Genomic DNA, 72,089 nt, shown 5'->3' on the forward strand with positions numbered 1-72,089 from the left:
ATTAAGGGATTTGTTAACCTTAATCCAAAGGATATTATTGTGATGTCTTACATCTCCTGGGTATGAGAATGAAAATGTCCGTACTTATATGTATAAACACATCATTTTTGACACAACACATTTTAAAGCCGTGATAGCTATGAACCTAATATGGATAAATTTCACTCAACCCGATCCAAGGAGTCTCAGTAAATTCTAATTAGGACTCTACTCCAAGTTGAATTGAAGTAAGTAGTCATAATCCGATCAGTATGTAATCCTATCCCAAAGAGAATTGGGATAGGACTTTAATTAGTCCAAGTATAGTTTTCAATCATATAAGAAGAATGATCAGATCAGAAGTCTAATAAGATATCAGATTAGAAGTCTAATAAATGAAAAAAGTCAAATTAGAACTCTGACACCAATTCTAGATCAACAAGAAACAGGAATCCTAATTCAGGTTTGACTCTACCTATTTGCCTATAAATAAGCCCATACCCCAAGTATAAGCTAAAACTCAATTTTTTATGCACAGAGTATTATTTTCTCACAGAAGTTAATTTAATCGGAGAGGACCCCTGGAAGGGTCCTTTAGTTTTTGTTACCATACTGAAAACTATACCAATAGAACCTATTAGAATTCTGTTGTTAAGCGTATTTTTGTGAGAGGGAAGTTTGGTTTGGAGAGCCAATTGGGGGCTAAGCGATAGACCAAAACACCTTAATCTCTATATTTTTTTAGGGATTTGATTCTTGTACAACACCAATACAAAAATTGTACAACAATCCCTCACATGAGGGTGGGCCCCAGTATGTGGGACCCACCCTCATGTGAGGGATTGTTGTACAATTGTTATATTGGTGTTGTAAATCTAACATTTTCCATTTTTGTATGTTTGTTTCATCTCTTTATTTTATTATTAGTTTTTAAATTATTATTATTATTAAAAAAAAAACTTTCAGAAACAATCCGTACAATATTGCGCGGATTAGAATTTAGAAGGTAATTGAATTAGTCAGGGTAGGTGGGTACGTATTTGGTGATGTCTGTCGTCTGATCAGAATCGACTCTGTTGTTTGTTTCCTAATTGGCGTTATCTTCCATTAAATGTTCTCAATTCTGTGAAAACACTTGCCCATATATTAAATAATCCTTGCAATTCAACAATAATAAATTAAATAATAGATATCTCCTTAAACAAGTTAAATTCAATGACCAAATCGTTCATACCAATTTTATTTTTCTTATTTTTTTTTATTTTTGCGTTCATACCAAATTAAATAATAGATATGGGGTTGAAACTCCCTCTTTTCTTTTGAGTTCATTTTCTGACTCCAAATTCGACGTCTACTTAATAGAAAGAACTTTGTCATTTAAGAACAAATTGCCAAATTTATACGTTCATAATATTTGGAGAAAACTTCACTTATAACTCTTGATATTTTATTACTTTTTCAATTAAGTATTCAAAATTTAAAAAGTATCAATTTAAGGTATTTATCTTTCAATTTATTTTTAATTTCAACTATTCGTTAGAATTTTTTATTAAATCTTGTCTTAATTTTTTTAAGAAATTTTGAAAATTTTAAAATAATAATTACTTAATTACAAAATGACGAAAGATAAAGAAGGTTTCTCTAATATTTGTTGGAGTAAAAATTGTGGTGTCCTTTGTTTTTAGTCAATTTATTGTCAAAAAGTGGTTCATTAATTTCACATTAGTTGAAATACGTACCCAAAAAGCAAGCAAATGCAACGATCCGGTATTGTCAAAAAGTAATTTCACATTACTTTAATTTGTTCAACAAAGAGGCGTCACCATGGACGTACGCGCGCTGTTCAAATTGAACACGCCCGCCCGCCCGCCCCACTTTATGTGTAGAATGAAGTAGAAAGAAAAGAAGAATACACCTTATGATTAAAACATTGATAAAAAGAAGATTCATTCTCGGACACAACTTCTGATGTTCAAACTTGTTAGCTGAAATCAAATGGACTCTACGTCAAGTTAAGGGAAAAAATTAACATAAATTTAAATCAAACCACGTTTTCTATATTCATGTTACACACAATCAGAGACGATGGATGCTATATAAGGAAAGCCAAGTGCTGGACCCTCTCCCCCACAAACACAAAATGGAGAAGCTGGCAATCACCCATTTCTTGTTCTGCACTTTCTTTCTTCTTCTTGCTTTGAATTCATACATAGCAACATCTCAAGAAGTTGGTAAGCCTATATATATATATATATATATATATATATATATTTAGCTAGTTTTGATCATCAATGAAATGACGTTAACGTACGTTGTTTGTTAATGGTAGTGCAGATGATGAGAGAGAATTTGATTATGGTGAAAGAAGCAAGAAGGGACCAGCTCGATGGGGAGAGCTTCACCGGGAATGGAGCCTGTGTAAAAATGGATCAATGCAGTCTCCAATTGATTTGCTGGATGAGAGAGTTGAAGTTGTTTCCCATTTAAGGAGACTTCAGAGGAGTTACAGTCCCTCCAATGCCACTCTTACCAATAGGGGCCATGACATGATGGTAAGCAAAAGGAGAGATTGATCAGGATGATCAACACAAGTAAACCCAAGTTTTTTTTACACAAAACTTCACTTATATTGCCACCCCAGCATGATCTTTCATCACTTTAACAATCGTATCCTTAAAACCTAACTTCTTCTTCTTCTTTTTTCGAATTATTTGTGCAGCTGAAATGGGATGGCGGTGCAGGATATATTGAAATAAACGGAACTAAATATGTACTCAAACAGTGCCACTGGCACTCGCCTTCTGAACACACCATCAATGGCCAGAGGTTTGCTCTGGAGGCGCACATGCTTCATGAGAGCTCAGATGGAAAAATTTCTGTTATTGGAATCTTGTACAAGATTGGACGCCCTGATTCTTTCTTATCATCTGTAAGTAACACTACAAAAAAACACATCACTTTTCATTCTCTAGCTCTCTCGATCTCTCTGTGAATCTCTGATGGGTTTTGTGTTTCTGAATAGATGATGGATCATTTAGCAGCCATTACCGATACTAGAGAAGCAGTGACTGCCGCGGGTATTGTCAACCCAAAGAATATAAAGATAGGCAGTAGAAAGTATTATAGATATCTTGGCTCCCTTACAGTTCCCCCATGTACTGAAAATGTTGTGTGGACTATGGTCAAAAAGGTTTGCTTTCCTTTCAATTTCATAGACTTCAAATCTTCAATGTTACTATCCAAGTTCCACATTGTCAAGATTTTCCTGATTTGTGAAGTTTATAAGTCATGTGCATACCTGCATCGAATTTGATCATTCAATTAACTCATCAGGTGAGGACTGTTTCACAAGAACAAGTCAAGTTGCTTCGTGTAGCCGTTCATGATGTGAGTAGCTAGCTATTCCTATCTTTAAACATTTTCTATAAGATACATGCAAATGTGCCGGGTTTCAAATTTTTTAGGGGCAGAAATCAAATCTTTTTTAATTTTTTATTTATTTATTGTTGTTATTTTTCAGGATGCAGAAACTAACGCAAGACCATTACAACCAATAAACAGGCGCCCAGTGCTTCTTTATAGACCAAGTGAAAGCAAAGAGGATTGATTAAAATTCAATGATTTTACATTCTTTTAGAAGTGGCAGAAATATATATGTTGGTGGTTGAACCAATTATATATCTTCATCACCACATTTACTTGCTCCTTAATTAGGCCCTTGATTACCTTGTACTTTTCAGTCGTACTCTATGGTTCTCCCCTTTATAGTGAACATGTTGGGACATGGTGATGCTTTGATGTACGTAGGATACTGTGTCCTTGTGTATTCAGGTATTCATATATACTAAATAAATATATACTCATTTTTTTTTTAATTGTTAAGAAACACTTTGCACGTACGGTATTCCAAAGATTTAATCAGGCAGAAGCTCGGGATACTCCGATGATAAAAAAGAAAAAGAAAAGACTGATATATAAGTGAAGAGCATGGGAAAGCTGAAAGGTAGTTGCCAAAGGAGCTTGCCATCAACCCCTAACCCCTCATCGGATCAGATTAGAGAAGTTTTGAGGATCTAATTTCCATGAACAAGGGAAAAGCTTGAATAAAATTGATACAACGTAACTCTCGTAAAAAACATGTTTACATTAAGAACAGATGAATTGAGAGATAGCAAGCTACTAATTATAAATCATATGGTAATTACCTTTTAAAGAATAATTCGCCTTAATTTACTTCTCTTTAGCCGGAAAGCAATTGCCTCTAACCCAAAAAAGAAAAACTCTTCGAAGTTTCAAATCTCTACATTCACATTATTCTTTTTAAATTTCCCCTTCCCCCTAAGTTTGTTTCTCACTTCCCATACAACTTCTTGAAGCACTCTTTCCTCAGCTTTAGGTTGATTCTCATGTCTTAGATCATTCCTCTACTTAATAAGTAATACATTGTTGCACTCTAACTCCAAGGAGTGGTGTAAACTTGGAGCCGGTTCTCGGTTATTGGGTAATAACCGGGAACCGGCTTCGGGGTCCCCAGTTATTGAATTTCAATAACTGGCTCTGGAATCGGGTATCCCAGTTAACCTGGAATCCCGGTTAATCGGTTTTTATCTGTGTACCCGAGTGAAAACCGGTTATCCAAACAAGCTTTTATCCTATGGTTAGCTCTCCATAATAGGCTAACCACTGGGGACCGGTTGCTTGCTTGGGGTTTTAAAGGGGATGTTAATTGTGGTTTCTGCAAGGCTCGTATTGAGAGCTGAAACCACCTTTTCTTTTCTTGTGGTTTTAGCTCCCGAGTTTGGAAAACTTGTTCATAGCGATGTTGCTTGCTGAATTGTTATACAAGTTGGAGTGAAGTGATTGATGAAGAATGTAGAACTAGGAAGAGTAAGAGTTTGATGGGGACAATTTGTAGACTTATCTTGAGGTTTGCTGTGTATTGGATATGGTGAGCTCAAAATGAGTTAAAAGTTGATGGACAACCTCTCACTGAAGAGCAGGTTTTGAAGCAAGTTTTTTGGGCAGTTCGGTGTAGAGTTTCTGGAAATGGCAAATTCCCAAAAACTATGGAGGATGTTATTCTTTGTCACAAACGGAACATTGATACTTGTATTTTGAGTTAGTTGTTCCATTGTGGGCAGGGCTGTTGTTTTGGGTGTTTCTGGGTTAGTTTCATGAGTGTAGCATGGATATCCTAGAGGGTTTTTTTCTAGTTGTTCTGTTTTCTGTTGTTTAGGTTGTACACCTTTTGTTGTACAGTTGATTCTTTTTGTCAATATATAATTTTACTCATTCTTTCAAAAAAAGAAAAAAAGAAAAGGAAAGCGGAAGCGGAAGCGGAGAGAGGCGTATGAGCAACATTTTGTCTATTCATTATATTAAACATTATTACATAACTCTCTATTTATAGATAGACAATGAGTCGTGAGCAAGAAACTATAAACTTAAATAAGGTAAAGACCGATAAACCTAATTTATAGAATATAAATATTCTAACATAACGAGAATAAACACTACAAAGAAATCAAACCTAAATAAAAAAATATTATTATAAGAAAATACACCAGTACAATCTGAAATATATATTTTAACATGAGTTGCCATTATATATAAAAGATATGACAATATAGCATTTTAGGGTTCAAAACTTTTTATCCAGCCAGATCGAGATATTCATAGCATAGCCATTGGGAAACCTAGCTAATAAACTTAATTCATCCATCCCTTTTATGGTTTTATCCTCCTCTCATCTTTTTTGATAACGTATAGCTATAGGCATAGGCGTACAGCATGCATGACTACATTTGAGGCATCATTTTCCGTACACGAAAGCTTCAACTTTCGTCACGTTGGGCCACTCGTGCAGGAATGCTTCAAGTCTTCAACTTTTCACAAGTTTTGTGATTTGAATTGTATTTTTAAGGCGGCTTTTTTATTTCTCAAAGTAGTTGATCGAGTATTATTTCATCTTATCAAAAAGTTCAATCGTAAGTGATAAAGACTCCCTCTACTTTGTGAGAGGTGGTAGGATTCTTTTCACTTAATTTTTAGTGTATTTTTTGTTTTGTTTTTTTTTTTCTTTCAAAGTCTATATATATATATATATATATATATATATATATATATAATATTTTTAGGTTTCGGTAATTTACTAGAATTTAGGTGTTAGTCAAAATTTAACAAAATTTGTAAAAATATCCATACTTGAATCTATGAAAATATATATATTTTAAAAAAATAAACACGGGGTATTTTAAAAATTTTGATATGATTTAACGGAAAATTTGGTCAAAATGTAACGAAATTTACAAAAATACTCATACCTAAATATTTGAAAAAAAAAATTATATATTTTTTTAAAAAAAAAAAAAAAAAAAACACATGGGTATTTTAGGAATTTTGATAGGATTTAACGGAAAATTCTAACGGAAAGTTGAAATTAAAAAAAATTAAAAGATACATACTCTAAATTTACATGTTTCAAAGTTTGTATACATTTTTCAAAAATAGTAAAAAACCAGAAGTTATAAATGAAGTTTCTCCTATTCTAAATTATTGGTAATATTGGAGCAAGTTGGGGCGATTCCGAGGGTCTGTGGTCGATCTGCCTAAGTTTTTGGCGAGTCTTGCTATTTTCTTCATATAAATGATGATCATAAGGTGGCAACTGGCAAGTCATCTATCACATGCATCTTCCATGTCAAATTCAAGATCACCTGTAAGCGATATTATTCTTGTCAAACTTCTCATCAAGATAAAACGGAAAGAAATTTTAAATATTTTTTTAAGGAAAAAAAAATTGTTAAAAAGCAACTGATATGATATAAGAAATAAAAAAAAAAAAAATTGTTAAAAAAAAAATTGATGTGATATAAAAAATAAAATGTTTTGAAGTTAATTTTTTTAAGAAAAAATTAAAGTTCTGCCAAACAAGCCCATAACATTTCATTCATGTTGCTGAAACCGGCGTGTATGAACCATGCCAACTACGGCTCGTTTTTACATTAGGAAATTAAACAAATAAAAATATGATTGGTGATGAGTGCCAAATATTGTGTATTTGGATCCCTTGATTTGCACTAGTTAGGCCTTTAGCCTTGTTATTTTCTAATGTTTTGGTTAGTTTTTGTGTTTTCTGTTTCTGTAGGACAATAAGAGAGGAATGACAAATTTCATAAGGAAATAGCTGGAAATTCGGAGATCCTGAAAAGTCGATCGATCGAACTTAAAATTCGATCGATCGAAACTTTGCCCGAAGTCGATCGATCGAAATAAAAGTCGATTGATCGAAATTTCCCAGAAATTGCTTTTGCAGAGCGCGCCAGAACGCCCAATCAGAAGCCAAAAAGCAGTCCTCACTCTGATTTCCGCTGCAGAACACGCTGGTTTCGTGTTTGTGGTTGTCTCTAGCTGCAGAGGAACCCTAGAGGGGGGTAGAGGAGTCATTTCTTGCCCTAACTTTCTTCTATAAAAGCCATAGCCATCCCCTTGTTGAAAGAGTAATAGAGAGAGTAGGAGAGGAAAGAATAGAGCAGAAACTCTGTAGATAGGTTTAATTTCGTGCTTCTTGTAGTGTAATTCAGTAGTTTATTTTCAGATACTTTCTCTTTGTAGAGCTTTTCTTTCATTTCCATGGTTGTTCATCATTTTCTTGTGGTGTTCTTAGTCATGGAAGGCTAGTAACCTCAACTAGGGTTGAGGATGAAACCTTTCCATTGATGACACTCACAATCTTGCTGTACCACTTGCACATTTAATGATATATCATGTTAGTTGTTCAAGTTCCATTCATTTAAAGCTTTATCTTTTGCAATGAATGTAGTTAGTGGTGGATAGAGGACATTTTATGTGTTTCAACCGACTAATACATTGTTTTATTGGTTCGAATGATGATATCCATTGTGATGGAATGATACATTGGATGTTTTGATTTCAATCGGTACTCTTTGTGATTTGTCAATGAGTTGGATTCATTTAATGGTGGATTCCTTAACCTTAGTTCCTTTTAATTTGCATATTTCATTACATCTCTTTCCATTAGTCTTTTGTTCTTCAATCATTTCTCAAACCTTTGGAACTAGGTTAAAATGGGGTTAATCAAGCAAGACATTAATATTTGACCATTTCCCTGTAGATTCGACCTCGCACTTGCACACACTATATTGCAAACGATTCGTGCGCTTGCGAGTACTATTTAAAACACACATCAAGTTTTTGGCGCCGTTGCCGGGGAAATCGGTTCAAAAATTGGTTTTTGTTTGATTGATTTTGTTTTTCTACTAGTTAGATAGATTTTTGTTTCATTTTTACTGTTGTTTAGCTTCTGTTCTACATTCTAAGTCTTTTCTTTGTTTTTCCCGGATCTGTTCTGCAGCTTCTGCAACTTACTGGGTGCCCTGAAGAATCGATCGATCGAAAATAAATTCGATCGATCGACTTTCGATCGGTCGACTTAGAATCTGCACTATAAAAAGACGATCGATCGACAATATATTCGATCGATCGACTTTCGATCGATCGAAATATACTTCGATCGATCAACTTCCTGCACAGCAGCAGCTCGGAACTAGGTGAGTATCATTGTTCCAGTACTTTTTTTCAGTCCATTTTGTTCATTTTTTTTTTATAATTTGTTTCTGTTTAATAGTATTTTGTTGTTTGTTTAAATTTTCTTTTAGTTCACTATAACTTGGTTCAAATTCTGTTTAGTTTGTGTTTTATATTATCCTAGATTTGCGTTATTTTGTTCTAGCATAAAAAAAAAGGGGAGATAGATTTTCTGTTCTATTTCTATTTCTGTTTCTGGGCCCTGCAAAAATTTCGAATATTCGATCGATCGACCATTACATTCGATCGATCGACCTCAACTCAGAAGGCAGCTCCTGGATAAGATCAGTAGCAGAAAATTTTTACCAAAAAAAAAATTCTTTTTGGTCCCAACTTGTAAGTATTCTTATCTTTACTTTTACTGCTGTCTTAGTGTAAATTGTATGCATTTGTGTTAGTCTTTACAGTTTATCTTAGTTGTGTTATTTTTCTTTGATTAAAAAAAAAAAAAAAAAAAAAAAAAAAAGAAAGAAAAGAAAAAGGAAAATATTTTGCTAGTAAGGGTACTTAGCAATCTAAGGGCAACGACAAGGTGAATTCTGGCAAGGATTGGTCTTGGGATTTAAGTGTGTCCATTGTGACCCCCCTCACCTACCTGGGAATTAGCCTAGATTGTACTTTGGAGAACTTTGTTCCCTATTAGCAAATTGTTTTCTTTATTTTTGTTTGATTGTTTTCTTTAGGATTAAACATTTGTGTATGTTTGGTGTATGCTTGGTAGAAGATCATTGAACTTAGACTTGACATCTTTAGATCCCGAAATTGAAAGAACTCTTAGGAGAAATCTTAGAAATTCTGTTGAGATGGGAGATAACATGCATGCAAATGAAAATGAGAGGAATCGGGGAGAAAATGTGGATCATACTAGGACACTTAGGGATTTGTTTGCACCCGTTGCAACAAATTCTCCTTCATGTATCGTGTTACCCCCAACCAATGCCACTCATTTTGACCTCAAGCCTCATGTCATTCAACTCCTACCCGCATTCCATGGCTTAGACCTCGAAAATCCTTATAGCCATGTGAAGAAATTCAAGGACATCTGTGCCACCTTCAAATTTCAAAATTTTTCTGAAGAGTCTGTGCATCTTAGGCTATTTCCTTTCTCACTCCATGATAGGGCCAAAGCATGGTTGGATTCAAACATGCCTGGTTCCATCACTTCTTGGGAGAACTTGCTCAACAAGTTCTACAACAAATTCTTCCCCATGTCCAAAGTCAATGAGTGTAGGAAGGAGATAAGCTCATTTACTCAAGAAGAAGATGAGAAATTTTCTGAGAGTTGGGAGAGATTTCAAGATATGCTGATCAAGTGCCCTCCACATGGATACGAGAAATGGAGACTGGTGCAATTTTTCTATCAAGGATTAACTCAATCCAATCGTAGCATGATCGAGTCGATGAACGGAGGTGCATTTCTGAGTTTGACGAGAGAGGAAGCGTATAGGACCTTAGATCAGTTATCCGACAATTCCCAACAGTGGGATTTTTCAAGCTGTCGAGATAAAGTTGCTCGCATTCAGAAGAAGGGAGGCATCTATGAGGTTAAAGAGGATATAGAATTAAAAATGAAGATAGATGCCCTTACCAAAAAGGTCGAAGCCCTAGTTGTTAGCAAATCCATGAATGCTGCCAACCCATTCCATGTTGACTGCTGTTCCATCTGTGCTAGTCCCTTGCACTTAGCACAGACTTGCCCATCATTGCCAACTTTTGTCGAATCACCAATGGAGCAAGTGAACACTTTCAACGATTATCGAAAGCAAGCCAATGGACCGTTCTCCGAATCGTACAATCCAGGGTGGCGGAACCACCCTAACTTTTCTTGGAAGCAGAACCAGCCTATGGCTCAAGGGGGAGCTCCTCACCAATCTCATACTCAATACCCCCCTGGATTTCATCAGCCGGTTCACCATCAAAGCCGTCCAGCCCAGCCAGCACCATCATACCAAAACCCTACTCAAGCCCCTGCCTCTTCTTCACAATCTTCGTTGGAAGACACTCTTAAGGCCTTCATCCAGATTACCGGCCAATCCATCAATGATGTGAAGAATGCTACCATGGTGAACACTCAAGCTATTGCCAAGATGGAGACCCAGATCGGGCAAATTGCTAGTCACTTGGGGGAGAGAGAAAAGGGAAAGCTCCCTAGTCAGCCTGTGCCGAATTCGAAGTTGCAATTCCACGAGGGAGGATCATCAAATGCAGTGCATGGGCAGGAGCATGTGCAAGCCGTTGTCACACTTAGGTCAGGGAAACAAGTGGACAACCAAGTGGTTCACCCAGAAGAGAACCCTGCTGCACAAGGAGAACAAGGAAGCAGGAGCGTCGAGAAGAAGGATGCCGAGCCATCTACATTAGCTCCGACCGTAGAGACTCCTCCTCTTAGGCCGTTTATACCTAGGGCGCCTTACCCTGATAGACTTCTCGCGCCCAAGAAAGGAGGAACATTCGAGGACATTCGGGAGGTATTCAAACAAGTGCAGATCAACATTCCATTCTTGGATGCCATCCAGCAAGTGCCGTCTTACGCCAAGTTCTTGAAGGACTTAATCACCGTCAAGCGGAGGAACAATGTCCCGAGAAAAGTTTGTTTGATCGAGCAAGTCAGCTCAATCCTCCAATACAAGCTGCCCATTAAGTACAAGGACCCTGGATGTCCTACCATCTCTTGCACGATAGGAGTCAGCCACATTGAGAAGGCCCTGCTTGACCTTGGAGCCAGTGTCAATCTCCTACCCTATTCAGTTTACCTGCAATTAGGATTAGGAGAATTGAAGCCCACCTCCATGACATTGCAATTGGCTGATCGGTCAGTGAAGATACCACGGGGAATAGTGGAGGATGTTTTGATTAAGGTAGATAAGTTTTATTTCCCCGTGGATTTCATAGTGCTTGACACCGAGCCGGTACAGAACGTTGGAGTTCAGATACCGGTAATCCTAGGGCGACCATTCTTAGCTACGGCTAACGCCCTGATCAACTGTAGGACGGGGGTAATGAAGATCTCTTTCGGCAACATGACGGTAGAACTGAACATTTTCACCATCAGCAAATAGCCGAGGGAGTGTGATGAGATCAACAATGTCTGCTTGATAGAGGAAATCCTGGAGGAAAGCATTGAAGAATCAAGCATACAAGACCCTCTGGAAGCATGCCTTGCTCAATTTGGAGAGGATCTGGACTTGGATGTCCTACTTGAGCAAGCAAATGCTGTTTTGGAGTTTGCTCCTCTGGAGAGCAAGAAGGAAGAGGAGGCAGCAGTACCTGAGCCTCCAAAGAAGGAACTTAAGCCCCTACCGGACAATCTCAAGTATAAGTTCCTCGGTCCAGCAGAGACTTTGCCTGTAATCATAGCTTCAGATCTTCACACCGCTCAGGAGGAGAGGTTGTTAGATGTCTTGAGGGAGCATAAGGAAGCTATAGGCTGGACCATTGAAGACATTAAGGGAATCAGCCCCTCGGTGGTGATGCATAGGATACACTTGGAGGAAGACACCAAACCATCGAGGGAGCCACAGAGAAGGCTCAACCCAACCATGCAAGAAGTCGTCAGAGGAGAAGTCATCAAGTTGTTGGATGCTGGCATCATCTACCCTATCTTTGACAACAAATGGGTGAGCCCCATTCATGTCGTGCCCAAGCGAGCTGGAGTTATAGTCGTGCAGAACAAGGAAGGCGAGTTGGTTCCAACTCGAGTACAGTCTGGATGGAGAGTCTGCATTGACTACCGCAAGCTGAACACCGCCACCAGGAAAGATCACTTTCCTCTTCCGTTCATTGATCAAATGGTGGAGCGGTTGGCCGGGCACGAGTATTATTGCTTTTTGGACGGTTATTCTGGATATAACCAGGTCCCTGTGGACCCTGAAGACCAAGAGAAGACGACCTTCACTTGTCCGTTTGGAACATTCGCCTACCGACGCATGCCCTTTGGCTTATGCAATGCACCCGTTACGTTTCAGCGGTGCATGATTAGCATATTTTCTAATATGGTGGAGCGTTTTCTGGAGGTGTTTATGGACGACTTCTCGGTTTTTGGGTCATCTTTTGAGGAGTGTTTGCACCACCTCACGTTGGTTTTGGAGAGGTGTAAAGAGAAGAACCTGGTACTCAATTGGGAGAAGTGCCATTTTATGGTACAACAAGGAATCGTGCTCGGGAACGTCATCTCTCGTCGGGGGATAGAGGTAGACAAGGCGAAGGTAGATCTGATATCCAACCTTCCGCCCCCATGGACAATGAAAGAGGTTACCTCTTTTCTGGGCCATGCAGGATTTTATCGGCGATTCATCCAGGACTTCAACAAGATCGCCCAGCCTTTGTGCAAACTGTTGGTGAAGGTGGCCCCTTTCATTTTTGATGAAGATTGTAAGAAGGCATTTGGGGCCTTGAAGGCAATTCTGACGTCAACACCCATCATTCGGCCCCCGAGCTGGGGTACACCTTTCGAGATCATGTGTGACGCGTCAGATTACGCCGTTGGAGCTGTGATGGGGCAGCGCGTTGACAAACTTCCCCACGTCATTTACTATGCAAGTCGGACTCTGAACGACGCCCAGCTGAATTATTCGACCACTGAGAAGGAGTTACTGGCAGTCGTGTTTGCTCTGGACAAGTTTCGATCCTACCTACTAGGATCGAAAGTCATCATCTACTCGGATCACGCGGCATTGAAGTATCTTTTTTCCAAAAAGGATGTTAAATCTCGCGTCATCCGGTGGATTTTGCTCTTACAAGAGTTCGACATTGAGATTCGGGACAAGAACGGTTCCGAAAACGTGGTGGCTGATCATCTCTCGAGGATTACCGTGGACATCACGGAAGAAACCGCCCCCATTTCTGAGACCTTCCCCGATAAGCAGTTGATGCATATTGCTCATGCTCACTCACCATGGTTTTCTGACATAGTAAACTATCTTGTCACCGGTCAAATGCCTTTGCATTGGGGACGACAAGATAAGTCCAAATTTATGTCCATGGTGAAGAATTTTTTCTGGGACGATCCTTACTTGTTCAAGTATTGTCCCGATCAGATCATTAGGAGATGCATTCCCGAGCCTGACCAATCTAGTGTCATCTCCTTCTGTCATGATCATGCTTGTGGAGGCCACTTCAGTGCGAAGAAGATCGCTGCAAAGATTTTGCAGTGCGGATTTTATTGGCCTACCATCTTTCAAGATGCTCACACTTACTGTGTTTCATGCGAGCGCTGTCAGAAGCTAGGGAGTATTTCACGTCGAAATATGATGCCCCTCAACCCGATTCTTATTGTTAAGATTTTCGATGTATGGGGCATTGATTTCATGGGACCTTTCCCAAACTCCTTCGGCTATCTGTACATTTTGGTTGCTGTGGACTACGTGTCCAAATGGGTAGAGGCAGTTACCTGCAAGACCAACGACCACAGAGTTGTGGTCCAGTTTTTAAAAGACACTATATTTGCTCGTTTTGGTACTCCTCGAGCAATTATTAGTGATGGTGGAAAGCACTTCTGCAACTGGGTCTTCGAACAGCTGATGAAGAAATATTGCATCACGCACAAGGTTGCCACTCCCTATCACCCTCAAACGAGTGGACAAGTGGAGGTTTCAAACAGAGAGATCAAGAGGATTTTGGAGAAGACAGTGAACCCGTTAAGGAAAGATTGGTCTCTCCGGTTGAACGATGCTTTATGGGCATAACGGACAGCGTTCAAGACACCGATTGGCATGTCACCTTACCGTATCGTGTACGGGAAAGCATGTCATCTGCCTGTGGAGTTGGAGCACAGAGCTTACTGGGCCATTAAGCAGCTGAATTTCGATCTCACAAAGGCTGGCTCACAGAGGAAGCTCCAACTAAATGAATTGGAAGAGCTGAGGAACGATGCCTATGACTGTGCTAGGATGTACAAAGCACGGATGAAGAAGGCTCACGACCAGAACATATTGAGACGATCTTTTGAGCCCAGTCAGAAAGTCCTTCTTTACAATTCACGTCTGCATCTGTTCCCAGGTAAGCTCCAATCTCGATGGACAGGCCCTTTCATAGTTCGATCAGTGTTTTCTTATGGGGCCATTGAGATTGAGGATCCAAAAAATGGCAGCACGTTCAAGGTGAACGGGCAACGACTGAAGCCATTGTTAGAGTTACAGAGCTCGGAGGTTGAGACGACCCTTTTAGAGGACCCGAGTTACTCGGATTGATTATCGTCAGAATGGAAAGTCTGGCTGAAGACTGAAAACTTAGCGCTTGTGGGAGGCAACCCTCATCATTTTTTCCTATCATTTAATTTCTTGTGTTTTAGTTGTGATTTTCAGGACAGTGTCTGCCATTCAAGTTTGGGGGAGCGCTTCTCTTACAGTGCGCCCAACTTGCATCACCCTTCGGTATTGTATCTCTAGCCACATTGGGGACAATGTGTTATTCTAGTTTGGGGGTGGGGTAGACATTTCTGTCTGTTTTCATTTAATTCTTGTTTTGTTGCCTTGTTAATACTCATTCAAAAAAAAAAAAAACTTTATTGTTAGTTGAGCATGGTTACATCTTACTATGGTTTGCATCTCATTGGTTTGTTTAAAATGTTGAATTTTGCATATCATTAAAATCTGAGATCTTTTGACTCATCTTTGGATTAGAGAGACTTGACATGTTTAAACTGTTCATCACAAGCACATTAGCATTTGTTTCTGTGGGGTATGAGATTTGAATTAAAATTTTATGTGTCTTGAGATTTGTAGGATGACTTGTTGATGAAACCTTGGCTTATTGATATATATATATATATATATATATATATATATATATATATATAAATGCTTAGAATAATATCACCAATTTGACTTCTCATTGAGTAACCGGGCCCCTTGCCTTATTAAGCATTGGGTGTTCGCGTAAAAAGATGAGGATTTCAGTTTGGATGATTGTTTGGCTAGTTTGACTTCGTAGCCTTTTTGACTTGAGTAATTAAGCCCTTAGGGATGTTTTTACATCTAGTGCCTTAAAACCATCTGGTTTGGGAGTCACTGGCCCAACACTCGTTACATGGGTCAATTAGAAAGCTTAAAGGAGTCAAACATTGCACAGCCGACACAAAATAATAGTAAATAATAATGAATGTAAGATAAGCCTTGGTTATTTGACGGAAGTCCTGCGAATTTTTGGATATATGTGCTTTGAGGAAAATCGAAACCCCATGATTCTATGTTATTTACACCTTACACTTTTGAACATGTGTTGTCTCAATTTTCCATCTATGAGTTGATCGATTTTTGATAACATAATAATGTGATATTCATTTTGTTAAACATGCTCATGATGTGTGAACCATGTGTTTGAATGATGATTTTCGCTCATTTGATAATACGACATTTCAATGTTTGTGGGTACCATTTCTGGCAAACCCTCACGAGACTTCACTCGTCCACTAGGGAGTCCTAGGGGTTTAAAAGGCTTGTTGCATATGCTAAATGCAATCGTTTCTCCCACGAAAGAGGACTTATGTTTCATGCTTTGATTTTGTTTTTCATTTTGTTTTTGCTAAGGGACTAGCAAAATGTAAGTTTGGGGGTATTTGATGAGTGCCAAATATTGTGTATTTGGACCCCTTGATTTGCACTAGTTAGACCTTTAGCCTTGTTATTTTCTAATGTTTTGGTTAGTTTTTGTGTTTTTTGTTTCTGTAGGACAATAAGAGAGGAATGACAAATTTCATAAGGAAATAGCTGGAAATTCGGAAATCCTGAAAAGTTGATCGATCGAACTTAAATTTCGATCGATCGAAACTTTGCCCGAAGTCGATCGATCGAAATAAAAGTCGATCGATCGAAATTTCCCAGAAACTGCTTTTGCAGAGCGCGCCAGAACGCCCAATCAGAAGCCAAAAAGCAGTCCTCCCTCTGATTTCCGCTGCAGAACACGCTGGTTTCGTGTTTGTGGTTGTCTCTAGCTGCAGAGGAACCCTAGAGGAGGGTAGATGAGTCATTTCTTGCCCTAACTTTCTTCTATAAAAGCCATAGCCATCCCCTTGTTGAAAGAGTAGTAGAGAGAGTAGGAGAGGAAAGAATAGAGCAGAAACTCTGTAGATAGGTTTAATTTCGTGCTTCTTGTAGTGTAATTCAGTAGTTTATTTTCAGATACTTTCTCTTTGTAGAGCTTTTCTTTCATTTCCATGGTTGTTCATCATTTTCTTGTGGTGTTCTTAGTCATGGAAGGCTAGTAACCTCAACTAGGGTTGAGGATGAAACCTTTCCATTGATGACACTCACAATCTTGCTGTACCACTTGCACATTTAATGATATATCATGTTAGTTGTTCAAGTTCCATTCATTTAAAGCTTTATCTTTTGCAATGAATGTGGTTAGTTGTGGATAGAGGACATTTTATGTGTTTCAACCGACTAATACATTGTTTTATCGGTTCGAATGATGATATCCATTGTGATTGAATGATACATTGGATGTTTTGATTTCAATCGGTACTCTTTGTGATTTGTCAATGAGTTGGATTCATTTAATGGTTCTTGGGTTTATGGTTAAAAAAAAAAACTTGGATAACACCCTAAGCTTAATGTTCTTTGGGTGTTCAAGTGGAAACCAAGAGTGTGAGTTGTAGGATTTGGTTTGGTGGATTCCTTAACCTTAATTTCTTTTAATTTGCATATTTCATTACATCTCTTTCCATAAGTCTTTTGTTCTTCAATCATTTCTCAAACCTTTGGAACTAGGTTAAAATGGGGTTAATCAAGCAAGACACTAATATTTGACCATTTCCCTGTGGATTTGACCTTGCACTTGCACACATTATATTGCAAACGATTCGTGCGCTTGCGAGTACTATTTAAAACACACATCAACTGGGTATATATAGGGGTTTAATAACTTTTAACAAACTAAATTTACCCTTCTAACTGTTATTCTTTTAGCAAATTTTCTAAATATTTCAATTTTTACGATGCCCTCTCCCAAATTTATCATTGAGGTTGGAATATCCATTTTCTACAACTCAAAAAAAAAAAAAAAAAAAATACATTTTATGAAATAATTTATTATTATTTTTTTTAAAAAAAAAAATCAATTTTTTTATTTTGCCATTGTGAAAATCCATTTGTCTAGGATATATTGCTTTGTTTGTCTAGGGAAATCCATTATGGGATGCTTAATAAAACAAAGGATGCTTCCAATGGGTAGCTTAATCGGCTAGAGACCGCGCTTCATAAAGAAGAGGTTGTTAGTTTGAATCCCTTTCTTTTCTTCTTGTGTGGACAAGTAAAAAAAAAAAAAAAAAATAAGACGAAGGATAGCAAATTTCTTATAAATTGGATTGTAAGAATTTTTTTGATGCTGTCAGTAAGAGTGTTACGTAATTTTTAAGCATGTTAAAAAAAATAACACGTGCTTAATTCTCATATGTTAAGAAATACGGATAAGAAAAAGATTCACAGCCGGAATCAATTGAAAATTTGTGTCCAAAAAATAAATTCTCCGTTATGAAACATTTTTTTTTAATTTTTTTTGACGTGCCATTACGAAACTTTGGGTCAAGTATTACATCATCATCACAAGATTTTAAAGCGTTTGAGGAGGTCCTACTTCAATGTTTACGTCAGTCCAACCTCCACAATATTGTAAAAACATTGATATTTAATGTTTCTTCTAAGAAACGATAGATATGATATGTTAGAAAAAGGAAATATACGTACTTTAAGGCATTTTTTGTGGATACGACCAAGTACATAAAACTTTTTAGTATACGTAATCTCACACACACACACACACACACACACACACACACATATATATATATATATATATGAAAAGAAGAAGTCTTCATGAAAATAATTTAGAATTGTGATAAATAACAGTCTAAAATGTTGACAGATGTCACTTTAAATATAATATATAAAAACAAATTAAACCAACGTATATTAGAGATCTGAATCAAATATGATTTTTTTTGGTATCATAATATTAATAGGTTAAGTGTTATTAATTTTCAAATCAAATAAAGAAACAAATAAATTTAAATCAAATCATATTGAGGAATTTAGAGCAAACAACAAATTTAGCACGGTGCATCTAAAATTCTTCTTTCTCAAGATATACTATATATAAAAACAAAAAGGGATAATTTCACAAAAGGGTATTGAACTATAGGCCGTTTTGACAGAAGGACACTAAACTTCAAAAACTGTCAAACCCGGGTATTCAATTATCCTAAACTCTCACTTTAGGGTATTCCGTCTGGTTCAGGCGTTAAAACCAGACAGAATTGCAATCACGTGACATACACGTGACTTTTTCGGCCGTTTCTACCCGTTTTGCCCTCAATCATCAGTTCTGTTTACATTCTATAGCTCATATGGGCAAAACAGGTAGAAACGGGCGAAAAAATCACGTGCATGTCACGTGATTGCAATTCCGTCTGGTTTTAACGCCTGAACCAGACGGAATATACTAAAGTGAGGGTTTAGGATAATTGAATACCCAGGTTCGACAGTTTTTGAAGTTTAGTGTCCTTCCGTCAAAACGGCCTATAGTTCGATACCCTTTTGTGAAGTTATCCCAAACAAAAATTTAGATCGAAAAAAAGTTGGTTGCGAATCTTAAAAGGTAAAAATCATTTGTGATAAATGTTAATTTGTATCTCATAAATCAATAGATTTTGATGATTTGATTATCGTAAATTAAGGGATTTGTTAACCTTAATCCAATGGACATTGTGACGTCCTACATCGCCTGAGTATGTGAATGAAAATGTACTTATATGTATAAATGCATCATTTTTGATATAACGCATTTTAAAGCTGTAATGATTATGAACCTGTTGGGGATAAATTCTACTCAACCTGATCCAAAGAATAGATAGACATTTAGTAACTACTCCAGAAAAATCAGGCATCAGTTATCTCAGTAAATTTGGATTAGGACTTTACTCTAAGTTGAATTGAAGTAAATAGTCATAATCCAATCAATACGTACTGTAATTAGTCCAAGTATAGTTTGATCAGTAGTCTTATTCCTGGTGGAATTGGGATAAGACTCATGGTCCAATCAGATAAGAAGAATGATCAGATTAGAAGTCTAAAATGATATCAGATTAAGAGTCTAATAAATGAAAAAGTCAAATTAGAACTCTGACACCAGTTCTAGATCAACAAGGAGCAGGAATACTAATTTAGGTTTGACTCCATCTCTTTGCCTATAAATAAGCTCATACCCCAAGTATAAGCTAAGACTCAATTTTTTATGCACGTACAAAGTATTATTTTCTCACATAAACTAATTTAAGCATCGGGGAGGACCCTTATATTTTAATCTCTATATATATATTTTTTTATCTTTGTTTCATCTCTTTATTTTACTATCAATTTTTTAAATTATTATTATTATTTTTTTTTTAAAAAAAAACCTTTCAGAAACAATCCGTACATTGTTGCGCGGAATAGAATTTAGAAGGTAGGGCGAATCTGTGAATTGAATTAGTCAGGGTTGGTGGGTGAGTAGGTAGGGCTAGCTGTACGTATTTGGTGATGTCTGTCGTCTGATCAGAATCGACTCTGTTGTTTGTTTCCTAATTGGCGTGTTATCTTCCATTAAATGTCAAAAAGTGGTTCATTAATTTCACATTACTTGAAATACGTACCCAAAAGTCAAGCAAATGCAACGATCCGGTAAACCTTCCTTTAATTTGTTCAAATATAATGAAACCTGCCCGCCCGCCAACCCCACGTTATGTGTAGAATGAAGTATAAAGAAAAGAAGAATATATATAGAAGAACATTTTTCTCAACAACTTATAATTAAAACATTGATAAAAAGAAGATTAATTCTCGGACACAACTTCTGATGTTCAAACTTGTTAGCTGAAATCTAATGGACTCCACGTCAAATCAAGGGAAAACATTAACACATAATTTAAGTCAAACCACGTTTCCTATATTCATATTACAGTACTGAATCAGAGACGATGGATGCTAATTGCTATATAAGGAAAGCCAAGTGCTGGACCCTCTCCCCCACAAACACAAAATGGAGAAGCTCGCAATCACCCATGTCTTGTTCTGCACTTTCTTTCTTCTTCTTGCTTTGAATTCATACATAGCAACATCTCACGAAGTTGGTAAGCCTATATATATATATATATATATATATATATATATAATATACATATATATTTAGCTAGTTTTGATGAATGAAATGACGTCGTTTGTTGATGGAAGTGCAGATGATGAGAGAGAGTTTGATTATGGTGAAAGAAGCGAGAAGGGACCAGCTCGATGGGGAGAGATTCACAGGGAATGGAGCCTGTGTAAAAATGGATCAATGCAGTCTCCAATTGATTTGCTGGATGAGAGAGTTGAAGTTGTTTCCCATTTAGGGAGACTTCAGAGGAATTACGGTCCCTCCAATGCCACTCTTACCAACAGGGGCCATGACATGATGGTAAGCAAAAGGAGATTGATCAGGATGATCAATACAAGTAAACCCAAGTTTTTTTTACACAAAACTTCACTTATATTACCACCCCCGGCATGATCTTTCATCACTTTAACAATCATATCCTTAAAAATTAACTTTTTTTTTTCTTCTTTTTTCGAATTATTTGTGCAGCTGAAATGGGATGGCGGTGCAGGATATATTGAAATAAACGGAACAAAATATGTACTCAAACAGTGCCACTGGCACTCGCCTTCTGAACACACCATTAATGGCCAGAGGTTTGCTCTGGAGGCGCACATGCTTCATGAGAGCTCAGATGGAAAAATTTCTGTTGTTGGAATCTTGTACAAGATTGGACGCCCTGATTCTTTCTTATCATCAGTAAGTAACACTACAAAAAACGTCCATGATCACTTTTCATTCTCTCTCTCACTGAATCTCTGATGGGTTTTGTGTTTCTGAATAGCTGATGGATCATTTAGCAGCCATTACCGATACTAGAGAAGCAGTCACTGCCGCTGGTTTTGTCAACCCAAAGAGTATAAAGATAGGCAGTAGAAAGTATTACAGATATCTTGGCTCCCTTACAGTTCCCCCATGTACAGAAAATGTTGTGTGGACTGTGGTCAAAAAGGTTTGCTTTCCTTTCAACTTCATAGACTTCAATGTTACTATCCAAGTCTCACATTTTCAGGATTTTCCTGATTTGTGAAGTTTATAAGTCATGTGCATCCCTGCATCAAATCTGATCATTCAAGTTTATAACTCATCAGGTGAGGACTGTTTCACAAGAACAAGTTAAGTTGCTTCGTGTAGCCGTTCATGATGTGAGTAGCTAGCTATCTTTAAACATTTTCTATAAGATACATGCAAATGTGCAGGATTTTTTGAGGGCGGAAATCAAATCTTTTTTAATTTTTTTTTTTTTTATTGTTGTTATTTTTCAGGATGCAGAAATTAATGCAAGACCATTACAACCAATAAACAGGCGCCCAGTGCTTCTTTATAGACCAAGTGAAAGCAAATAGGATTGATTAAATTTTTTTGATTTTACATTCTTTTAGAAGTGGCAGAAATATATATGTTGGGGGTTGAACCAATTATATATCTTCATCAACACATTTACTTACTCCTTAATTAGGCCCTTGATTACCTTGTACTTTTCAGTCATACTCTATGGTTCTCCCCTTTATAGTGAACATGTTGGGACATGGCGATGCTTTGATGTACATAGGATACTGTGTCCTTGTGTATTCAGGTATTCATATATACTAAATAAATATTTATATATATATACTCATTTTTTTTTTTTTATTATTGTTAAGAAGCGCTTTGCATGGTATTCCAGAGATTTAATCAGGCAGAAGCTCCGAATACTCCGATTATAAAAAAGAAAAAGAAAAGACTGATAGATAAGTGAAGAGCATGGGAAAGCTGAAAGGTAGTTGCCAAAGGTGCTTGCCATCAACCCCTAACCCCTCATTGGATCAGATTAGAGAAGTTTCGAGGATCTAATTTCCATGAACAAGGGAAAAGCTTGAACAAAGTTGTACAACGTAACCCTCGCAAAAAACACGTTTACATTAAGAACGGATGAATTGAGAGATAGCAAACTACTAATTATAAATTATATGGTAATTACCTTTTAATGAATAATTCGCCTTAATTTACTTCTCCTTAGCTAGAAAGCAATCACCTCTAACCCAAAAAAAGAAAAACTCTTCGAAGTTGCAAAGTTTCTGTAACGAGTATATTAAATAAGTAGGCTTTGGCCTTAGTAGCTTAGTGGGCCGGGCTTAGTTTACCCTTATTAATAATGGGTTTGCGTTATGTGTATATAAAGGCTATTAGCCTAATTGTCGAGGATATGAGATTAGTGATTTGTTTATTGTGGTAAACTGGAGGCTGAGCACCTCAAATGCTTTGGAGACCGGACATTACGAAGAGTCCATTTCATTTTGTAATTATCGTTTATCAATTTAACAGAATTACACTGTTCTTTCATTTCTCATATCAATTCATCAATTCTTTCCATTTATTTTCCAATTTCATTTACAATTCTGTAATTGAAACCCTAGAAATCAGTAACAAGTGAATAAACTTGTTACAGCTTCTCCAGGGACAACAAAATATGAAATTCTATCTATTTAAAATATGAAATTGAAATAGGCAAAAGATAAGGTAATTTTACATTGCTAGGCGAGAGTAGAAGTGAATAACACGCGACTACATGCAAAGCGCGATGTCACGCTCCCAAACCTAAATATGAGAATTGATAATGACGGTTATTATTCAAAGAAAATCTAATTGTATAAGAAAATAAAGGAAAATGCGGAAGGAATAAACAGACAAAAGAATTTACGTGGTTGATACCATGAAAGAAAAGATAATATAAATAAAATTAAAGCAGAATAATAAAATGTAGACAAGAGAATTTACTTGGTTTGGCCTATGACCTACATTTACATAATAATGCCCTAAGGGTTGCATTGTTGCTCTTATTTACTTAATGGAAACTGTACAATGAAATGACATATTTATAGTTGAATGAGGCTAAGAATACAATAATTACATAATCAATATGTAACTTATGAGAATTACATAATCAATGTATAACATATGAAATTTATGAAAATAAATTATACATTAACAATTATGACACTCCACGAAAAACCTGCTAATCAAAATAACACTGCAAATTCAGACTATCTAATAATAAAATATCAAGCAATACATGAATGTCCTCTGTTGGGGACAAAATCCCACTCAAGTCCATAATTCTAATATTAGTACTCTAAGAAATTCTTTTTATTTATTTATTTTGATGAATGAATTTGTATTGACAAAGCAACAAAGAATTACAATACTTTTCAGCTACCAAGCTGGAACAATATATAGATGCTATAACAAAGTATCTTACACCAAAACCTCGATCTTATCTTCCCATCAATATAATATATATTCTAAACTATGTATACCCAAATTACTACAAACCTCTACATTCACATTATTCTTTTTAAATTTTCCCTTCCCCCTAAGTTTGTTTCTCACTTCCCATACAACCTCTTGAAGCACTCTTTCCTCAGCTTTAGGTTGATTCTCATGTCTTAGATCATTCCTCTACTTAATAAGTAGTACATTGTTGCACTCCAACTCTAAGTAGTGGTGTAAACTCGGAGCCGGTTCCCGGTTATTACTCGGTTATTGGGTAATAACCGAGAACCGGCTCTGGGGTCCCCGGTTATTGAATTTCAATAATCGGCTCTGGAATCGGTTACCCCAGTTAAGTTGAGACCCCGGTTAATCGGTTTTTATCTAGGTACTTGAGTGAAAACCGGTTATCCGGACCGGGTAGTATTTTTTTTTTATAATAAAAAAAAGAAATTACTCTTTGAGCCTAGTTTTAGTATTTTGCCTTCTTTTTTGGACTTCATTTAAACTTTTTTGGTATTTATTTAAACTTTTTAGCCCATTTTTTAAGGTATTGGACCTAATTCAGTCAAGAAATTTCAATTACTATAACAAAGAGAGAAATTTTCTCATTTGTGCCATCCTGAGACACATATATTATGCCCATTAATTGCAGATTTGAACTCGAAAACTCCACATCCATATTACATATTAAAAATCCAAAAGTTCATAAACATATTAAATATTAAAAAAGTTCAAACCCAAAAGTCCATAAACATACTAAAAAAGTTTATAAACATATTGAACATATCTAAGCATGGTCCGGTTTCTGGCTTTCTGTAACTCTGCTCTTAATCATCTATAACTACAATAGAAGAAAAAAAAAAAAAAAAAAAAAAACTTTTAACCAAGAAAAGAAAATTTCTTCGAAGTTGCAAAGCTTCTGTAACGAGTATATTAGATAAGTGGGCTTTGGCCTTAGTAGCTTAGTGGGCTAGGCTTAGTTTACCTTTACTAATAATGGGTCTGAGTTATGTGTATATAAATGCCATTAGTCTAATTGTAGAGGATATGAGATTAGTGATTTGTTTACTATGGTAAACTGGAGGCTGAGCACATCGAATGCTCTGGAGACCAGACATCTCGAAGATTCCATTTCATTTTGTAATTTTCGTTTATTAATTTTATAGAATTACATTGTTCTTCCATTTCTCACATCAATTCATCAACTCTTTCCATTTCTATACCAATTTCATTTACAATTCTGTAAACGAAACCCTAGAAATCAGTAACAAGTGAATAAACTTGTTACAATTGGTATTAGTATATTAGATAAGTGGGCTTTGGCCTTCGTAGCTTAGTGGGCTGGGCTTAGTTTACCCTTAGTAATAATGGGCCTGAGTTATGTGTATATAAAGGCCATTAGCCTAATTGCAGGGGATATGTGATTAGTGATTTGTTTATTGTGGTAAACTGGAGGCTGAGTACCTCGAATGCTCTGGTGACCGAACATCTCGAAGAGTCCATTTCATTTTGTAATGTTCGTTTATCAATTTTACAAAATTACACTGTTCTTCCATTTCTCACATCAATTCATCAATTCTTTCTATTTCTATTCCAATTTCATTTACAATTCTGTCATCAAAACCCTAAAAATCAACAAGAAGTGAATAAACTTTTTATAATTGGTTTCAAAGCCAATCAATCTACTGCACATGAAAATTAGAACAATAATAATGGCTGAAGAAACTGTGTTGCGGCTATGAGGGGATATGGTTTCACGATCGGAGTTCCTGGATGCTAGGCATGCTCAAGCTGAAGCTACGAATAGACATGATGCGATGTTGCACACATTGACGTCTGAAATGAAGAGTTTACAAGATCTGATATCTGGTCATCCCGGGCTTATCGTGAAAATTACAATTCAAGCGATGGAATATTGACGCCGAAGTCAGTCTGATTGGATTTTCCTCGCTTTGATGGAGAGGATCCGGAGACATGGTGTTGTTGTGCCGAAGAATTCATTGAATTGTACCGCACTCCGGCTGAAAATTGTATTTCCATTTCCTATTACCATATGGACGGCCATGCTGTACGGTGGTACCGAAATTACTAGCTAGCAAAAAGGTAACTGATTGGGAAGAATAGCGGGCTATTCACACAACAAATTCGGTTCATGACAACTTAGAAGCCCTAGACCAATTCACGAACGGAGAAGAGGAGAGGACAGATGAAATAATTCCATAATCTGACACAGATCCGGTTGAAAATGTAAAACACACACTAATTCCAGCAACAGAGCCGCATGAAGACACCTACCGTTTGTTTGTTGAAATTCGATCCTCTCCCTTCCATTCCAGATTTGTATGTTCTTTCTCAAGATGATGAAAACTTATGTGCTGAAAGGGGGAATTTGCATTTCGCACTCAGACACACAAAACATGAAGCGCAAAATCGGAAAATCTCAATTCACATTGTGAGTCTTTTGTGCCTCAGTACTCGATGGAGAATGCAGTGGATTTTGTTGTTTTGAAGCATAGATGGCGATGGAAACTAGTAAACGAAAATGAGGATGAGGAGGTACTACATGCAAGCTTTCTAACGGAAAACGCCTTAAGAATTCGCAGATTGATTGTTAGTGAAAAAATGAAACCAAGATATCAGACTTTGCTGACTTGGTTGAGAACGAGCGAAACCATCACTTAATGCAGAATTTCGCTAAAGTTCAATATAGCACCGGAATGGGTGGCGATGGCTAATGTGATGACCCTTTTTTTTTTTTTTTTTTGAGAACATACAAATGAATCATCACTGTGGCTCGACTATTTGTTACTCAACCAACATATGGCACATCCCCATAATATGTACTTGATAATAAAAGTTACATCTAACAGCGGAAAACATAAAGATACCGTTGATAAACGTCGAATGTTGCACATTCAAGCCCCTTAACTTATATATGTTAATTCCTTAGCATTGTTAGTTGTTTGATTTTGTGTTGTTTTAATGTTTTCAGGTTTTAAATAAAGACGCAATTAATTCCATTAATTTTGGGCTTAAAGCATACTTTGAGAAGACCTAGAAGATATGTTTAAGCTTAACCAATCATGATAGAAGACCTATATGATGTGGTTAAGTTTAATCAAATCAAGAGAATGATTAAATCGGAATTTCTCCATTAAGAGTCAAAATCGGACTGGATTCAAATTTGGATTCTGCACATGTCTCAGTGTTTGGATCATAACTTTTGCGTCAGATATTAGATTGTAATTAAATCAATGGCGTTGGAAAGCTAATAAAAAATGCAACAAATATGTTAGAAATATCTTTCCCTAATTCAAACGGTTACTATGCCAAAATTTTCCCGCAATAAAAGACCGCAATTCTGGACGAATTTGAAATCCTTTTCCTACTTGGATTGAAGTTTCAACCTCCAACTTGGACAAGAAGACTCAAGAGATGATTTTTATGGAATTCCAAGAGCTTCTAGGCCTCTTCTAGTCCCTATAAATAAACCCCTAAGCTTCAAGAGAAGTGTGCTTGTGCTTAGCTTTAGACAGAAATTCTTCTTGGAGGCTTGACAAGTTGAAGAGGAGAAAAACATGGCAGGAGACCATCCCAGCACCACGATGAGCGGCTAAATTCTTACAAGGGTGTTGATGTAGTCCTTTCCAAGTAACAATGGTTTAATTGCATTTTAATTTGTTATTTTCTATATACATGATGGTTGTATAACTGTGAGAATTGATCTTAATGTTTATATTCAATCATTATGAATTTCTTATCTTGTCTTAGAAAGTCTTTTATATTGATTGAACTCAATCCTTCATATTTTTTGTGATTATGTGAATGATTGTTATACAATGATTTTAATTGATATATAATCAAAAGGGTTAGATAGACCATGCCTAGGGAAGACGGATTGTACTACACCCTAGTTTAGTGTAATTTAGGTAGACAGTTCGTACCAACCGAAGATGGGTTATACTATTCTATTGATTGTGTGTATCCTATTAAAGACGTAGCTAATCCATACCTAGGAAAGACGGGTCGTACTGCATCTTAGTGGTTAGGTGGATGATCCGTGCCAACCGAAGATGGATTATACTTATACTTTAGAGGTAATTCTTGACTACTCGAGTGAGACGAGCCCTATATCATTCATAGTATGAATTTTCCTTGTTAATTTATGATTGACCATTGTTATGCGGTGAGTGGTGAAATCAATCCCCTATTCTTTATCTCATCCCTACTCTATTTACATTTATGTCTTTTACTTTTATGCACCATCATATGTCAGCGGGAAGGCACACTTATAACATAACTTGTTGTTTATATAAAAGAGCCATCAATAGTCTATCTGTTTAAGGCTTAATAACATTTACATCATATACCAAAAGAATGGCTACATTAAAGAATAAGTGACACGTAGGTCACGAGCCATATACCAAAATATACAAAATAAACAGAGTCGACATCTATGCAGCGTAACACATATAAACATAATCTGAATAGCGGAAAGCACATCTATAAAACATCAATTCTTAATTACACAAAAGAGTCATTATAACGTCTATCTGTTCAAGGTTTTAAACATAACATTACTAATTACATACCAAAAGGATGGCTCATTAAATACATGTGTCATAGGCGACATGAGTCATATACAAAATAGCTACAAAATGATGGACAACCTGTGGTCCAACAATTACAACCGTCGTGGTGAGCTTCAGCTGTAATATCTAACGTATAGTGGTACGAGGTCATCATCTACATCTGTTGAACCTCCAGCCAAAGGAACATCATCTATACGGTTGTGGTGTTAGCCACATCCGTACAAGTGAATGTATGAGTTCACTACCTCAGCAATATAAAACTCACTAAGTTTTCGCATAGAACCGACTTTTCATTTTATCATTCGTTTACAATAACAGTTACCACTTTTAGTCATGAAGATCTGTCCCTTGAAAACATATCGTAGCTGATAAGGTAAACACCGATATTTTAGACACATGTGAAAGTATACTATGTAGTTGTAAATGTATATAAGCATTCCAATCTACTGCTTGAAATTGCATATATACAGCCCATCTACAACATATTACTTTTATACTAAGTGGCCCAACTATTCAAGTATACAAGCTTTTCAAACTTTGGGAAATACCAACATAGAGGCATATCTGAGCAGAAAACAGATGGCATCAAACATAACTATAAAGAGATACAACCATTTCTAAATTCTGGGAAACACAAGTATCTAAGCGCAACCCAACTTGGTGCCTTTAAAACATCTATGCAGACTAGTCGTAAACATATACTTATGCGCTGTCCCATTCGACCTCATAGGTATATCGATACGTTTAACATGAAAAGTCATCAATGCAAACTAACCAAATAGAAATATACATATGCTCTTTCCCATTAAGACTTATATGCATACTAATACGTCTAGCCATGAAAACATCTTAAATCATCACACAAAACAATGCTATGCATGCTCATGTACAAACACAATCGCCAATGGGAGCTCCGACCTAATGGTCTATTACAACAACGCTACGCCAAAGGGAATATAGGCCCAAAGGCCTTTATCAATACATTGTTGTACCCAAGGGAATGCTGGCCCAGTTATAGCGTCCCAGATTTTTTGACATAAAATATAACGTCTTAAATTGGAATTTAAGACCTAATAATAATACAAAATAATATAAGGATCATATGAATATTTATAGAAGTGAATATTCAATAATATTTGAGGCACGTGTATTCTAAATAGATTAAATAAGTTTAACGGGCCTTAAACTTTAAGATACAATATTACAAATAATTAATCTGGAGATCGACGATCGATCCCCATACATGGGCAATCAATCTACACGGCGCTCGATCTCCACATTCTGGCACTTTATCGCTAGTACCCGACGCTCGATCACCATAGAATTGCAGAGCGCAGATGAAACTGAACAGTTGTCCCTGATATTTTAGAATCATTATTATATGCATGACTCATCATAATAGCGCATCACCCAACTGCTACTTCCCCAACCGTCAATTAGGATAACCCAAGTGATCCTAACCGTCCAAAACACTATATAAGGAGAAGCACCCCCTTTGGTCTCACACACATTTTCTCCTTACTCTCTTTTGGTTTCTCTCTCACAAAACAGCTGCAATTCTCTCTCTCTCTCTCTCTCTCTCTCTCTCTCTCTTGGTCTAAAACAGTGATGAAAAATAATAATATGTGACTCCTAATCAACATGTGTGTGTATGATCAATTGTGTAACAAAATATTAATGCGGAATTTAAAGAAAAAAAATATTTTGTTGAGGAAGTGGAAACTCTTTTCAAGAGAAAAACCACTCTAGGGCAGCCAAAGCCAAGAAATCTACTATTCAGAAGACAAAGCTAGTTACAAGGCAGTAGTACTCATATAACCTGATGCAGTAGTCGTACCTTTAACTATGACATGTGCCTATACGTGAATGCTTCCCAACTAGACCTCCTGTTTGAAGGGGTCTTCAATGCACTCCTTTAGCTTAAGGCTCCTTCCTAAACTAGACTTCAATGGATTTATCAAATCACACAAATAAAACTCTAAGAGAGCTAGCTGATCTCACAATCTTTGCCTAAACGCTCTCTCTTAACACACTCAGAATTCTACATTGAATTCCTTAAAGATTACATGCCTAGAGGCCTCTATATATAGGTTGGAGAAGACCTAATACAATTTTGATTCGAAGTTCTCTGAGTAGCGTCTGGACGACAAGTAGCAACCGACTTCTTTTCGCGCCGACTGACGCGTTTCTTCATTAATCTTCATTCATCATGTCCGTACGACATAGCCCTAGCGCCGGGGCGGTTGCATGCTGTCTTCACTATTTGCAACCTTCAGTTTGCTGTTCAGACACTTGTACGAACAGGTGCTCTCGAGAGTTGATGTTTGTTGGGCTTTCTGGACATCTGTGTGAACATTTGCTTTATATGATTGATGTTTGCTGAGGTGTTCGGACACTTCTTCGAATACTGATGGGCGTCTGGACGCTTCCTCTGGGCCGTCTAGACGGTAACAAGGGAACCGCCTTTGCTGAGCTGTACCACTCGCAGAATCTTCTAGACAACCTGAAAATTGCCTTTCTAAAGCTGGTGACACTGAAACTTGTCATATTAAGACTCTCCATGTTGAAGAAATAATCTCTGAATATTATGAAGACTCCGAATAATTACGACATCCCTGTTATAGCAACACACTTACAATATAGTGATTTTGTCAACAGAATGCAGCCAATAAACTAACAAACTCTTCCTTTAGCCATTCTAGGACAAAATTTACTTGACCGATTAAAAATACAATCTCGGTCCAAAAATAAAAAATACTCTCCATTTTTGTCTCAAAAGGACAAATGGTAAATAGAGTATTAAAAACCACAGTATAAACAATACTAATATTCAATAAAATAGGAATAAAAGTAAATAGTCTCAAGAGTAGCCTAAATAGCCTATCAAAAAAATACAAAAGATGGAAAAAGGAACTAAAGTCCTAAAGGCATTAAATCTTGCTAGTTTTCTGGCAACACATGACGGAGAGTGTTCCGTACAATATTGATCTGGATCTTTGCCACTTCAGCTTCTAACTCTTGAAGCCGGATATCAATAGACTGAAATCCTTTAGTAATTTGAGTCTACAAAGCCTAAAATCGGTCATCCGCAGATTGAAATCCTCTACTGACAAGTGAGACGACTCATTACTATATCACTAGCTGGTGCTGACCGAGAAGAATATGCTACTGAAGGCATTATATGAGCTAGGGGGATAAGCTCATTTGAATCCTGGAACCTCTGAAGTTGAGCATTTGACTTTAAAACAATCTATTTCTCAAAGGGTTCATCTAGCATATCTTCTAGCTCATTTGCAGGTATAGAAGTCAACTTTGACTTGAGGATCTTTGTAACAAGTCTTCCATAGGGCAAAGAAACCCGCGAATCTTGTTGTAGCTCAAACATAGTCAAAATAATATGCTTACACAATCAGAAAGGAACTTGTTTGACGATGGCATAAATCAGGCAATCTCGGTTAAGAGGTACACCTCTGTGACGAGCAATGGGCCAGACATTTTGCAGCACAATTCTAGTGAGCAACCTCTGCGAAGAATCAAACCAGCAAATGGGAACATTGTTCTTGCATTCTTCATCCCAAACAAACTTCTTTCGCTGATTGAAACATGCCATGAGCTCATCTCTGGAAGGTTGAGCAGTAGTTTTAGGGCATGGAATCCCAAGATCAGTAGAAACTGGAATGCCTGCAACTGAGCTGATAAGACTAGTGTCAATACGAATTTTGAAACTACGCAGTTTAGTCTCAAAACTTGGAGACTGCTCATGAAGGTTGGTGATAACCAGATTTTTGTAGAATTCCCGCGCAAGTCTAGGAAAAATCTTCCCTCCAACATTTAACATGCTTGACCACTGATTCTCCTGAAATCTGTGGTAAATGAAATCAAAATGAGTCACTCTGATGTATAGCTTGAGAACTCCATGTTCAATGACAATGGTCATTTTGTTGAAGCATTCTTGTGCAATAGCAATTTTGTCTCTCTTTCTTTTGTTAGACATGTTTGTAGATAGGACAATGAGAAATGCACCAAAAATAATACCAAAAACAAATTAGATCTTGTTAGTCCAGAAAATTTGGGCATCATAAAGGTTGTAATTTGATTGCTCAAAATTTTTACATAAGTAAAATAGCAGTCCAATAATCATAGATATATCAAAAACCAACCTCAGCAGGCAGCTAATGGCCAATTATTAGCGTCAACAAGCCGAAGTCGGCGATGATAACATTTTTTTGAAAAAAAAACTTTTTAGGTAAGTTGACGCTAATGGTCAATTATTAGTGGCGACAGGCCAGAGTTGACGCCTATAGCTTCATATTTTTTTAAAAAAATTTAGTGCATTATCATCGACCTAAGTCAACCCTGATAATTTCCATTAGCGTGGAATTTAATGATCGACTATTAGCAGCGACATTTTTCGTTCTGTGTTCTATTTCCAATAGCGTCGACTCCAAATATCATCAATGACGATGGTCATCATTAGCATCGATACAAAAGTTGACGCTAATAATATAAACATTATCATTAGCATCCGAGTATTTGCATTGACATGTCGCCGCTAAAGACCAATAGCTTTGACTATTAGACTTTTAGCGGCAACATTTTGTCACTGCTAATATTGAGCGAATTTTTTGTAGTGAGTCAACGAGAAGACTTGTGGTGTTTCAAGAGCAACAAAATCAGAGTTTTTAATTTGCTAACAATTGGGAACATAATTTATTTCTTGTCCCCTTCAAGTTATGTTGATTATTTTTGAAAATTGTAATTCATGTTTGACTAGTAGTTGTGTTCTTGATTTCTTCCCCAAGCAGCACATGTTGTGTGTGAGTTGCATTATATTATCGGTTTCCAACACATATAACACTAAAATATGCTGAGAAACCTTTCAGTAGCCGAAATAAGAATGTCCATGAGCAAAGTTTCTTGATCAGAGATCCTTGATTAATGATGTGCTGATATCCTTTTAGAAGTATGCAGGGATATATTGCTATAGGGAGGGTAGAAATAAATATAAAATAGAAATAATATTATGTGAAAGAGAAAGAAAATTAAAGGAGAGCGGAAGCGGAGAGAGACGTATCAGCAACATCTGGTCTATTCATTATATTAAACATTATTACATAACTCTCTATTTATAGAGAGACAATGAGTTATGAGCAAGAAACTATAAACTTAAATAAGGTAAAGACCGATAAACCTAATTTAGAGAATATAAATATTCTAACATAACGGGAATAAACACTACAAAGAAATCAAACCTAAATAAAAATATATTATTATAAGAAAATACACCAGTACAATCTGAAATATATATTTTAACATGAGTTGCCATTATATATAAAAGATATGACAATATAGCATTTTAGGGTTCAAAACTTTTTATCCAGCCAGATCGAGATATTCATAGCATAGCCATTGGGAAACCTAGCTAATAAACTTAATTCATCCATCCCTTTTATGGTTTTATCCTCTCATCTTTTTTGATAACGTATAGGTATAGGCATAGGCGTACAGCATGCATGACTACATTTGTGGCATCATTTTCCGCACACGAAAGCTTCAACTTTCATCACGTTGGGCCACTCGTGCAGGAATGCTTCAAGTCTTCAACTTTTCACAAGTTTTGTGATTTGAATTGTATTTTTAAGGCGGCTTTTTTATTTCTCAAAGTAGTTGATCGAGTATTATTTCATCTAATCAAAAAATTCAATCGTAAGTGATAAAGACTCCCTCTACTTTGTGAGAGGTGGTAGGATTCTTTTCACTTAATTTTTAGTGATAAAGACTCCTTCTACTTTATTTTTCTTATTTCTTATTTCTTATTTCTGCGTTCATACCAATTAAATTAAATAATAGATATGGAGTTGAAACTCTCTCTTTCCTTTTGAGTTCATTTTCTGACTCCATATTCGACGTCCACTTAATAGAAATAATTTTGCCATTTAAGAACAAACTGTAAAATTTATATGTTCATAACTTTTAGGAAAAATTTTACTTATAACTTCTAATCTTCCATCACTTTTTCAATTAAGTATTCAAATTTTAAAAAATGTTAATTTAGAGTATATATCTTTCAATTTTTTTTATTTTTATTTTTTTAAATTTTAACTATCCGTAAGGATTTTTCATTAAAACATGTCCTATTTTTTTTAGAAAATTTTGAAATTTAAAAAATGATGAGTACTTAATTACAAAATGACCAAAGATAAGAAGTTTTCTCTAATATTTGTTGGAGTAAAAATGTAGTGTCCTTCGTATTTAATCAATTTATTGTCAAAAAGTGGTTCATTAATTAATTTCACATTACTTGAAATACGTACCCAAAAAGCAATAAAATATTGCAACGATCCGGTAAACCTTTTCCTTTAATTTGTTCAACAAAGAGGCGTCACCATGGACGTTGTTGTTCAAATGGAACCTGCCCGGCCGGCCACCCCACGTTATGTGTAGAATAAAGTATAAAGAAAAGAAGAATATATTTATAGAAGATCATTTTTCTCAACACCTTATGATCAAACCATTGATAAAACAAGATTAATTCTCGGACACAACTTCTGATGTTCAAACTTGTTAGCTGAAATCTAATGGACTCTACGTCAAATCAAGGGAAAAAAAATTAACACATAATTTAAGTCAAACCACGTTTCCTATATTCATATTACACAGAATCAGAGACGATGGATGCTAATTGCTATATAAGGAAAGCCAAGTGCTGGACCCTCTCCCCCACAAACACAAAATGGAGAAGCTCGCAATCACCCATGTCTTGTTCTGCACTTTCTTTCTTCTTCTTGCATTGAATTCATACATTGCAACATCTCACGAAGTTGGTAAGCCTATATATATATATATATAATATACATATATATTTAGCTAGTTTTGATGAATGAAATGACGTCGTTTGTTAATGGAAGTGCAGATGATGAGAGAGAGTTTGATTATGGTGAAAGAAGCGAGAAGGGACCAGCTCGATGGGGAGAGCTTCACAGGGAATGGAGCCTGTGTAAAAATGGATCAATGCAGTCTCCAATTGATTTGCTGGATGAGAGAGTTGAAGTTGTTTCCCATTTAGGGAGACTTCAGAGGAATTACAGTCCCTCCAATGCCACTCTTACCAACAGGGGCCATGACATGATGGTAAGCAAAAGGAGATTGATCAGGATGATCAATACAAGTAAACCCAAGTTTTTTTAACACAAAACTTCACTTATATTACCACCCGGCATGATCTTTCATCACTTTAACAATCATATCCTTAAAACCTAACTTCTTCTTCTTCTTTTTTCAAATTATTTGTGCAGCTGAAATGGGATGGCGGTGCAGGATATATTGAAATAAATGGAACAAAATATGTACTCAAACAGTGCCACTGGCACTCGCCTTCTGAACACACCGTCAATGGCCAGAGGTTTGCTCTGGAGGCGCACATGCTTCATGAGAGCTCAGATGGAAAAATTTCTGTTGTTGGAATCTTGTACAAGATAGGACGCCCTGATTCTTTCTTATCATCAGTAAGTAACACTACAAAAAAAACGTCCATGATCACTTTTCATTCTCTCTCTCTCTGAATCTCTGATGGGTTTTGTGTTTTTGAATAGCTGATGGATCATTTAGCAGCCATTACCGATACTAGAGAAGAAGTGATTGCCGCGGGTATTGTCAACCCAAAGAATATAAAGATAGGCAGTAGAAAGTATTACAGATATCTTGGCTCCCTTACAGTTCCCCCATGTACTGAAAACGTTGTGTGGACTGTGGTCAAAAAGGTTTGCTTTCCTTTCAACTTCATAGACTTCAATGTTACTGTCCAAGTCCCACATTGTCAGGATTTTCCTGATTTGTGAAGTTTATAAGTCATGTGCATCCCTGCATCGAATCTGATCATTCAATTAACTCATCAGGTGAGAACTGTTTCACAAGAACAAGTCAAGTTGCTTCGTGTAGCCGTTCATGATGTGAGTAGCTAGCTATTCCTATCTTTAAACAATTTCTATAAGATACATGCAAATGTGCAGGGTTTCAAATTTTGAAATCAAATCTTTTTTAATTTTTTTTTGTTAATTTATTTATTGTTGTTATTTTTCAGGATGCAGAAACTAATGCAAGACCATTACAACCAATAAACAGGCGCCCAGTGCTTCTTTATAGACCAAGTGAAAGCAAAGAGGATTGATTAAAATCTTATGATTTTACGTTCTTTTAGAAGTGGCAGAAATATATATGTTGGGGGTTGAACCAATTATATATCTTCATCAACACATTTACTTACTCCTTAATTAGGCCCTTGATTACCTTGTACTTTTCATTCATACTCTATGGTTCTCCCCTTTATAGTGAACATGTTGGGACATGGTGATGCTTTGATGAACTTAGGATACTGTTCCTTGTGTATTCAGGTATTCATATATACTAAATAAATATATATGCTCATTTTTTATTTTTTTTTTGTTAAGAAACGCTTTGCACGGTATTCCAGAGATTTAATCAGACAGAAGCTCGGGATACTCCGATAATAAAAAAGAAAAAAAAAAGACTGATAGATAAGTGAAGAGGATGGGAAAGCTGAAAGGTAGTTGCCGAAGGAGCTTGCCATCAACCCCTAATCCCTCATCGGATCAGATTAGAGAAGTTTCGAGGATCTAATTTCCATGAACAAGGGAAAAGCTTGAACAAAGTTGATACAACGTAACTCTCGCAAAAAACATGTTTACATTAAGAATAGATGAATTGAGAGATAGCGAGCTACTAATTATAAATCATATGGTAATTACCTTTTAATGAAAAATTCACCTTAATTTACTTCTCTTTACCCAGAAAGCAATCGCCTCTAACCCAAAAAAGAAAAACACATCGAAGTTGCAAAGTAAATTAGATAAGTGGGCTTTGGCCTTAGTAGCTTAGTGGGCTCGACTTAGTTTACCCTTAGTAATAATGGGTTTGAGTTATGTGTATATAAATGCCATTAGCCTAATTGTAGATGATATGAGATTAGTGATTTGTTTATTGTGGTAAACTGGAGGCTGAGCATCTCGAATGCTTTGGAGACTGGACATCTCGAAGAGTCCATTTCATTTTGTAATTTTCGTTTATCAATTTTACAAAATTATATTGTTGTTTCATTTCTCACGTCAATTCATCAATTCTTTCCATTTCTTTTCCAATTTCATTTACAATTCTGTAATCGAAACCCTAGAAATCAGTAACAAGTGAATAAACTTGTTACAGCTTCTCAAGGGACAACAAAATATGAAATTCTATCTATTTAAAATATGAACTTGAACCCAGCAAAAGAGAAGGCAATTTTACACTGTTAGGCGAGAGTATAAGTGAACAGCGCGCGGCTACATGCAAAGTGCGTTAATGTCACGCCCCAAACCTAAAAATGAGAATTGATATTGACGGTTATTATTTAAAGAAAATATAATTGTATAATAAAATAAAGGAAAATGCAGAAGGAATAAATAGACACAAGAATTTACGTAGTTGATACCATGAAAGAAAAGATAATATAAAGAAAATTAAAGTGAAATAATAAAATGAAGACAAAAGAATTTACTTGGTTTGGTTTATGACCTACATCCACATAATAAAGCCATTGCATTGTTGCTCTTATTCACTTAATAGAAACTGTACAATAAAATGATATATTTATAGTTAAATGAGTCTATAAATACAGTAATTACATAATCAATAAGTAACTTATGAGAATTACATAATCAATGTATAATATATGAAAATTATGAAAATAAATTATACATTAACAATTATTATGACATTCCACAAAAAACCAACTAATCAAAATAACACAGCAAATTCAGACCATCTAGTAATAAAAAAATCAAGCAATACATGAATGTCCTCTGATGGAGATAAAATCCCATTACGAGTCCATAAGTCAAATTTTAGTACTCTAAGAAATTCTTTTTATTTATTTATTTTGATAAATGAATTTGTGTTGACAAAGCAACAAAGAATTACAATACTTTTCAGCTAAAGCTGGAACAATATATAGATGCTATAACAAAGCATCTTACACCGAAACATCAATCCTATGTTCCCATCAATATAATATATATTCTGAACTATGTATACCCAAATTACTACAAATCTCTACATTCAATAACCGGGAACTGGCTCTGGGGTCTCCGGTTATTGAAATACAATAACCTGCTTTGGAATCTGTTACCCTGGATAACCGGGGACCCTGGTTAACCGGTTTTTACTTGGGTATCCGGGTGAAAACCGATTATCCAGACCGGGTAGTATATTTTTTTTAAAAAAAAGAAATTACTTTTTGGGCCTATTTTTAGTATTGGGCCTACTTTTTTGGATTTCATTTAACCTTTTTTTGGCTTTACTAGTTTGTGATTGACTGCATTATGATTGACAAAATCACTATTATGTAATGTTGCCATATAATCAGGGATCTCGTTTATTTCAGAGTCTCCATTTCAGAAAAATGGTTCAAGATGCTCAAAAGAAGATTCTGTGCAAACTCCAAGTTAGAGAAGTCGGATCCCAAGCTTCCTTCTGGACAGCCCAGACATGCGTTCGGACACCCATCTGTGTCTAGAAGAGTCAAACAGTTTAAGGTTGCATTCGTTCGGACGTCACGGCAACGTGTCCAGACGCTCATTTGAGTTTGACAAGAAATTGAATTTCCTTCACTCACACAGATATTGGAAAATAGCTATATCCGTCCGGATGACAGGGCAACGCCATCCGGATGCTATCCAACATCTTGGATAAGGCTAGACGTTAAAAAGAATTGCAACCGTCCAGACGTTAGGGCAACATTATCCAGACGCGGCCTTGATATGGTGTTGCGTGAAGCGCGTTATGGAAAGCCGGTTGCACAGTTGTCCGTCCGGACGGCTTCAGCTTACGTCTGGACTCTGCCTAGAGAAAACCGAATCAATGTCAAATTAGGTCTTCTGTAGCCTATAAATAGAGGCCTCTAGGCATGTATTATTTACAGAATTTGGTATTGAATTCTTCATAGCTTAGAGAGTATATTTTAGGGAGAAATTGTGAAGATCTGCTAGCACTCAAGCCATTGTCGTTGTGTGCTGTTGCTATGCTCATTATTGACGTCTATTTTAAGGAGGAGCCCTAAGGTAAAGGAATCCATAGAAGACCTCTTGAAGTAGGAGACTTGATTGGGAGACATTTACGTTGGGTTATGTGTCAGAATGCTAGATACAATTGCTGCATCGGGTATGTGAGTGTTACTGTCAATGTACTAACTTTGTCTTCTGATAGTTGATTTCCTGGGTTTGGTTGCTTCGAAGTGGTTTTTCTCTTAGTTGAGTTTTCACTTCGTTAACAAAATATTTATGTTCTTTAAATTTCGCATTTACAATATTTTGTTACACATTGTTCACACATACATGGTAAATTAGAAGTCATTTAATTTTCAATTCGTATCAGAGCGTGGTACACTCTGTTTAGATTTATTTCTTGAGTGTATTCCTTTTTGCGGACTTCTATTTTTATTTTTGCTATGTCTCAAACTCTGAATTATGTTCCTGCCTTTGATGGTACGAACTATGGCTGTTGGAAAGCTCGTATGCGTTTCTTTTAAAATCCATTGATTATTGGCAGATTGTTGAATCTGGTTGGACTAAGCTAGAGGATACAACTCTCGAATTGATTCCTGAAAGAAACACACAACTTGCTAACGATGAAGCCCTCCATGCTTTTTGTCAAGCTCTTTCACCGTCTGAATTTGCAAAAATTTCAAACTGTGAAATTGCTCGAGAAGCATGACAAATCTTAGAAACAACATATGAGGGCACAAAACTTGTTAAATCTGCCAAGCTCTAAATGTTAATTTCTAGATTTGAAAAGATTAAGATGCTTGAAACTGAGGCATTCGGAGAGTTTACACCTAGATGAGCGACTTGAGAAAATCTATGGTGAGTCTCGGGAAGACCGTCTCGGATTTAAAGCTCATCCGAAAATTTCTAAGATCTTTACCTGAGTGTTTCAGAATTAAGGTGACTACCATTGAAGAAAGTAAGGATCTAGAAGAAATGAAGATTGAAGAGTTGGTAGGATCTCTTCAAACATATGAGCTTTCCCTACCTCTAGTCAATAAGGTAAAGACTATTGCCCTCAAGGCATCCAAGAAGAAGGCCAGAGTCTCATATGAGGAAGACTCTGATAATGAAGAAGATGCAGTGGCAATGCTGGCCAAGAATTTTGGGAGATTAATGAAGAATGATAAATTCAAGAAGAAATTCTCCGAAAGATTGAAGAAGGCCCCCCGAGAATTTGAGCCTGAAGAAGCTGAGAAGAAAGACCCAAGAAGCCCCATATGTTTTGAATGCTCAGGCTTTGGGCATATTCAGGCTGACTGTGGGAATCTCAAGCAAGGTAAAGGGAAGGTCTACAATGCGACTCTCAGTGACGAGTCAGAAGAAGAAGAAACTCCTACTCAAGATCAGAAACTTCTAGCCTTTGTGGCTCCACATGAAGATCAAGAGGATTCTCAATCCTACTACTCTAAGCACAGTGATGAAGACAGGGAAGAACTCAAAGAGGCCTATAAAGTCCTCTATGTAAAGTTCTTAAAGTTAAGGGAGACTCGCAAGCAACACATCCATGAGCTGAACAGTTTGCAGACTGAGAAGAGTTCCTTGCTGTTCAAGATTAAGGATCTAGAGGAGAAGCTATTGGAGACATAGTTACAGTTGGAGAGAGTCACTGATGAGAAGCAGACCCATATGCTGTCAATCCAAAAGAGCTCAATAGACAAGATTGGACTCGGGTTTGTGGCTTCTTCCTTTGATATCCCCTTTACTTCTAAGACTGAATTTGTCATGACCATAGTCCCCGAGCCTCCATCCGTCGGCTTGGATAAAGGAAATGAAGTTATTGATGGGGATGTTCCAGCTAGTGCAAAAGTTGCTTAGAAGCCTCCAATAGAAGGATTCCTATATGCCACCACTCTGGGTTAAGTGGTCACATCCGACCTCAGTGCTCCATTCTCAAAGCTTAGAGATCAAAGGTCAAGAAAGAGTGGACAAGGCAAGCTACATTCGGCACTAGACCTTTGGCCCGGCATCAAGCTCTGGTAGCGTTCCAACCGATGATTAAAAATAAAGAATTTTGGTTTTGAAACTTTATTGGTTTTCACAACTATGTAGATTTTAATATTTGTAACTACTCGCAATAGTACGAGATTTTGCAGAATAGGACTAAGGAGGGTATCGAACCACAAGGATTGAGAGTTGTTTGGTTATGAAATACCTAAGACGTTATCCAATTTAATTTGAAAACAAATATTTTGTTTTGATTTTTATCATTAAGCTAACATGAACTAAAAACAATTAAAAATGGAGAGATTTAAGAAAATGAAAGGTATAGGGAATTGATTTCACTCAATCCTCATACACATGGCATATTATGTCTATCTTGGATTTCCTTCACATGAATAATACGAGCGCGTAATGATTGTCAGTCACACAACGACCTCAACATGAAACTATTTTAGTTAAAAGGTAATAATAACCCATCTAGTTACACAATACTCATCCAACTAAAATCTACTTATGAATGATTAATGCTCCCTAGTATGGGCTATAAGACCTCTCAATAAGCATACATATCTATGGAGAAAGCATAAACCATCTTAGTTTCGCACATATTATCCACATAAAATTACACTATAATGGAAAAGCATCTAAAAAGCATTTTAACTAAAAGGATATGGAATAAGACATGTTCCCTATCATGATCTATCAAATTCACATAGATTTTCAAAAAGCATCATTACATTGCCATCTCTAGGCTATGTAATCATTACACATATATATAGAAATCCAAGAATAACCTAATCAAGCCATGTCACTTGGATAGAGTTCCTTCAACACCCTATAATTAATTTAGCTACTCATGAAAAAATGGGATTTTCTTATAGAAAAGAAAGAACTCATTTCTCTAAGAGGATTTAGAAACTACAAATCAAACTAACAATATGTAAAACAATTTATGTTAATAAAAGAAACTAAACTAAGAACAATGAAGAACAAGAACTAAGGACAAGAAAAATTAATGAAAAACATTAAAGGAACCAAGTTAAACTCTCTAGAATTTTCGGATTCCAGAGTTGTATCAAACATAAAATGAAACAAACAAGAAAAGAAGAAGAAAGAAGTTGCTGAAAAATATAAAGGAAAATTGCATTAAACTAAATTAAAACTTGATTTGAATAAAAACGAAATTAAAGTGAGTTACAGAATTAAAATACACTAAATCTAAGCTCTGTGGAAAACATAAAGGAAAGTGGTGCATCAAAGGATTGCATAAAAAACTAAAACATAAAAAAAATCTCTCTCCTTAACTCTCTCGTTCATTCTCTATTTATAGAGAATTTGATACAACAAATTTAACCTATTCAGTCACTTTTAGCTACACAAATGAAGAGTGTCGACATCCCATTACAACCGTACAACTTGAGGATGATTTTAGTCCGCACAAAATAGTGTTGACATCTGCAGATCTTTTCTAGAATATCCGAAGTCGATCGATCGCATCCTTAAGTCATAGAATTTTGGATCAATCGCATTTAGATCGATTGCATGTATTTCGACTGATGAATTGATCGATCGCATCCTTTAGTCATAGAATTTTCGATCGATTGATTATACTTGAACTGATTTTCTCTTCTTGGCAGGAGCACTTGAACCTCAAATGATCTTCAATTTGTCCTTGATGTATCTTAGGCCTAATTTTGATGATTTTGCTCTTGTTTCCAATTAGGCCTTAAAAAAGAGTTAAAACACTAAAACACAATAACACATTATTTAACAACACATTTTAAGGTTTAACATATGCGAGTTAAGGGGCTTTGAATGTAAACATTCAATGCTTATCACACCCTCAAACTTACATAATGCTAGTCCCAAGCATTACAAGTAGAAATTAAATACAAACAACTACTATAAATCCTCTTTTGTGGGAAACACGATTGCACTTAGCACATGCAACAAGCCTTTTAAACCCCTAAGCTACCCTAGTGGACGAGTGAAGTCTCGTGAAGGTTTAACAGAAATTCTACCTACAAACATTTTTCGTATTCATGTTAACCCTAAGAATTAAGTATCTTCAAAATAATGGATTCCTATTCATGAACGACTTTAAATTAATAAACTCCATCTTCACACATTTTAGAAAATCATAGTCTGTTCACTTACAAATGGTCGGCTAAGATGTCACATGTTTAGAATGAATGCAATTTGATATTAACACACAGTTATGGGGCTTCAAAGAATATAACATACATACATGCTCCAGTGTCTCAAAATTCTATATATTTCTCATCAGATGGAATAACTAAGGCATAGGCATACTTTAATATTTATTTACGACATTTATATGGCTGTGCAATGTTTAACTCCTTTAAGCTTATAAATGACCTATGTACAAAGTGTTAAGCCAATGACTCCCAAGCCAAATGGCTTTAGGGTACTAGATATAGAACATCCCCATGGGCTTAATAACTCAAGTAAAAAAGAACTACGAAGTCAAACTGGCCATTTTATTACTACTCACATCTTTTGACGCGAACACTCATGCTTAATGAGGCAAGAGGTTCAGTTACTCAATGAAGCTTTTTTTTTTTTTTTTTTTTTTTTACACTATGCCCGAGTCATCCATCTAACAATTCTTTTAATTTTCATCCGAGACACTAAAAACAAATATACAAGGTATTAACTTAAGCTCATACCCCACAAACATATGTCAATGTATGTCACGATTTTCAAATTTTTCAACATGTGAATCTCATAGCCAAAAGTAATTAAGCAGACTTAGAAATTGTGTGATAATGTGTTCAAAATTTTAAAATTGTCAACTATTAGTTTCTGTGTTGGCTGCATTCTGTTGAAAAAAATCACTATCATGTAATGTTGCTGATTTTACAGGGATGCCGTATCAGTTCAGAGTCTCCAAATCAGAGTTTATTTCTCTGATATGGAAATGGCCTTATTATGGCAAGATCAGTGTCACAAGAAGGAATTTTCAGACTCCATTAAGACTCTGCAAAGTCTACAGCTCAGCAAAAGTCGGATCCCGAGTTTATTGTCCGAACGACCTAGTGAAATGCTTGGACACTTATCAGTCAGTAACATAAACAATGATGTTTTTAATCAGGGTTTAGTCAGTTTTCAGAAGTCTTCTTTAGAGATATGATTCTAGAAGATTTTGTGCTGATTTTAAGACAGTGTAGTTAGATCCCTTGCATCCGTCCGGACACTCATTAGTAAAGCAACATCCGTCCGGACGACGTGAGATACCGTCCGGACACCCAACAGTCCAAAGCATCATCCATCCGGACAACGAGAACTTTCCGCCCAGACCTTCCTCTGTGTCGAGAAGCTTCAAACTGCTCTAGCTTGCATACATCCGGACGTTTCAGTAGCACGTCCGGACGACACTAGGTGTTTGACCAACTATGGGATTTCTTTCCAAAACACAGACATGGGAAGATCGCTGCAACCGTCCGAACGATGTGGATTCCCATCCAGACGCGTTCATCCATAAGGCAAGTATTGCATTCAAAATTCAAATGTCCGGACTCCAATCTTCATGGTCCGAACACGGGAACTACTTATATGGAAATTGCGTGCATCCGATCAATCGTCCAGACGACCATTCCCTTGGTCCAGGCGTGCGAAGCCTTGATATGGAAATTGCGTACAGCTGAACTGCGACCGTTCGGACGACAGGTCAACACCTTCTGGACGCGGCTCAAATCAGGAAAGAATTTCAGCAAAATTTTTGAAAATTCGATCGCACAGTTGTCCGTCTGGACGGCTTATGACTACCGTCCGGACAGCGCCTAGTTTTATCAAGCCAAACGCTCATTTGATCCCTCAGCCTATAAATAGAGACCCCTAGGGTTGAAAACTACAAGAATTCGGTATTGAATTATATTGTAGAGTTATTGTGCTGAGTTAGTCTCTCTTAAGCCATTGTTGTGTGTGCTGTTATTGCGCTGATCTGAAGTCTATCTTAGGGGTTGGCCCTAAGATAAAGGATTTCATTGAAGACCCCTTCAGGTAGGAGACCTGGTTGGAAGGCGTTCGTGTTGGGTTACACGTTATAGTTCAAGGTACAGCCACTGCATCAGGGGTATGTGAGTGCTACTACTTTGTAACAAGTCTTGTCTTCTGAATAGTGGAAATCTTGGGTTTGGCTATCCCAGAGTGGTTTTTTTCTTGACTGAGATTCTACTTCGTCAACAAAATATCTGTCTCTTTTATTTCTGTTTGTTGATATTTTGTTGTACACACTGTTCACACACACAGTTAATTAGAAGTCATTTTGATTTTTCATTTTGTATCAAAATGGGTACACTCCGTTTAAAGGATTTAATTCCTGAGTGTGATCCTCATCTCTTTGTAACTTCTATTTTTTTATTACACCCTTTTTCATGGATTTCTCTCAGTTATCTGCAGAGGGAGCTACCAACAAGAGTTATATCAGGCACTCTACCTCTGACGGCATTTCAGGCTCCTGGGCATCAGCAGCGACAGCTGAAGTTTGTTAGAGTGGCAAATCAAAGAAGAACAAATCAAGGCTCTATAAGAGAAAGCCACAGAAACCCATTAGCAACCATGGCTATGAAGGGTTGCTGAGCCTAATGCAAGGTATGCTAAAAAGAATGGACAACATGGACAAGACCTACAAGCCACCACCACGGGTCAAGCAGGTATGGGTCAAGAATGACGTGACCATTCACCCCTTGAGGGGGAGTGGACTCGCCTAGTAAAGGTGAAGTCTTACCATGCATAGGATTTTAGTTCCTAAATCCTAGTGCATGTCAGGTATGTTTGCATGGCATAGTTTATCTTATCATATCTTATTCATGCCTTGTATTCTGTTTGAGGAACCGTTTATTTTATCCCTCATAGTTTCTCTTGTTGTCTTGAGAAACATCTGCATATATTTTTTTTTGGGATGACAGTTAAAGCACGTCGGGCGGCTGCTTTTTTGTCTTGGTATTTCTAAACCTCTCTCCCTAAGAACAGGTTTGATTTTACCTTACATTCTGGGACTAGATGTCATCTCCTTTTCCATAAGCATGTCTTTGTTGTTTTTCTGTTATTGGTTTCCAAAAAAAAAAAAAAAATTGGGGGTAAAGATGCGGAATTTTTATTTTTTTTCTTTTGATATCTTTTCAGATATTGTATATGTTTTTGCCTGATATCTCAGTTCGTTGTACATTAATTGAATATGCTTACATATGATTGAGATTTTATGTCTGATATATGCTAAGTTTCTTGTTGCATCTTAATGATAAATAGTTTCTTTTCTCATGTGATGAAAAATTGTGCACTATCCAAAGCTCCCCTAAGGTACATTTTTCCTCTATGGATATTTTAATGAGAGAGATTTTTTTGATAAGATGGTCAAATTGACTAACATGCTAGTTAAACCTAAAGCCTAAAAATTCTAGCATTGTCTATAGGTTGCAACACCAAAAGAAATAAGCAGTCATTCTTGTGAATTCTGTGCTTAAATTCACTTCTGTGCTGAAATAGCGTTATACCTTGTCCTTCATGGTGCAACTAAAATTTTATCTTGTCCTTTATGGTACAAATAAAATAATTAGGTGCTGCATCTTAGAGGGAGTGTATCAGATGAGGCTGGCTAGGCCCTAGTAAATAATAAGGTCTGACTTTTGACTGATCTTTCTTTGATTTTCTCTCTCGTTTGGAAAATCCGGTTGCATTAAGTCATATCAGTGATCTTCATACCTTATTGAGAAAGCTTTCACACACACACGCATTGCATGAGTTAAGTAATCTATTTAAAATTTCTATCTGCAGGAAAATTTGTGCTTATTGAATATTTAACTGTCATTTATATCTTTGCATATTTTTGCAATGCTATTTGACAACTTTATCAATTGATTATATATGCGTGTTCTGAAGCTAACTTTTGGGAAAAATATTTTTCTACAAATTTTTCTCCAGTTTCAGATCGTCAGAGTGAAGCATCCGGACGAACCTATTCTTATGCTCGGACGAGAGTAGTCTTGCCATACGTTGTCCTAGCAGTAGCCGTCCAGACAGTTAAGTGACACATCCGGACAGGATCTCTAAAGGTTTAAGACCTGCGTCTCTTTCTCTGCCATACACACACATCTGCATTTTTTATTGATTTATCATGACATGTGAGTTTTTCTCACGGATTTCTCCCGAGATTTTGGCATTCTTTGCACATCTCTTCTCATTCCATGATATATACTGTATCTTCCTTTGTTCTTTTAAGGTTTTGTGCTTTTTAGAATATTGGAATATTTGGTGATTGGAATATTCTCTTGAAATATTGTGCATGAAAATCCTTTTCTGTTTGTGTGCTGGGCTGATCTTGGTATATTTATGCCTTTTGAATAGCTTCATTGCTTATAGTTTTCTTTGGCATCCATTTAACAGCCGTCTTAAATACCACAATATTTTTGGAACTAACAGGATCAAATGGTATTTTTGGAGATATTTCTGGTTGGTTTTGGTTTAGGAATGTGACATCCAGCGGCTCCCAGCACAATGTTTGACAAATGGATCCTTTGGAAAACTGAGTGTTGTTGAAGTCGGATGTTCAAAATTCCAAAGGTCTCAGGATTAAGATGAGCTTTTTCCCCCAAGTTCATGCATAGCCTTCCGTAGCATCTCCCTCAGATCTGTATCAGTTAGAGGTTCAGTGGTGAATCTCCTCATTTATCTTGCAGACCAGTTGCTTAGAGGATGTCAATCTGCGGATAACCAAGTTCAGGCTTTGCTATATCAAGTGACTGAAGGTTTTTCAGTCCATGGATCCCGGTTTCCAGATCTAGAAGCCGAAGTAGTACAAATCCAACCTTTTGCACGACTTTCTCTCCACTACTTGATTTCAGTGGATCAGCAGGATTTGGTACTTAGAGGACTTTTGTTCCTCTATTTTGGGCCACTTGAAGACTCTTCTCTATTTTTCGTTTGTTTTGGATTATAGAACATTTTTGTCTGTGGATTTTATATACTCTGTTTACCCTTGTCCTGTTGAGACATCAAGGGGGAGTATTTTATTACTGTGGACTTTCTATACTCTGTTTACCCTTTGTCCATTTGAGACAAAAAGGGGGAGTATATGTTTGATTTGGACAGGGATTGTATTTTTAACCAGTCAAGTGATTTTTGTCCCAGAATGGCCAAAGGGGGAGTTTGTTAGTTTTTGTGTTGGCTGTATTCTATTGGACAAAATCACTTCTACGTAATGTTGCTAATTTCACAGGGATGCCGTAACAGTTCAGAGTCTTCAAATATTCAAAGTTTATTTCTCTAATATGGAAAGGGCCTCATTATGACAAGATCAGTGTCACAAGCATCAAGAAGGAATGCCTGGACTCCAAGAAGACTCTGCAAAGTCTATAGCTTAGCAAAAGTAGGATCTCGAGTTTATCGTCCAAACGGCCTAGTGAAATGCCTGGACACTAGTCAGTAACATAAACAATGATGCTTTTAACTAGGGTTCAGTTAGTTTTCATAAGTCTTCTTCAGAGATATGTTTCAAGAAGATTCTGTGCGGATTTCAAGACAGTGTAGTCAGATCCCTTGCATCTGTCCGGAGAACGTGGTATTCCGTCCGGACACTCATCAGTCAAGCAACATCTGTCCGGACAACGTGATATACCGTCCGGACGCCCAACAGTCCAAAGCATCATCAGTCCGGACGACGAGAGCTTTCCGTCCGGACTTTCCTCTGTGTCGAGAAGTTTCGAACTGCTCCAGCTTGCATCCATCCGGACATTTCAGCACCACATCCAGATGACACTCGGTGTTCGACCAGCTATGGGATTTCTTTCCAAAACACAAATATGGGAAGATCACTGCAACCGTCCGGAAGATATGGATTCCCGTCAGGACGCGCTCATCCATAAGGCAAGTCGCGCATTCAAAATCCAGATGTCCGAACTCCAGTCTTCATGGTCCATGATAAGCATCGAATATTGCACATTCAAGCCCCTTAACTTATATATATTAATTCCTTAGCATTGTTATTTGTTTGATTTTGTGTTATTTTAATGTTTTCAGGTTTTAAATAAAGATACAATTAATTCCATTAATTTTGGACTTAAAGCACACTTTGAGAAGACCTAGAAGATATGTTTAAGCTTAATTAATCATAGTAGAATACCTATATGATGTGTTTAAGTTTAATCAAATCAAGTGAAGGATTAAATTGGAATTTTTCCACTAAGAGTCAAAATCGGATTGGATTCAAATTTGGATTCTGCACATGTCTCAGTGTTTTGATCATAACTTCTGGTTCAAATATTGGATTATAATGAAATGGTGTTACAAATCTAATAAAAAATAAAACAACTATGTCAGAAATAGCTTTTCTCTAATTTGGAAATTTAATATGCCAAAATTGCCCCGTAATAAAAGACCGCAATTCTGGACGAATTTGGAATCGTTTTCCTACTTGGATTGAAGTTTCAATCTCTTACTTATACAAGAAGACTCAAGAGACGATTTTTCTGAAATTCCAAGAGCTTCTAGGCCTCTCCTAGTCTCTATAAATAGGGCTCTAAACATTGAAGAAAAACACACTGCTACCTAGAGCAAATTCAAAGAAAAACTTTTTAAAGGCTTGAAGAGTTGAAGAGAAGTAATCATGGCAGGAGGCCATTGCAGCTGCATCATGAGTGACTAAAACCCTTTGTAGGGTATTGATGTAGCCCTATCCAAGCACAATGGTTTGATTGTATTTTAATTTAGAGAATTTTAGTTTATGCATGTTGGTTGTATAATTATGAGAATTGCTACAATTTGATATTGTTCTTCATCTTTTAATGCAATTGTTCTTCAATTCATAATCAATATTGGTAGAATTCTTCTCTTGTCTTAGGAAGCTTTTTACTTTTATTGAACTCAAATCATTCTTATTTTTTGTGATTATAAGATTGATGATTATACAACGGGTTTAATTGACATATGATGAAGAGGATTAGATATGCCATGCCTAGGGAAGACGAATAGTACTACACCCTAGTTTAGTGTAATTTAGGTAGACGATCCGTGCCAACCGAAGATGGGTTATACTATTCCATTGATTATATGTATCCTATTAAAGACGTAGCTAATCCATACTTATGAAAGACAGGTCGTGCCGCATCTTAGTGGTTAGGTGGACGGTTTGTGCCAACCGATGATGGATTATACTTATGTGTTTGATAAGGTAATTTCTTGTTTATATATAACATGTATAGAATGAATTTCTCTAATTAAATATGATTAAACATTGATGTGCAGATAGCGGTGACGTCAATATTATACTCTTTCTCTCTCTTATATTTCAATTCTCTTTTACGTTTATTTTATGCACTTTAGTTTATTACAAATTCAACAATCTTTTCTTTAGTTATTTTTAATCTTCACAAACTTGATAGCAATACCCCTGCAGTCCTTGAGGTTCGACACCCTCTCTATAGCCTTATCCTACAAGGGTTCGTCCTATTGCGAGTGGTTATTTATTATTGATATATTTTGGTAAACAAAAGATTCACATCAATTTTTGGCGCCGTTGCCGAGGACTGCTTAACGGTTGCGTTATTAAGTTTCAAAGATTAAATCTAGCTTCATTATTTTCTGTTTCTTTTTATTTTTTACTCTTGATTTTTGTTTCTAATTTTGCTTTTAGTGTTTTTTTTTTCTTTTTTCCTCTCAATTTTCCTCACTCAGCGCCATCAGCATCTGCAGTATCTAAATTCCGACATTCCTACGGGCCGTTTGTGAGCCTTTTATTCTGCTTTTACCTTTATTTTCTTTTGTTTTATACTGGGTCGTCGTTCTCTATTATTGCCTTCAATTTCTTGCGATCCTGACGTTGAACACACTCTTAGACAACTTAGATCCGAAAGAAACTCTAATTTGCTAGGAGAGCGCCCCATTGAGACTATGGGTGACAATAACCCAATGGCTTTGAGTGATCACTATCTCCCGACCACACACACTTCTCCCACATGTCTCAGGCTGCCGGATGTTACGGCAGCCCACTATGAGATTAAGCCTAACACTATACAGAGTTTACCATCTTTTCTAGGACTTAGTACTGAAAATCCTTACAACTTTCTCAGTGAATTCCTAGCAATCTATTCTACCATAAAATTGAATGGGTTCACTGAGGATGCTCTAAGGATGCATCTCTTTCCCTTCTCCCTCAAGGAAAGAGCCAAACATTGGTTTCATTCCTTAGCACCAAACTCCATTACTTGTTGGGCTCAATTGCAACAAGAATTTCTGAAGAAGTATTTTCCTATAGGAAAGACCAATGATATTAGGAGAGCTATCACTTGTATCTCCCAATATGAGGGAGAACAACTGTATGAGACCTGGGAAAGACTCAATGACCTACTTAGATCATGCCCACACCACGATGTCCCGAAGTGGCAGCTAGTGCAAAGCTTCTATGAAGGCTTGACTGAGCCTAATAGACAAATGGTAGATGCATCTTGTGGGGGAACATTTATGATGAAAAGTGAGGATGAAGCATGGACATTGTTTGAAACTTGAGTAATAATTCCATTCAGCATGCATCCACTAGACGTAGAGCACCTGAACCTAAAGCACCAAAGACCGAAGGTCTTTTTGAAATAGGACATTCTTCAGATGTAGCTACCCAAGTAGTTGATGCTATCACTACGAAATTAGATCAAATGATAGTTGCTCGTTTTGCTCCAAATTCTACTCACATGCACACATAGCACGCACCATGCTCATTCTGTTCTAGTCATATGCATCACACAAATGATTGTCCTACTGCAAGAAAGTTTTATGATGATTCAACTAAGCAAGTCAATGCAGCTTTTTCACATCCGGGTAATGATCCATACTCCAATACTTATAACCTAGGGTGGAGAAATCATCCCAATTTCTCATGCAAGACTCAAGCTTCAAGTAACACAGTCCCAAGGGTGCACAATCAAGCTCAATCTAACAGGCAGCCCTACCAATCTTCTTCCACATACCGCCCTCCACAGCAACAATCTTAGGTTACACCATCTCTTCAGTCAGATTCTGGCATTCAGGCTCAAATGTTGAAACTTCTGAGTGAGATCAATCAGAAAGTGGACTCTTAGAATCAAATGGGACCAATGGTTCAATCCATTGCCAAGTTAGAGGTGCAGATGGGACAGATGGCTAATACAATCAATAAGAGGGAAGAGGGGACACTTCCAAGTCAGCCGGTTGCCAACCCGAAGGGACACTACATGGTAGAAGGTGGTACTTCACATCACCAACAAGTGTTGGCTATCACCACATTGCAAAGTGGAAGACGGGTCGACAATCATGTGCAAGAAAAGGAGGATGAGCAACCAGCCACCCCACAGAATCTGCAGAAGGAAAAGGGTAAGCAAGAAAGAACTGAGGCTTCTTCTTCATCTGCTCCCACTCCTGAGATGCCATATGGGCCCGGGCCCCATTCCCAGAACGTCTCAAGGCACCTTCTCACTTCGGGAAACAAGGAGAGAAAATACAAGATATGATGGAGGTTTTCAAACAGGTAAAAATCAACCTCCCACTCCTTGATGCCATCAAGCAAGTGCCTGCTTATGCCAAATTCCTTAAAGATCTGTGTACTCAAAAGTGACGAACAAAGGCCAACACTCCGAAAAAGGTGTTTCTCACTGAGCAAGTCAGTTCTATCCTTAGCACAGTCTCCCTCCAAAGTTCAAGGACCCACCATCTCTTGTATTATTGGAGACCACAAGATTGATAAAGCCCTCCTTGATTTGGGGGCTGGAGTGAATCTATTGCCGTACTCGGTCTATTTACAACTGGGTTTGGGGGAATTAAAGCCCACACAAATTATCTTGCAATTGGCTGATCGATCCACCAAGAAACCGCGGGGAATCATCGAGGATGTTATTATCCAAGTCGACAATTTCTATTTCCCCGTGGACTTCATTGTTCTTGATACTGAACCAGTGGCTAATCCCACAAAGATGATCCCTGTAATCCTCGGTCGCCCTTTCTTAGCAACAGCTAATGCAAACATAAACTGTAGGACTGGAATTATGAAGATCAGGTTTGGGAATCTGAAGGTAAAATTGAACATATTCCATACCTTCTAGCAACCACTAGATAAAGCTAAGTGCTTCTTTCTAGACTCCATATAGAACTTGGTTGCAGAGCCCCCTCCTTGCATTCTTACTAAAGATCCCTTCGAGGCTAGTATGACGCACATCAAGGTGGATAATTGTGATACAGGGCAATCCATAGGCCAAGCAAATTATTGGCTTCCCACTACTGCCAAACTCGACGTTCCTCCATTGGCCATATCCAGGATGTCTCGATTACTGCTTCCAGGTAACATTCTTTCCAAGTGGTCCAAAAAGGTAAATGACAGTGTTACCAAGGGCAATGATTGCAGCCCTACATAAAGGGCATTAAACAAAATGGAGATGTTGCTTCCATCTACTTGACGGATCCCAGGAGTTTTTCTTATCCTTCCTCGTTTTTGATTTCTTTGTGGATCTGGTTTGTCTGGCTGAAGACGTTGAACTTAGCGCTAATGGGAGGCAACCCACTTTACTAACACTTCTCCTGTTGATTTTCTTGATGCTTATTATAAAGCTGGAGTAGTGCTTTGTTTTTTTTAGGACAGGCATTCTTGAGTTAAAGTTTGGGGGAGTACAACCAGCCCCATTTTTTTTTTCCTTCCACCCGGTATTGTAACTCTATCTATACATTGGGGACAATGTATCGTTTAAGTTTGCGGCTGGGAAAAACATTTTGTTGTCCTGTTATAGATATTATGGCTGCCTGATCATGCTATTTCTAAGAATTTGGTTGAAATTTAATTTTGATTTGTATTTCATTGGTGAGCTTAACATGATAAACACATGATCACTTGACTAGGAAATTAAGAAGTTTTGTTATTTTCTTTGGCAGCATGAGATATTACTTATTTCAATTTGATTATCACTAGCACATAGTCTGTGGGGGTATGAAATTTGAAATTAGTTATGTCTATTATCAATATCTTTGATGCAGCTGGGTAACTTATTGGAGGAATAACCTTGGCATTAAAAAAAATAAATAAATAAGAAGAATATTGATCACTTTGAGCTTTTCACTGAGCAATAGGATCTCTTGCCTCATTAAGCATTGAGTGTTCGCGTCAAAAAGTGGAAAATTTCTTTGATTGATAAAATGGCTAATTTTAGCTTCGTAGCCTTTTTTACTCAAGTTAGTATGTCTTTTGGATGTTTTACACCTAATGCCCTAAAACCATCTAGTTTGGAAGTCATTGACCTAACACTTGTTACATGGGTCAATTAAAAAGCTTAAAGGAGCTAAGCATTGCACAGCCTAATAATAATGATAATAATAATAAATATATATGCCTTGGTTGTTTTTTCTAATAAGGAGTTCAGGGAATTTTAAGTGTTGAATCATTCATGATTGAGATTAGTTTTTGAAACCTCATGACTATGTGTTAAGTTCACTTTACACTAATTGAATCTTGTGATATCTCATAATGCCATGTTAGTAGCTTAATTTTTAATTCCCTAAAATTGTGAAGATGTAGTTTATTTTGTTAAGCTTGCTAATGAATGAGAATCATTGTTTTTGTGACACTTCAATCTTATATATAACATGATCTTGCATAATGTTTGTGGGTATCAATTCTGGCAAACCCTCATAAGACTTCACTCGTCCACTAGGGAGTCCTAGGGGTTTAAAAGGCTTGTTGCATACGCTAAATGCAATCGTACATCCCACGAAAGAATGATTTATCTTGTTGTTTTTCAGTTTCATTTCTTGTTTTGTATTGCTAAGGGACTAGCAATATGTAAGTTTGGGGGTGTGATAAGCATCGAATATTGCACATTCAAGCCCCTTAACTTATATATGTTAATTCCTTAGCATTATTATTTGTTTGATTTTGTGTTGTTTTAATGTTTTCAGGTTTTAAATAAAGATGCAATTAATTTCATTAATTTTGAGCTTAAAGCACACTTATAGAAGACTTAGAAGATATGTTTAAGCTTAACCAATCATAATAGAATACCTATATGATGTGGTTAAGTTTAATCAAATCAAGTGAAAGATTAAATCAGAATTTCTCCACAAAGAGTCAAAATCGGATTGGATTCAAATTTGGATTCTGCACATGTTTCAGTGTTTTGATCATAACTTTTGGCTAAAATATTGGATTATAATGAAATTGGTAGCGTTGAAAATATAATAAAAAATTCAACAAATATGTCAGAAATATCTTTTCCCTAATTCAGAAATTTACTATGCCAAAATCACCCCATAATAAAAGACTGCAATTCTGGACGAATTTGGAATGCTTTTCCTACTTGGATTGAAGTTTCAATCTCCTACTTAGACAAGAAGACTCAAGAGACGATTTTTCTGGAATTCCAAGAGCTTCTAGGCCTCTCCTAATCTTTATAAATAGGCCTCGAAACATTGAAGAAAGACACACTGCTACCTAGAGCAAATTCGAAGAAAAACTTCTTAAAGGCATGAAGAGTTGAAGAGAAGTAATCATGGCAGGAGGCCATTGCAGCAACGTCATGAGCGGCTAAGAACTTTTGTAGGGTATTGATGTAGCCTTATCCAAGCACAATGGTTTGATTGTATTTTAATTTATAGAATTTTAGTTTATGCATGTTGGTTGTATAATTATGAAAATTGCTATAATTTGATATTGTTCTTCAGCCTTTAATGCAATTGTTCTTCAATTAATAATCAATATTGGAAGAATTCTTCTCTTGTCTTAGAAAGCTTTTTACCTTTATTGAACTTAAACCATTCTTATTTTCTATGATTATAAGACTGATGATTATACAACAAGTTTAATTGACATATGATCAAGAGGATTAGATAGGCCATGTCTAGGGAAGATGGATCATACTACACCCTAGTTTAGTGTAATTTAGGTAGACGATCCATGCCAACCGAAGATGGGTTATACTATTTCATTGATTATATGTATCCTATTAAAGACGTAGCTAATTCATACTTAGGAAAGACGGGTCGTACCGCATCTTAGTGGTTAAGTGGACGGTTCGTGCCAACCGAAGATGGATTATACTCATGCTTTTAATAAGGTAATTTTTTCTTTATTTATAACATGCATAAAATGAATTTCTCTAAATAAATATGATTAAACATTGATGTGCGGATAGCGGAGAAGTCAATACTCTAATCTCTCTCTCTCTTATAATTCAATTCTCTTTTACGTTTATTTTATGCACTTTAGTTAATTACAAATTCAACAATCTTTTCTTTAGTTATTTTTAATCTTCACAAACTTGATAGCAATACCCCTGCAATCCTTGAGGTTCGACACCCTCTCTATAGCCTTATCCTACAAGGATTCATCCTATTGCGAGTGGTTATTTATTATTGATATATTTTGGTATACAAAAGATCCACATCATTCCCGACGCACGAGCTACTTATATGGAAATTGCGTGCATCTGATCAACCGTCCGGACTACCATTCCCTTGGTCCGGACGCGCGAAGCCTTGATATGGAAATTGCGTGCAGCTGAAGTACAACTGTCCGAATGACAGGGCAACACCGTCCGGATGCGACTCAAAACAGGAAAGAATTTCAGCGAAAGTTTGGGAAGCCGATCATGTAATTGTCCTTCCGGATGACGCCTAGGTTTATCAAGCCAGACACTCATTTGAACCTGCAGCCTATAAATAGAGGTCCCTAGGCTTGAGAATGGGAAGAATTCGGTATTGAATTTCGTAGTACTTAGAGAGTTGTATTTTTAGAGTTATTGTGCTAAATTAGTCTCTCTCAAGTTGTTGCCAAGTGTTGTTGTTGTGCTGAAACTGAAGTCTATCTTAGGGGTTGGCCCTAAGGTAAAAGATTCTATTGAAGACCCCTTCAACTAGGAGACTTGGTTGGGAGGTGTTCGTGTTGGGTTACACGTTAGAGTTCAAGGTACGACCACTGCATAAGGGTATGTGAGTGCTATTGCTTTGTAACTAGCTTTATCTTTTGAATAGTGGATACCCTGGGTTTGGCTGCCCCGGAGTGGTTTTTCTCTTAACTGAGTTTCCACTTCGTCAACAAAATATTAGTCTCCTTTAATTCCGCATTTTGATATTTTGTTGCACACTATTGCACACACTTGTTTATATTAGAAGTCCAATAATTTTCATATTTTACCATTTGTTCTTTTGAGACAAAAAAGGGAGAGTATTTTTTGTTTCTGGACTGGGAATGTATTTTTAAACAGGTCAAGTGATTTTTGTCCCAGAATGGCCAAAGGGGGAGTTTGTTATTTTGTGATTGGCTGCATTCTGTTTGACAAAATCACTATTATGTAATGTTGCCACATAATCAGAGATGTCGTTTATTTCAGAAAAATGGTTCAAGATGCTCAAAAGAAGATTTTGTGCAGATTCCAAGTCAGAGAAGTCGGATCCCAAGCTTTTATCCAAACGGCCCAAACACGCGTCCGGATGCTCATCAGAGTTCGACAAGAAATGGGATTTCCTTCACTGACACAGATATGGGAAGACAGCTGCATCCATTCGGAAGACATGGTAACACCGTCTGGACATTATCCTTGATAAGGCAAGACGTGGAGAAGAATTGCAACCGTCTGGACGACAGGGAAACACCGTCTGGACGCGGTCCTTATTATGGTATTTGCGTGCAGTAGAAGTGCAACCATCTAGATGCTAGGGCAACAGCATCCGTACAACAGGGCAACATCGTTCAAACGCGGCCCTGATATGGTATTGCATGAAACGCGTTATGGAAAGCCTATTGCATTGTTGTTCATCCAAACGGCTTCAACTTGCGTCTTGACGCCGCTCAGAGAAAATCGAATCAGTGTCGATTTAGGTCTTCTGTAGTCTATAAATAGAGGCATCTAGGCATGTATTGTTTATAGAATTCGGTATTGAATTCTTCATAGCTTAGAGAGTATATTTTAGGGAAAAAATTTGAAGATCCGTTAGCTCTCAAACCGTTGCCGTTGTGTACTGTTGCTGTGCTCATTATCGAAGTCTATCTTAGGGAGGAGCCCTAAGGTAAAGGAATCCATAAAAGGCCCTTCAACTAAGAGACCTGGTTGAGAGGCGTTCACGTTGGGTTATGTGTTAGAGTGCTAGATACGATTGCTGCATCGAGTATGTGAGTGTTACTGTCTATGTACTAGCTTTGTCTTCTGATAATGGATTTCCTGGGTTTGGCTGCCCCGGAGTGGTTTTTCTCTTAATTGAGTTTCCATTTCGTTAACAAAATATTTGTGTTCTATAAATTCCGCATTTACAATATTTTGTTACCCATTGTGCACACACACACGGTAAATTAGAATTCATTTAATTTCCAGGCTTTATTTTAACTTTTTAGCCCATTTTTTAAGGCATTGGACCTAATAATCAAGAAATTTCAATTACTATAACAAAGAGAGAAATTATCTCATTTGTGCCATCTTGAGACATATACATTATGCCCATCAACTGCAAATTTGAACTCAAAAACTCCACATCCATACATAATTACATATTAAAAACCCAAAAGTTCATAAACATATTACATATTAAAAAAGCTCAAACCCAAAAGCCCATAAATATATTTAAAAAGTTATTAAACATATCCAAACATGGTCCGGTTTCTGGCTTTCTGCAGCTCTGCTCTCATTATCTATAAGACTATAACTACAATAGAAGAAAAAAAAAAAAAAAAAAAAGGAGAATTAGTTAAATGAATAAATAACTAAAATGAATTAATAATAATAAAAACTAAAATGAATTTATAACCATTTACCATGCTCATCAAATATTTCAATAATATTCTTATTCTCCAATTGTTCAAATCCGGAAAAAATCAAGCAAGAAAAAATCCAACAAAAAAAAAAGCACTTGCAACACCATAAACATTCATGTATCTTGTACTTAAATGCATGAGATTTTAGTGTATTTGTCCATTTGATGACAATTATGTTTCCTTTTCCATTTCTTGTCCATTTGATGTTTCTGCTGTTGCAGTGATATTAGGTTGGGAGAAATGTCTAAATCTAGCCCCATGTACAAAGCTGGTATATTCACCAAATGTTAGTTTGTATTTGGCCACATTCTGTTGGACAAAATTACTTTTGTGTAATGATGCTTTTTAACAGGGATTCAGCTATTCAGAGTGCTTCCAGAAGATTCTGCTCAATCTACCAATTAGAAAAATCTGGTTCCCTGTTAGCCGTCCGGACGACGTGATATATCGTCCGGACGCTCATTTGTCCAAAGCATCATCCGTCTGAACGACGAGAACTTTCCGTCCAGACCTTCCACTGTGTCGAGAAGCTTCAAACTGCTCCAGCTTGCATTCGTTCGAACGTTTCAGCAACCCTTCCGGACGACACTTAGTGTTCGACAAGCTACAAGATTTCTTTTTAAAACACAGATATGGGAAGTTTGCTGCAACCATCCGGACGACGTGGATTCCCGTTCGGACGCGCTCATCCATAAGGCAAGTATCGCATTCAAAATCCAAGCGTCCGGACAACCATCCACTTGGTCCAAACGCACGAAGCCTCTATATGGAAATTACTTGCAACGGACGTGCGATCGTTTGGACGACAGGGCAACACCTTCAGGATGCGACTTAAATCAGAAAAGAATTTCAGTTAAATTTTTGAAATTTCGATCTCACAGTTGTCCGTCCGGACGGCCTATGACTACCGTCCAGATGGCGCCCAGTTTTATCAAGCCAGACGCTCATTTGAACCCTCAGCCTATAAATAGAGGCCCCTAGGCTTGAGAACTACAAGAACTCGGTATTGAATTCCATTAGTGCGAGAGCTATATTGTGAGATTATTGAGCTGAATTGGTCTCTCTAAAGCCATTGTTGTGTGTGCTATTGCTGCGCTTATTCTGAAGTCTACTTTAAGGGTTGGCCCTAAGGTAAAGGATTACATTGAAGACCCTTTCAGGTGGGAGACTTGGTTGGAAGGCATTCGTGTTGGGTTACACGTTAGAGTGCAAGGTACAACCACTGCATCAGGGGTATGTGAGTGCTACTACTTTGTAATTAGTCTTGTCTTCTGAATAGTGGATATCCTGGGTTTGGCTGCCCCGGAGTGGTTTTTTTCATATTGAGTTTTCCACTTCATTAACAAAAATTCTTGTGTTGTTTAAATTCCACATTATTATTTTGTTAACACTTTGTGCACACACACACACTTGCTCTTATTAGAAGTCAATTTCAAATTTTCACCATATAACACTCGGTTGAGGAAAATAAATAAGGACAGAAGCTGGTATATTTACCATATACATTACAAACATCTTAATTAATTAATCATATTGACACTTTGAAAATTATTTAAGAGTAAATCATCACTTATCCAAAATAATTCCAAAGGTCTATCTTATCGTTTGAAAGATACAGACAAATCCAACCTAGAATAATGTATAAGGTTCTTATCCAAGTCATTTCCATTTCAGATATCTGATCAGCTAAATCTAATAATTCCATTGAACAGGACAGTTATTAGCACCGAAAACGCACCAGAAAAAATGGAATCAAGCAAAGGAGGCTTCATACAAGCTGCAGAAATCAAAGAATCAAACACAACCCATTGATCCTTCCCTCAGTTTCACCAAAACACACTTCTCAGAACCTAAAAAAAAAAAAAGAAAACCCTTGCATCCCAAAGGAAAGCTAAAACAGTACCAAAAGTTAAATTAGTTCATAACAAAAATTAAAGAAGAACAGCATACCTAACCATGATTTGCTCATTCTAATTCAAAAATCACCAAATTTGTAGAGAAATAGAGAAAGATGAAGTCAGTACTCAGTAAGGGTGAGAAAAGAATCGAAAGATCAAAGATCACCAGATCAAAATTCAAAAATCGCAGAGAAGAAGAACTAAGAAGAGGAAGAAGAAGAAGGCTGGTTACCTAGTAGGCAACGATTGGTGAAAGAGAAGAGTGAAGGAATATTTAGGGCAAAGAGTTAGTGTAGAGTGAAAGAGAAAAAATCATAAGGAATAAGGGGCATAACGAGCGAAGGCAGGCGGTGACAAGTTTGAGAGAAATAAAAATCAGGATTTAGGGCAAAGGTGTGATAAAGACGGAAAGGTCCCTCCGTGTTAGGCTGTGTAGCATTAGGGTAAAAGGGTAAGGGAGTAATTTTTTTTTAATAAATTAATAGACCCGGAGCCGGTTACCCCGTTATAACCAAAGTTTTTATAAACCAATACCTGACTTCAACTCCGAGTACCCAGTTACCCAGTTATAAATAATCAGGTGCCAACTCGATTTCTCGATTTCCTAGAGCCAGTTAGTGCCCGAAGCTGGTTTTCGGTCCAGTTATAACCGGTTCGGATTTACACCCCTAACTCCAAGCCAACCTGAAAAATTAAATGGACTTCTATTTTATACAAGTGTGTGTGAACAATGTGCACAATATATTAAATGCGGAATTAAATAAGACAAATATTTTGTTGACGAAGTGCAAACTCAATTAAGAGAAAAACCACTCCAGGGCAACCAAACCCAGGAAATCTACTATTTAGAAGACAAAGCTAGATACAAAGTATTAACACTCACATACCCTTGATGCAGTAGTCGTACCTTGCTGGTAGCGATCCAACCGATGATTTAAAAATAGGAATTTGGTTTTACACTTAATCGGTTTTCACAACTACGTGGATTTTAATATTTTTAACCACTCGCAATAGTACAGGACTTTGTAGTATAGTACTAGGGAGGGTATCGTACCACAAGGATTGGAAGGTTGTTCAATTTATGAAGTACCTAAAACATTACCTAATTTAATTATGAAAAAGAGGATTTGTTTTGTTCTAATACTAAGCTAAACAAGTAAAAATGAAAAGTCTAAGAATAAGGAAAGTGTAGGGCATTGATTTCACTCAATCCTTAAGCACATGGTGTATTGTATTCCTCTCGGATTTCTTTCACAAATGCAATACGAGCGCGTAATGATTGTCAATCACACGACGACCTCAATATGAAATTACTTTAGCTAAAGACAATGATAAACCATCTATTCATACACAAGTCATTCAACTCAAATCTAGGGTTGAATGATTCATGCCTCCTAGTATGGATTATAAGGTCTATTAATAAGCATACACATTCATGGAAAAAGCATAAATCATCTTAGTTCAACACATAATCTCCACCTAAACTTACACTAGAATGGAAAAACCTTTAAGCAATAATTAAACTAGAAAGAGTGTGGAGAGATATGTGTTCCCTAGCATGAGTTTATCAAATTCACATAAATTATGTCATGAGCACCATTACACAACCATCCTTAGGTTATGTAATTATTACACTTGTATAGAAATCCAATAACAACACAATCTACCCCATGGCCCTTAGAGAGAGTTCATCAACACCCTACAACTAAATTAGCTACTCATGGAGTTATGGAATTCTCTTATAGAAGAAGAAGAACCCATTACTCTAGAGGATATAAAAACTACAACCCACACTAATAAGATGTAAAAACTACTAACTTTAATTATTGAATCTACTTTAACAACTAAAAAGATACTCAAAAACAAGCTTTAAAGAAAAGAAATTCTAAGTAGAACATTAAAGAACAAGCTATGGGCTCTGGAATCTAAGGATTCCAGAATTGTTTTCAACATAAAATAACACAAAAACAAAAGGGAGAAAAAGAAAGAAGTGCTGGAAATATAAGGAAATTATAAAGAACACTTGAATAACTCAACTCCAACTTCACTTTACTATAAAAACGAGTTTAGACTAAATTACAGCATAAACATACCTTGAAACTAGCTCTCTGGAAAACATGAAGAAAAGAGTGCATCACTCCAATGCACAAAAGCTCAAAATACAATTTATCAACTAAACTAACTATCCTCTTAACCCACACGTCCATCCTCTATTTATGGAGGATTTGGTACGAAAAACCAAGCTCAAACAATCACTCTCAGCCGCACAAAATGATGGTGACAACTTTTGATTAGAACCGCACAACTTGAGGATGAATTTGAGCCACACAAAAAGCTGCCGACATCTGCAGATCTTTCTGAAATATCCGAAGTCGATCGATCGACTTCTTTTGCCTTGGAGATTTCGATCGATCGAATGTAGATCGATCGATTTATTTTCTCAAGGAAATGTCGATCGATCGAATATACTTGATCGATTTTTCTCTTCTAGGCAGGAACACTTGATCTTCACATATCTTCATTAGGCTTAACTTGTTGATTTTTTCTTGTTTTTCAATTAAGACCTAAAAAAGAGATGAAACACTAAAACATACTAACACGTTATTTAACAACACAAACTAGGGTTTAACATATGTAAATTAAGGGGCTTTGAATGTAAACATTCAACGCTTATCACACCCCCAAACTTACATAATGCTAGTCCCTAGCATTACAATTTAAAGATTAAATTTAAACAACTACTATAAATCCTCTTTCGTGGGAATCACGATTGCACTTAGCACATGCAATAAGCCTTTTAAACCCCTAGGCTACCATAGTGGACGAGTGAAGTCTCGTGAAGGTTTAGCAGAAATGCTACCTACAAACATTTATGTTAACCCAAAGAATAAAGTATCTTCAAAATAATGGACTCCTATTCATGAATAATTTTAAACTAACAAACCCATCTTACACAATTTAGAGAATTCCTTTCTATTTACTCACAAATGGCTGGACAAAATATCATATGTTCAAATCGATGCACTTAGATATTAACATATAGCTATGGGGTTTCAAAGTATTTCATACATATATGTGCTTCTAATGTCTCAAATTTATTTAAATTTCTCACAAGATGGAAGAACCAAGGCATAGGCAATGTTTTAATTTTATTTACAATATTAACATGGTTGTGCAATGCTTAACTCCATTAAGCGTCTAATTGACCTATGTACAAGTGTTAGGCCAGTGACTCCCAAACCAGACGGCTTTAGGGCACTAGATGTAGAACATCCCAAAGGGCTTAATAACTTAAGTAAAAAAAAACTACGAAGTCAAACTAACCATTTTTTATTTACTTACATCTTTTGACGCGAACACTCAATGCTTAATGAGGCAAGAGATCCGGTTACTCAATGAAGCTTATAAATTAGATCGATCGAATTCCCGCTCCCCTTTTTTTTTTTAAAAAAAAAAAAAAATACAAACAGAGAGATAAAAACAGTAAAAATAAAATAAATTAACAAAACAAAATACACGGTGATGAAACGTATGCACAACAAAACAAAAGTACCACCGAGTATACTTAGGTAAATAATGTACAAGATGAAGCTCTAAGTATCAAAAGTAGATGGGATCCGTTAGATCAACGGATTCCACATCTTCGTTATGCGCAATGCCCTGAATGTAGGGTTTTAATCTCTGACCGTTAACCTTAAAAAATTGGCCAGTTTTGGGATCTTTTAACTCAACCGCTCCGTGAGGGGATACAGATGTGACTATAAAGGGCCCATCCCATCTCGAACGGAGTTTACCAGGGAACAGGCTAAGTCTAGAATTGTAAAGCCATAACTTCTGATCTGGAACGAAAGTCTTCGGCCGGATGTGTTTATCATGAAATGCTTTCGTTCTTTCCTTGTACATCCGGGCACTTTCGTAAGCATCATTGCGGAGCTCTTCAAGCTCGCTCAATTGTAACCTTCTGTGGGACCCTGCAGATTTCATATCAAAATTATAGGTCTTGATTGCCCACCAAGCCTTGTGCTCTAACTCTACAGGGAGATGGCATGCCTTGCCATAAATAAGCCGATATGGCGACATGCCAATCGGTGTCTTGAAAGCTGTACGGTAGGCCCATAATGCATCATTGAGGCACAATGACCAATCTTTGCGATCCGGCCGAACCGTTTTCTCAAAAATTCTCTTTATCTCCCTATTAGATAATTCCACCTGGCCACTTGTCTGAGGATGGTAGGGTGTGGCAACTTTATGAGTGACAGAGTATTTGACAAGCAATGTTTTTATGAATCGATTACAAAAATGTGTTCCTCCGTCACTGATAATTGCTCGAGGCATACCAAATCTACTAAAAATATTTGTCTGAATGAACTTCACAACAACTTTATAATCATTGGTTTTGGTAGCCACAGCCTCTATCCATTTTGATACATAGTCTACCGCCACTGAAATATACTCAAATCCGAAAGATGGCGGGAAGGGTCCCATGAAGTCTATCCCCCATACATCAAAAATTTCCACAATTAGGATGGGGTTTAGAGGCATCATGTCCCTCCGGGATATTGTTCCAAGGCGTTGACATCGATCACACGCCTTACAAAACTTGAAAGAATCCTTAAACAAGGATGGCCAGAAGAATCCACTTTGCAAAACCTTCGCCGCAGTCTTTTGCGCACTAAAATGTCCTCCACATGCTAGAGTATGGCAAAACATGAGGATACTATGAATTTCACCTTGCGGTACACAACGGCGAATAATCTGATCAGCACAGTACTTGAAAAGTTCAGGATCCTCCCAAAAATAGGATCGGATTTGCTTGAAAAAATGATCCTTAGCTTGCTTAGACCAATAAGAATGGACCTTACCTGTAGCAAGATAATTAACTATGTCAGCATACCATGGTATTTCTTGAGGCGTGATCTCAAGCAGTTGCTCATCCGGAAAGGAATCATGCACTGGGAGGAGAGAGGACTCAAGAAATATACGAGAAAGATAGTCAGCTACAACATTTTCAGATCCTTTCTTGTCCCGTATCTCTAGATCAAACTCTTGTAGTAAGAGTATCCATCGAATCAAACGGGGCTTTGTTTCCTTTTTGGCCATTAAATGCCTCAATGCGGCATGATCAGAGTATACAATCACCTTGGACCCTAAAAGATAAGAGCGGAATTTGTCCAAGGCGAAAACAACTGCTAGTAACTCCTTCTCTGTGGTGGTATAATTTGCTTGTGCTTCTAAAAGAGTCTTACTAGCATAATAAATCACGTGAGGGAGCTTGTCCACACGTTGACCTAAAACAGCACCCAATGCATAGTCGGATGCATCACACATAATCTCAAAAAGGGAGAGACCAATTGGGAGTCTTCATAATCGGAGCTGAGGATAGAAGAGAGCGAAGTGTCTCGAATGCATCTAAACATGCTTCATCAAAGTTGAACGAAGTTTCCTTGGCAAGAAGATTGCACAAGGGTCGTGAAATTTTGCTAAAATCCTTGATGAAGCGACGATAAAAGCCAGCATGTCCGAGAAATGAGCGTATTTTCCTAACCGTGGTAGGTGGTGGAAGTTTAGAAATCAACTCCACTTTTGCCTTGTCTACTTCTATACCTCTTTTGGACACTATATGTCCCAGAACAATCCCTTCTTGAACCATAAAATGGCTCTTCTCCCAACTTAATATCAAATTTGTCTCCTTGCATCGTTGAAGAACGAGTGAAAGGTTATGGAGACATTCATCAAATGTAGGTCCAAAAACGGAAAAATCATCCATGAACACTTCAAGAAATTTTTCTACCATATCCGAAAAGATAGACATCATACACCTTTGGAATGTTGCAGGTGCATTACATAATCCAAAGGGCATGCGTCTATAAGCAAAGGTACCAAAGGGACAGGTAAAAGTTGTTTTCTCTTGATCCTTGGGATCAACGGCCACTTGGTTATATCCCGAATAACCATCCAGGAAACAATAATAACTTTGGCCTGCAAGACGTTCTAGGATCTGATCAATAAATGGCAATGGAAAATGATCCTTCCTAGTTGTAGAGTTGAGTCTCCTATAATCGATACACACACGCCATCCAGTGGTCGTGCGTTGAGGAATTAGGTCACCAAAAGAATTCTCAACCACAGTGATACCAGACTTTTTAGGTACCACTTGTATGGGACTCACCCATGTACTATCCGAGATGGGATAAATGATACCCGCATCTAATAATTTCACCACCTCTTTCATGACTACTTCCTTCATATTAGGATTCAATCTCCTCTGTGCCTCCCTGGAGGGCTTAACATTATCCTCAAGATGAATACGATGCATGCATATGGAGGGATCAATCCCTTTCAAATCTCCCACACTCCAACCAATTGCTTCCTTGTGTTCCTTTAGAACATCGAGTAAATTACTCTCTTGGTCATCCTGTAGGTTAGATGCAATAATAACTGGGAGAGTATCATTTATACCTAAGAAAGCATACTTAAGTGTCGCAGGAAGCTGCTTAAGCTCAAGCTTTGGTGGGGAGATCAGAGAAGGAATAGGAGGGATGCCTGACGTACTAGGTAACGGCTCCTTTGGTACTTTCCAAGGAGGAAAGTCTATTGCAGCCATATTATCAAGTAATGAATTGACTTCGCCAACATAATGCTCAATATCAAAATCCTCAAAGTCAAAGTGAGATAGACAAGCCTCCAATGGATCTTTAATCAAAAGGTGGGGGAGTGTGTCCTTAACAGTTTCTTCAATCATGTCCAATAAGAAACACTCATTAATATCTGATGGATGCTGAAAAGCATTGAAAATGTTCAACTTTACCTTCATGTTCCCAAAGGTTATCTCCATTTCTCCTGTCCTGCAGTTTATGCAAGCGTTAGCCGTAGCTAAGAAAGGGCGTCCAAGGATGACTGGGATAAACCTTGCGGGGTCTGGGACAGGTTCTGTATCAAGAACAATGAAATCCATTGGGAAGTAGAACCTGTCCACTCTAATGATTACATCTTCAATTATACCACGAGGTTTCTTTACGGATCTGTCTGCAAGTTGTAAGATAACCGTCGTGGGCTTCAACTCTCCGAGTCCTAATTGCTCATAGACCGAGTAAGGTAACAAATTAACACCTGCACCTAAATCAAGAAGTGCCTTGTCAATGGTATGGTCTCCAATAATACAAGAAATAGTGGGAGCACCCAGATCCTTAACTTTGGGGGCTACAGCATGTTGTATCAAAGAACTTACTTGCTCGGTCAAAATAATTTTTTCTGGACTACGCTTCCTCATCTTACGCTTTTGAGTACACAAATCTTTTAAAAACTTAGCATAAGGTGGGATCTGTCTGATAGCATCAAGAAATGGTATATTAACTTGTACCTTTTTAAAAACATCCATCATTTCTTGATATCTTTCTCCTTGCTTCACAGCACTAGGAGGCTCCTTGAGACGTTCAGGGAATGGAGCTCTAGGCTCATAAGGTATCTCAGGAGTGGTTTCCAACTTATCTTTTGGATTCTCAAGGGGTATCTTTGGATTTGATCGGGATTCACCTTCTTCAGTGTCTTTCTGCCTGACCTGATTATCGACTGTCCTTCCACTCCTTAAGGTTGTAACCGCTTGGACTTGCTCATGGGTGGTGCTGTCGGAAGCACTCCCATCGACCATGTATTGTCCCTTAGGGTTGGCTATTGGTTGGGAGGGAAGTTTCCCTTCTTTTCTCTGATTAAACGCATTTGCCAGCTGTCCAACTTGACCTTCTAACTTGGCAATCGATTGGGAATGAGAATTCAGCAATTGAGTATTTGCTTCCAAGTTACCAAGTGCAATTAAAACCTTATCCTCAAAAGCAGAATTTCTAGGAGGAGCAGCTGACTGATACTGATGGGGTCGATAATTGGGATTATAGGATTGATTAGGAGGCAAAGGGTGTGCCTGATTATGCACTCCTATAGTCGGTCCCTGATGCCCTGGAGCTCGCCAAGAGAAATTTGGATGATTTCTCCATCCCGGGTTATATGAATGAGAATATGGATCATTAACCGGTCTGGAGATGGCTGCATTTACTTGCTCATGCTGAACTTCAGAGAATTGTCCTATGACGGAGCAATCTTTCGCCTGATGCGATGGATTAGAGCAAAATGAGCAAACTTCCTGTGGAGGTGGAATGTGAGAAACAGTTGTAGGTGCAAAACCAGCAGCCATAATCTGATCTAATTTCCTTGATAAGGCATCTACCTTAGTAGTCACATCTAAGGAATGGCTTACTCCGAAAATTGTCTCACTTCTTTGGTTCTTAGACGCAGGTGCCCTACGACCAGATGATGAATAGTGTAATGAATTTTCAGCTAAGTTTTCAAACAGAATCCATGCATCATCTTCACTTTTAAGCATAAACGTGCCCCCACAGGAGGCATCTACCATTTGTCTATGAGACTCTGTCAAGCCATCATAGAAACACTGAATAAGTTGCCACTTGGGAACAGCATGATGTGGACACCTCCGTAGAAGGTCCTTCATCCTATCCCAAGTTTCATGAAAAGGTTCCCCCTCTATTTGTGAAAAACCGGTTATGGCTTTCCGTATTTGTTTGTTTTCCCTATGGTAAAGTACTTCTTAAGGAACTCGTGTTGCATCTGAGCCCAAGAAGTGATAGAGTTAGTCTCTAGGGAATTCAACCAATATTTCGCTCTATCTTTTAAAGAAAATGGAAACAAACGCATACGCAAAGCATCTTCAGAAATGTTCTGTAATCTCATAGTTAAACAGATCTCAAGGAATTCATCAAGATGCTTATAGGGGTCCTCGTTATCAAGCCCATAAAAAGATGGGAGCATTTGAATAATGCTGGGCTTAATTTCATAATGAGCTGCCGTAATGTCCGGCAGCTGAAGGCTTGAAGAAGGGGTGTATGTAGTGGGAACATAATGATCCCTCAACAACACGGGCTTTTGTTCTTCAGCCATAGGTGTTTTCGAGCGGGCTTTTCGACTTGAGTTCCGTTCGGATCTACGACGTCTAGGAATCCGCTCTAGGTCTAGGTCGTATGGAATAATAGGCAATAATAGCGACCGTCGACTGAACATAAACTAACAAAAATGAAACAATATATACAAGACCAGGACTTAGAAAAAATACTGGTTTCAGCAGAGTTCCAGTTGATGCAGTAGTTTCTGTTGCTCCACCAAAGTCGCTCGATCTACTTCAAAATGGATCGATCGATTTTTCGATCGATCGAATTAAGTATCGCACGATCGAATTCTCTCTACAAAAGAACAAACTCTACCGAATTCTAAAAGAGTGATATTTGTACAAAAAAAAACATGAAATATTGACAAAAATAGAAAAGAAAATTAGTTTCTGCCTTGAAAACAACTGTTGAGATGTCATTGAGATAGGTCGATCGATCGAAAAATAATGCGATCGATCGATTTGTCGATCGATCGATTTTTTTGGTTTTAAAAATAGATCGATCGATTGTACTTCTGCAGAAAACCGAATTCTGCAGAAACAGAACCAAAGCAGTGTCTAAACCCAAAAACAGTTTAAAACAGAACCTAAACCGCTTATGCACAGAATATACAATATGAACAGAATTAAACTAGATAAAATCCTAAACACTTCACAAACAACCGTTTGCAATCCCCGGCAACGGCGCCAAAAATTGGTAGCGATCCAACCGATGATTTAAAAATAGGAATTTGGTTTTACACTTAATCGGTTTTCACAACTACGTGGATTTTAATATTTTTAACCACTCGCAATAGTACGGGACTTTGTAGTATAGTACTAGGGAGGGTATCGTACCACAAGGATTGGAAGGTTTTTCAATTTATGAAGTACCTAAAACGTTACCTAATTTAATTATGAAAAAGATGATTTGTTTTGTTCTAACACTAAGCTAAAAAAGTAAAAATGAAAAGTCTAAGAATAAGGAAAGTGTAGGGCATTGATTTCACTCAATCCTTAAGCACATGGTGTATTGTATTCCTCTCGAATTTCTTTCACAAATGCAATACGAGCGCGTAATGATTGTCAATCACACGACGACCTCAATATGAAATTACTTTAGTTAAAGACAATGATAAACCATCTATTCATACACAAGTCATTCAACTCAAATCTAGGGTTGAATGATTCATGCCTCCTAGTATGGATTATAAGGTCTATTAATAAGCATACACATTCATGGAAAAAGCATAAATCATCTTAGTTCAACACATAATCTCCACCTAAACTTACACTAGAATGGAAAAACCTTTAAGCAATAATTAAACTAGAAAGAGTGTGGAGAGATATGTGTTCCCTAGCATGAGTTTATCAAATTCACATAAATTATGTCATGAGCACCATTACACAACCATCCTTAGGTTATGTAATCATTACACTTGTATAGAAATCCAATAACAACACAATCTACCCCATGGCCCTTAGAGAGAGTTCATCAACACCCTACAACTAAATTAGCTACTCATGGAGTTATGGAATTCTCTTATAGAAGAAGAAGAACCCATTACTCTAGAGGATATAAAAACTACAACCCACACTAATAAGATGTAAAAACTACTAACTTTAATTATTGAATCTACTTTAACAACTAAAAAGATACTCAAAAACAAGCTTTAAAGAAAAGAAATTCTAAGTAGAACATTAAAGAACAAGCTATGGGCTCTGGAATCTAAGGATTCCAGAATTGTTTTCAACATAAAATAACACAAAAACAAAAGGGAGAAGAAGAAAGAAGTGCTGGAAATATAAGGAAATTATAAAGAACACTTGAATAACTCAACTCCAACTTCACTTTACTATAAAAACGAGTTTAGACTAAATTACAGCATAAACATACCTTGAAACTAGCTCTCTGGAAAACAT

The 72,089-nt window shown here is 37.0% G+C and overlaps 3 protein-coding genes across 3 annotated transcripts; all 3 read left to right on the top strand.

The window, feature by feature from the left end:
• Window positions 1-1,946: 1,946 nt before the first annotated feature.
• LOC133877781 (alpha carbonic anhydrase 7-like) lies at window positions 1,947-3,823 on the top strand. Its single transcript, XM_062316191.1, has 6 exons — window positions 1,947-2,210; window positions 2,314-2,531; window positions 2,699-2,908; window positions 3,002-3,169; window positions 3,313-3,366; window positions 3,500-3,823. Exons 1-6 carry the CDS (start codon window positions 2,069-2,071, stop codon window positions 3,584-3,586), a joined length of 879 nt encoding a protein of 292 aa, XP_062172175.1. The 5' UTR covers window positions 1,947-2,068; the 3' UTR covers window positions 3,587-3,823.
• Window positions 3,824-20,598: 16,775 nt separating this feature from the next.
• Window positions 20,599-22,272, top strand: LOC133878302 (alpha carbonic anhydrase 7-like). The gene is made up of 6 exons (XM_062316833.1): window positions 20,599-20,689; window positions 20,795-21,012; window positions 21,181-21,390; window positions 21,476-21,643; window positions 21,783-21,836; window positions 21,957-22,272. The coding sequence occupies exons 1-6, from the start codon at window positions 20,599-20,601 to the stop codon at window positions 22,035-22,037; spliced, it is 822 nt and encodes a 273-aa protein (XP_062172817.1). The 3' UTR covers window positions 22,038-22,272.
• Window positions 22,273-35,268: 12,996 nt separating this feature from the next.
• Window positions 35,269-36,805, top strand: LOC133878453 (alpha carbonic anhydrase 7-like). Its single transcript, XM_062317012.1, has 6 exons — window positions 35,269-35,359; window positions 35,449-35,666; window positions 35,831-36,040; window positions 36,128-36,295; window positions 36,431-36,484; window positions 36,616-36,805. Exons 1-6 carry the CDS (start codon window positions 35,269-35,271, stop codon window positions 36,700-36,702), a joined length of 828 nt encoding a protein of 275 aa, XP_062172996.1. The 3' UTR covers window positions 36,703-36,805.
• The last annotated feature ends 35,284 nt before the right edge of the window (window positions 36,806-72,089 follow it).

This window comes from Alnus glutinosa, chromosome 9 (assembly GCF_958979055.1).
Source record: "Alnus glutinosa chromosome 9, dhAlnGlut1.1, whole genome shotgun sequence".
Taxonomy (NCBI): Eukaryota; Viridiplantae; Streptophyta; class Magnoliopsida; order Fagales; family Betulaceae; genus Alnus; species Alnus glutinosa.

Bases quoted from the DNA above. Each gene is read 5' to 3' on its own strand.
- LOC133877781 (XM_062316191.1), top strand. From the start codon at position 2,069: ATGCTATATAAGGAAAGCCAAGTGCTGGACCCTCTCCCCCACAAACAC. The intron at 3,170-3,312 runs GTTTGCTTTCCT...TTAACTCATCAG, and splicing joins TGTGGACTATGGTCAAAAAG to GTGAGGACTGTTTCACAAGA. The intron at 3,367-3,499 runs GTGAGTAGCTAG...GTTATTTTTCAG, and splicing joins TTCGTGTAGCCGTTCATGAT to GATGCAGAAACTAACGCAAG.
- LOC133878453 (XM_062317012.1), top strand. From the start codon at position 35,269: ATGGAGAAGCTCGCAATCACCCATGTCTTGTTCTGCACTTTCTTTCTT. The intron at 36,041-36,127 runs GTAAGTAACACT...GTTTTTGAATAG, and splicing joins CTGATTCTTTCTTATCATCA to CTGATGGATCATTTAGCAGC. The intron at 36,296-36,430 runs GTTTGCTTTCCT...TTAACTCATCAG, and splicing joins TGTGGACTGTGGTCAAAAAG to GTGAGAACTGTTTCACAAGA.
- LOC133878302 (XM_062316833.1), top strand. From the start codon at position 20,599: ATGGAGAAGCTCGCAATCACCCATGTCTTGTTCTGCACTTTCTTTCTT. The intron at 21,013-21,180 runs GTAAGCAAAAGG...TTATTTGTGCAG, and splicing joins ACAGGGGCCATGACATGATG to CTGAAATGGGATGGCGGTGC. The intron at 21,391-21,475 runs GTAAGTAACACT...GTTTCTGAATAG, and splicing joins CTGATTCTTTCTTATCATCA to CTGATGGATCATTTAGCAGC.